The sequence below is a fragment of the Vombatus ursinus genome, unplaced genomic scaffold, assembly GCF_900497805.2.
Source record: "Vombatus ursinus unplaced genomic scaffold, bare-nosed wombat genome assembly UNPS02014810.1, whole genome shotgun sequence".
NCBI lineage: Eukaryota > Metazoa > Chordata > Mammalia > Diprotodontia > Vombatidae > Vombatus > Vombatus ursinus.
The window spans coordinates 14,130,277-14,202,365 of NW_020954588.1; the positions used below are offsets into that span (position 1 = coordinate 14,130,277).

The following is a 72,089-nucleotide window of genomic DNA, read 5'->3' on the forward strand; positions in this document are numbered from 1 at the left end:
CTCCTTCTGCCTCTCCCTTTCCTTCTGTCTCCTTCTCTTTCTTTTCTTTTCTCTTTCTTATTCCTCCCTCAATGTTATTTTGAATCATGCTCTAATTCAGGGCCTGCTAGAGAAAAGGCAACTGCTACCCTTTAATGAAAACTGATGAAAGACGAATATTTGCCTAAATTTCAGAGACTGCTGTGTAATAATGAAAATTGTGTTAATTCAAAGCATCGTTGCTATGTCTGTAAACACTCATAATTTTACAGTCATTGGCTTCTGAGTAGCGTATCAGTGGGAAGCAAAGAATGGACCCTTGGGGCTGGAGGTGCTTAAGGATGTCAAAAGGCCGCTGGTTCTTAGAGCTTCCATCACCTGGTGGGGAGGAAGGAAGTGGAACCAGTCTTTCTGAGCTTCTCTTCTTTCCTGCCCGTGTCCATAGGGCTGCTGTCTCCCTCTAAATTTACTCCTAGGGAATTGGCTCTCAGATCACCCACTGCTTTATTCCCTACCCATGTGGAATTGTATGCATGTCAGAATTCCTTTACCATAATGAATGAATAAATGAATGAAGCATTTACTAACTGCTTATTACGTGAAAAAAAACTGGCGATACAAATAGAAAACGAAGATGATCTCTGTTCACATTCTACTGAGGGAGAATCTCAGTGAAAGGAGTGAGGGTAAGCCTGATAGCTAAGGAACTCAACATCATGGCCTGCAAAGGTCAGTTGAAGGAATTGGGGATGTTTAGCTTGAAGAGAAGAAAATTTAGGAGGGGCATGATTGAAGGAAGGGCTGTCAAGTTTACTTGACTTATTCCACTTTGTCCCAGAAGACACAACCAATGGTGAAAGGCAAACTTAGATGTTAGGTCAAGAGAAAAAGCTCCTAACAATTTGAGCTGTCCCAAAGTAGAAGGAGTTGCCTTGGGAGGTAGTGAGCTCCCCATCACTGGAAGTCTTCTTCAAAGGCAGAGTGGTCACCTGTCAGCTTTGTTGTCAAGGGGATTTTTGAGTGGGTATGGTTTGGACTAAATGGTCTTCAAAGTCCCTTCCAGCACTAAGATTCTATGATTCTTTGATACAATTAAGAAAGAACCTAGTGAGGAAACTAAGGGGATTAGGACAGCAAGTGGTTGTGGGAATTGAATGAACCACACTGACTTCATCTTGTGATTCAATTATGAATCTAGCTCAGTTCTATTCAATTACGGACCTAATTCAATTTCTGTCTTGTGAAAAAAACTTTATTCAATTATGGGAATTGTGAGAAAACCTTATTTCATTGTTTGAACCAAGGCCTGGGTGGCTGGAAAGCTGGACCACCTCTACGTGCTGTTTAGGGACCAAGGTTATGTTAACCAGAAACTCAGTCAAATCCAAAGACTGATGCAAGGAGTTTTCTCATAGTTGTACATCTCAAGCAACCCATATATAATATCTGAAGGCTGGCCCTTTACTTTAATTAATTAATAACTGATTAATCAATTACTGTTTCCATGTTTTTTAAAATTGTTTACAGACACTTGGGGGAGTGGGATACCTCTTTTTCTGAACTTAGGGGAAACTGGACCTGTTCACTGTCCCTTTTCTAACTTGAAAGTCCCTAATCTCTCATTCAATTGGAAATCTGATTAATGTTGTATTGTTTCCTTTTAATCAATTGGCCGTATTTGATTAGTTGTTTTTAATGTATAAAAATCTGTCTCCCCTTGTATTGGGGATCCAGCCCTAAGCTGAGGAAGGGGCCTGGTTCCAATTTGTCATTCCATTGGCAGGCATTGCTTAATAAACCGGTATGTTCAGAAGCTCAAATTTTTGTTTCCTCAGTCACTTCATCTTTCACCCACCGAATTAGGAGGGACTTCAGAGTTCTTGTTCCACACTGTATTTTATGTTTTAACAGAAGTTTTTTTAAAGTTATTGATATTTTCTTTTTTTATATCACCTTCATTTAGAAATACATCGAACATCCCTTTCTCCCTCTATTATCCTACCCTGCCCAGCAAATTAGCTTGTGTAACAAAGAATAAAAAAGTGGAAGGAGCAGGGAGAAAGTTCAGAGTCCTGTACGTCTCCCATCTCTACAAAGGAAGGGGAGGAGGTGTACTCCCTCATCTCTTCCTCAAGGCCAGGCTTGGACATTATAATTCCAGTGTTCTGCATCTGCTTTTTTTTTTCTTTTTAGTTCTTTCCATATATATTGCAGTCATTATGTAGATTGTTTTCCTGATTCTGCTTACTTCATTCTCCATCAGTCTATGGGTCTTTCTATGCTTCTGTGGTTGTCATTTCTTTTGGCATGATAATATTCCTTTACATTCATGTACAGAATTTGTTTAGCCACTCCCCAGGTGATGGTCATCTACTTTGTTTCCAGTTATGGGCTACTACAAAAAAAAGTATAGTAGCTGATTTTTCATCTTTTGCCTCAGATGTCCTAAGTGCAGGACTCCAGTCCATTAGATTTGCTGTGGTTCAGTCATTACAGTTGTGTCTGGCTTTGTGTCCCCATTTGGGGTTTTCTTGTCAAAGATCCTGGAGGGGTTTGCAATTTCCTTCTCCAGCCCATTTTACAGATGAGGAAACTGAGGCAAACAGGGTGAAGTGACTTACCCAGGGTCACACAGATACGACGTGTCTCAGGCCAGATTTGAACTCAGGAAGATGAGTCTTCTTTACTCCAGACTGGGAGCTGTATCTATTGCTCTACCCACCCACCTAGATTAGCCTTCTTTTTTACTACTGCCTGCCCCTCCTACTTGCCTTATCTCTGGTCTCCTGGGCTTGTCTCTTTGCTTCATTCAAGGGTTTATCTTGCTTTTTGGTTTGAACACTCCATATGACAAATTCTCTTCCATTTGTCTAAATTGTTATAATGGGTTTTTGTCCTCTCTCAGTTAGATGGATTTAGCTGTTTAACAGGGATAATATATTGTTTTCTGTATGCACTAATCCAAAAACACATTGTCCAGAGGCCTCTGGTGTTTTCAGGGTATCTAGTGATCCTAATGGTAGACTGGAGGTCTTTGGGAGGATGGGCACAGTTATCCCGGGATGATAGACTCCAAATCCTGATCTCCAGATCTTTATTCCAAATTGAAAGCCAGGGGGCAGTTGGCACAGTGGATAGAGCACCAGCCCTGGAGTCAGGAGGACCTGAGTTCAAATCTGGACTCAGACACATAGCACTTACTAGCTGTGTGACCCTGGGCAAGTCACTTAATCCCATGGCCTAGCCAAAAACAAAACAAAACAAAAAAACAAAAAAAAATTGAAAGCCAGATTCCCATTCAAATTTCTAACAGAATTAAGCATGGGAAGAACCATGCAGTGGTGATGGAGCAGATTGAACCTGGTATGTATTTAGGAAGGCAGGTTTCAGGGAAAGAACTGCCCACATACAGCCTGCTTGCTCTGACTGCTGCCTTCCTGTCCCCATGGCCCAAGCTGCTGCCTGGTCTTCAGAACGAGGAGAAATGTCCCATAGCACCACATGCTTTCCTTTGCAACCTGTCATATTTCCAATCAGGAAAAAGTCTGTCTAAATGAGAATGAGGGATGTTTTTCCTGTTTGTGTTTTTATATTTGAATTTGCAAACTTTAGGAGACTTAAAAAACCTGGCTCCAAATGCCCTCTCTTCTTCCACTTACTACCAGGATAACCTTGAGTAAGTCTTGTTTTTCTTCTCAGGACCTCAGTTTCCTCATGTGTAAAATGGAGGCATTAAATTGGTCACCTCCGAGGTCCTCTCCATATAATTCGATGAAACAACAAACCCTCCAGGGACAGAGTTCACATTCCCTGCTCTTTCTTAGCAAGAGATTAAGAGCCAGACTTCCCTTGAGGAAAGAGCCAAAAAACATAGTGGATTCATATACTCAGGCCGTGTATCTGGTGATCAGCCTTGGCTCATTTATATTTGTTTTGTGATTTAGTACTAACTCTTTCTGGCTGGGTAGAAATTTCAGCAAGCTGAGTGAGGCAGGAGGAATGAATTGCCTACAGCATGTGGAATTCTAGTGGGCTAGTGCCCCAAACAGGAAAAGTCATCCTAATACCTCTATTCTTTATTTTCCTCCCTGGACTGATTCAGAGAAGAAGACATTCCATAAAATGCCTTGAATAAGTGCAATTCAGAGTTGATTGATTCCCAATGAAATGAGGCGCTATTTGTGAGTGATCAGAACTTTTCTTAATATAGCTCAATCTATTCATGTCCATTCTTTCCTACTTTCCCTTTCAGGTGGGGACCAGGGTTTGCTGAACACCTTCTTTAGCAGTTGGGCAACAACAGATATCAGAAAGCACCTGCCATTTATTTATAACCTAAGCAGCATTTCTATATACTCCTACCTCCCAGCATTTAAAGCGTAAGTAGAAACGGAGTTCCAGCTTTTGGTCAACGTGGGGATGGTGGGGCCTCCAGGAGAGGTTTAGGATTAGGTTTGTACAAACTTAGTGAATGTAAGGGGATGAGGGTGGATCTTCTCAGAGAGGTTTCAGACACCAGAGCACATTTGGTTTCATGTTAAGCTGCACCTTTGGTGCTAGTACTTGGTCTCCTACTTTGGGAATATCCTAGGTGAGCTTTCTCACAAAGAGATTCTTCACCAAAAAAGTGAGAAAAAGCAAGAATGAAGTGGAGCTTAGTATTATAAGATCTCAAGCAATGTCAGATAATAGTAATCCTTACAACTATTTATAACTAGTTAAAAAAATAGAAAAATAGATCAATGGAACAGGCAGACTAGTTAAATAAGCAAATATAACAATCCATTGATCTCTAAGCCCCAAAACACAAATGAATGAGGGAAGGGCCCACTTTCCTGTAAGAACTTCTAGGAAAACTAGAAGGCATCTTATATGTCAAAGGAGGTTCCTACAGATAAAGAGGTGACCAAACCTTCAGTATTCCTAGCTTTGGTTCCAGAGTTGATTCCTCTCCTAGCCTCAATTTCCACATCTATAAAATGGGAATTATAAGAGCACCTACCTCATAGAGTTATTGTGAAACTCAAATGAGATAACATATGTAACACACTCTGTAAACTTTAAAGCACTATATAAATTCTAGATGATGAAGACTATTATTATTATTATTATCATTACATCCCTAGGAGCATAGACCCTATCACTGGTACCTCAGATTTTGTTCCACTTGTTTTGAACCAATGGGGTGAATTTTGTCTTGCATGTAAGCCCACCATAATCTTTGTCCACACTTATATAACACCCCAATATATATGTGCTTCTAACAGAATTGCTCCTCAAATACCGCAGACAGTGGCATGTAATAGCTTTCTTCTTTTTTGTTTTTAATCAAATCTGGTCTCTCAGGTCGATGCTTTCACTGAGAAGGGCTTGCTTTGGCAGCACATCTGCTTCTGTTGAGTAGAGGGATGACTTTCTCTTCCATACCTTCTCCTAGGCTACAGACATAAGTGTTACATCGAAATGGTCTGCACGCTGACTTTCTCGGGGCACAAAATGTGTGAAATGTTTCATCCCTCACCCTCATTGTTACGGCTTTTGTCCCTCTGCCTGATCTTAAACATCCTTACGTCTCTAGTTATAAGGTTTCATCTTGAAGGCTTTGTCAACGTGCCTCAGATAAAGATTATGGACTTTGGATCACTCTTTCCCTGTGGTCTTATGGGTCGGAAGATATCTGGGCTTCAAAGCTGACTTAGCCCTAGTCTTCATTAGCATTTTAACCCTGGACAAGCAGCTTCTTCACCCAGAGAATGAGGGAGTGTACTAAATGACTTTTGAGTTGTTTCTATTTCTGTTTTTTGCTTTTTGGTGAGGCATTCGGGGTTAAGTGACTTGCCCAGGGTCACACAGCTATTCAGGTTCTTTCTAGCTCAAAATCATGATTGTCCTTTCTGCACATAAGCAATTTGGTCAGCTAAATAGGAACAGCCAATGTAGGTATATAAGGGGCATGATTTGCTAGGAGAAACCTGTATCCCAAATCCCTCCAGCACCTGGCTTTTAAAATGCAGACCGTCTTTGCTTGGACTTAGTCCTTTTAATTATGGGCTGACTTTACTTCTGCATTGTCCTGTCCTTATAGTACTTCCACAAGCCCAGGCAACCGGGTCTCCTATCCCTTTTATCTGTGTTTTTCTCTGAAGTTCCCTTCATACTGACATACAGTCAGTCACTTGATCTTATACATATCAGCGGATCATATATTTAGAGCCAGAAGGATTCTCAGAGATCACTTAGTCTCCCTGCTCAAAAAAGCCCATACACTCTGTTCAGATCCCATCTCGGATGCTTACTACCTGTGAGACATCTTGGGCAGATCAGTTCCATTAACTGCAAGATAAGGGGACTGGAGTGGATGAATGGTCCCCTTCCAGCTTCAGATCTATGACCAGGAATATAGTCCCAGAGAAAGGAAGTAATTTGCCCAACGTCACAGAAATAGTAAGTGACGAAGCTAGGATCTGAACCCTGGGCTTCTGACTCTTCGTCCTGTGCTCATTCCATTGTACCACATCACTTCTGGGCAAAGCTATACATAGAATAGCAAGAAACGTTTTTTCAATGAATAGGAATAATTCATTGGTAGATGAGAATATATCAGTAGACTTTTTCTGACGTCTGTGAAAACAAGGAAAATTCTGTAGATACATTGTAAAAATCCCCAGGGCTTCTCGACTCTTGTAACAGGCTTTTATGTGGTTCAGGGGGAAAAAAAAACCCATGGTCTGCTGAGTTATTCTCTTCGTTCCATCAAAGTATCGTTTATTTGTAACCCGGAGAATCCCCTTACCTGAATTCATGTCCTCCCTGTCTAATTCTCCCAAAGGAAGCGAAACAAATTTATTCTGACTCTTCCACATTCCACATGGTGAGGTCAGTGCCAAGTTATGAGAGAAAATGGCCTTATAAGTACAACCTGAACTCTGTTGTACACAGAGCCAGGGGAATCAGGCATAGGCAAGCTAGACACAGCTTAAGGTGCAAATATGCATAAGGGCATGCTGGAAATCACCCTTAAATATACTTTTATCACCAGGAAATTCTATTTTCCATGGCTCTTTGATATTTATTTTTTGGTCATTTAGGTTGCATAAGTTTCAGGAAGACCTTAAAGTTTCTATTGGGTAGTAACACAGGGGGGAATGAGGGAGTTCTCATTTTCAAACCTTGGCTAGGGTGGATAAATGCCAGTATCCTACTACCTTCTCACCTTTCTGAGTTCAAGATAAAATGCAAATCATGCAACCATTTCTCTAGATTTGAAGTTCATAACCCAGGGGTTCACAAACTCCACCGAACTGTTCTTGAATAGATTTCAGGGAGTCAGTGAATTTGGATGAGGGAAAAAATGACATTTTTATTTTCACTAACTTCTAACTGAAATAGAACATTTCCTTCATTGAATGTTGGCACAAACCACAGTTAGTATTAGGCTTTGCCAGACCGCCATTAGGGTCTATAACAACAAAATAAGGTTAAAAACTCCTGTTGTAGTCTACTATTTTATAGAGTTTAATGTCAAGTAATATTTTGGGACATCCTTACTGTCTCTGCTCAAAACAGCCTATATTATAATAGTGCAGTTCCCACGTGCAGACCTCAGACAGTGCAGAAAAAGAACTTTAGGTTCACATTTGCAAGTGATTCACTCAGACTCACTCTAGTATTTGAAACACCATTTTATCTGGAATTAAAACATGATCCCAAATTCGATTACTCATTAAAAAAAATCAAATTATCACTGGTTTGCTATAACATTAAAATCACTATTAATTAAAATGATTACATACTACTATATATGATAGTATTAAAATAAAACTAGCATTTTTTAAAAAAAATCAAATTTAGTAAATAAGTAGTGAATGTAGATGATTTATAACAGGAGAGTTCACCCAATACAATGACCATCACTATTAAATAATATCAAGTCTCCTTGTATCCTTGTAACCCAAGAACTCCCAATGTCTATTTAATCATTTCACCTTATCTTGAGTCCCAGATATTCCATGTAGTTGTCTGGTCCCTGCATCTCTTCTCTTGGACTTTCAGGACATCTACAAAGGGGGCCTCTGCTTCTCTGGTTCCAAATCAGTAGATAATTCTGCTAAAATCTGCCAGGTACAAGACTTAACACAATTTAGTACAATCTCTTAAATTTGGTTTTCCAAACAGGGAGCTACCAGTGAGAGAACATACTTTAACTCATCCAGATCTGAAATCCTGGTTTCCTATATGGGATGGAGATGGGCTTCACTCAAAGCCTTCCCTCCACTTGTACAGATCACTATTCCTCTGTGTCTTTTCATCCTGTGGGATTTTCATCTCACATTTCTTCTTTAAACCCTCTTTGGAGAAGATCTGCCCAATGCCTTTGTTGTTTTCTTTAGATCTTTTGTGGGCCACAAATTGGCCACTCAGCCTGTCCATCTTTTGTTCTTTCCATCCTCATTCTGCCTCCAGCCTACTTTGTCTGGTCACATACATCCCCAGTGGTGACCTCTACACTATTTCTTTAATGCAAGTCATGGCTGGCAGCCTGCCCATAGCCTACTTAGACCCACCAGGCATCTTTCTGTTACCCTTTAGGTTAATTTTAATTCTTCCAAATGTTTAATGGTTTATGTGGCATCACCAAGACAACGGCATGAGCCTCACTCTTCAAAAGTTTATACTCTGGAAATTCCAAATCATTGTTTGCTTTTGACCATGTTGGCTGATCTGAGCCTTGGTCCAGTGATAATAATCCGGCCATGTGTTTATATCATTAGTGCTTCTAACTTTGCAGAGTTTTTTCACATCTGTTATCCCCTCTTGTATAGAATTTGGCACATATGTTAAAATGCTTATTTGACCTGTTTAAAAAAATATATTGCATTCAAGTGGTAGTATAATAGGATTAAAGGATTGTGGATCCTATCATACTAAACCTAAACCCCCTTATTTTAGAGACGAGGAAACAGAGACTGAACACGATTAGACTTGTTCATGGTCACTTAGCTAATAAGTGTCAGAGATAGGACTTCAACTCATGTCAGTGTGTATCATGCCCATGGTGTCCTTATATTCTAATATATCACTCTTCCTGCCACCTAGCTTTGTTTCTAGGCACCTAGGTAGTGGAGTGGCTAGTGTTGGGCTGGAATCAGAAGACCTGAGACCATGTCTGGCCTTAGACACTTTGCTAGTTGTGTGACCCTGGGCAAGTCACTTAACATCTGTCTGCCTCAGTTTCTTTAACTGTAAAATGAGGATAATAATAGTATTTGCCTCCCAGGATTATTGTAATGATCAAATGAGATAATATTTAGAAAGCATGGTGCCTGGCACATAGTAGGTACTTAATAAATTCTTGCTTCCTGGTTAGTCCTTGTTCTTTATTCTCCCTTGTGACATTGTCATTCAGTTCAACACACATTTATGGAGCACCTACGATGGACCAGGTACCATGTTAAAGGTGGGGGATGCAAACACAATAGTAAAACAATTCCTGCCTCAAAGAGCTTATGTTCTCCTAGGGGAGAAAAGTAGATACAAGATATATAAAGACCAAGTAATTTGTGGTGTAGGGAAAGCACCTAAATCTCTGTCATCAAAGACACTGGTTTTCCCCTTGTTAGCTCCCTGTGGAGCTACGCGCCTACAGCTCTGAGGCCATGGAGATCCTAACGACCCCAATAGGGTTTCCTTTGCATGGCCATGTAAACATCCATTAAGGACTGTGTGTTTGAGGAAGAACCAGGTAATGACTGAAGGTCTGTCACTTAGACAGTTACTCTGATACCCAGGATGTCTGAAGTCCTGATGTCTACTCCTTAGCTTTGGCTATCAGGGACAGATATTAGGTCAGCCTGACCCTAGGTGCAAGCATATTCCCTCTACTCTGTATACTGGTGGACACGGAAGGCAAAGCTCAGAGGGAATGAGGTGTCTCCAGGACCATCGTTAGCTGGATTCCCATGGAAATCCTTTCTCGTCTCCAGTGTTCCTTATTAATTTTCAGTTCCAACCAGTCCTAGGTTTAAAATCCAGCTCTGATCTACTCAGTTCTTTAACTAGGAGAGTCATCCATTAAATTCTATCTGATCTTTGGGTGACTCCAGGTTGCTCAAGGATTACTCGGGACAGCTAAGCTAAGCAGGATTGTAACTGGCTCCCACTCAAGCTCTGTCTTGTGATCTGGATGTCTCTTTTGAGATTCCATTTGGTTTAAAATTAGAACATTTATTTTAAGAAATACATGCAAGCTGAGAACAAATCCTTAACACTGAGTCAGAAGGGATGGCCACTGGTAATTGAAACGCTATTGTGATGTCTGCCCAACTGCTCCCTGCCCCCAACCCACCCCCCAGATATTGAGTCTCCTAAGTCCTTTGATGAGTCAGTAACCTTCCTTGCCAACCTTGTTTCTAAACTGAGGTCACTTAAATTTTCTTATCTCTTGACGTCAACGTTTCTCCCTTTTTTCTGGCCTTAGCTAACTACGAAATAAAGGATTTTGCTTTTACCCGAGCCATGCAAATTCTTCCAGTGTCTGATTGTGGAGTTAGAATGTAAGTTTCTTGAGGGCAGAGAAAATATGACTCTCCCTCTGTTTCAAAGGCAGCTGAGTGGCTCAGTGGATAGTGCTCTGCGCACGGAGTCGGGAAGAACCGAGTTCAAATTTGGCTTCAGACACTTAACTACCTGGGTAACCCTGGGCAACTCATTTAACCTCTTCCTGTTTCCTCAACTGTAAAATGAGGCTAATACTAGCGCCTATCTCTCAGGGTAGTCTCAATGATCAAACGAGATATTTGTAAAGCCCGGTCCCTGGCACCTAGTAGGTGCTTAACAAATGCTTCCTTCCATGCTTACCTAGCACACAGTTGGTACTCATAAATGATGGATTATCATGTTTTGTAGGTTAATGGGTATGTTGTAAATAAAAAAAAAATCTTGTTGAGTTTATTTATTAGATTTATAGCTTTGAGTGTGTTTGGTTTTTAAGCAAGGAATATACATTTTGTTGAAATTTTAGCTCTTATATTATCTTATTCCCTGATCATTTTAAGATTATGGCAGATGAATAGGAGATCAAGATGATGTGAACTGTAGCTATTGGCCAGGACCCTGGCTCTCTACTACCACCATCACCATCACCATCACCACCACCACCACTACTACCACCACTGCACACACATTTTTCTTTCTCCTACAAGCACCAGAATTTGCCTCATCAACCCTCTTAGCTATAATGACTTCATTATATGAGCCTCTGTTTTCCCATTTGTAAAGTGGGGATTTATAAATGTTCAACAAGCATTTAGTAAGCACCTATTCTGTGCTAGACACTGGGTATACAAAGACAAAAACCAAACAGTCCCTGTCCTCAAGGAGCCTCTTGGGAACAAACAATATAAACATAGGTAAATAAATACAAAACATATGCAAAGAAAGTATATATTTTAGGGGTGGAGGAACCCAGAGGATACTAGAAACATGGTGGGATCCAGATAAGCTTCTTACAGGGAAAGGCACTTAAACTTACTTTTGAAGGATGCTAGAGATTCTAAGAGACAGAGAAGAAAAGGGGAGCATCCAGGCTTTGTCAGGGTTGGGGTTGGATACAACAGGGTTGTTATGAGGTTATCAGCTTCAGAATGCTTGTTAGGATTGTTTATTATTATTATAATTATCAAGGACACCCTCCCATTTCCCTCCCCAGTGTGGGCACTGGCCTCCCCTTGAGGAACATTTTTGCCAAGAAGAGAATCAAGGGTTTTGATTTTTTTTTTCCTTGCCCTGCTTAGCTTCTTTTTAGACGCTTTAAGGGGTTTTACTATTTGTAAACTATGAGGAAATAAACAGGCCTTTAAAACACCCCCTCTTAGAGAGAAGTAGAATCAAGGCCTTCCCTCTCCCTTGTACCCTCCCAGTTACATGGGTTCCAATTGCAATGAATAAGACCCACATGGGCAGTCACAGTGGGACAGTAGGTGCTAATAGGTTCATTTGGCCAAGTAGGACTAATTTTCCACTCTGAAGAAATAGGAGTTGCTCTGTGCCTCTTCTAAGAATCCTCCTACGTCAACCAGGAAGATCTCACCAAAAAGCAAGATGCAAAGCACTTTCAAATAAGCCACATGGGTTTCAGAGTTGAGAAATGCAAAATAATTTCATATCTGGATTACAGAAATACTGGTTTTCTGCAGAAATATCTTACAGAGCAAGGTGATGCAACATTTCTCATCCATCCCCTTTATTACTACCACCACCACCACCACCACTACTACTGCAGCTATTACTACTACCACCACCACTAGCACAATTAATACTATTACTACTACTACCACTACTACCACTACCACCACCACTAGCACTATTAATACTACTACCACCACTACTACTCCTACTACCACCACTACCACTACCACCACCATAGCTAGCTAGCTATTATTTATATAGTGCCTTAAGGTTTGCAAACAACTTTACAAATGTTATCTCGTGAAAATTTTTTTTTAATCTCATTTTTTAATCCTTATAACAACTCCAACAGGTAGGTGCTATTATTATCCCCATTTTACAGTTGAGGAAAGTGAAGCAGATGACGGTGAATTAACTTGCCCTGGGTCACACAGCTAAGGAAGTGTCTGAGGCTGGATTTGAAGTCAGGTCTTCCTGACTTCATGCTCAGAGCTAGGACCTGTTTCAAATGAGCTGTATGATGAGCTAGGTTCAGGGTTTTGGCCACCACTTCTAGACCAGAAGCCATTTGTTTCTTTCTCTGGTTTTATGCTTCTTTCTGTCTCAGGCAGGTGTTTCCCATCAGGGAGAGGCAGCCCTCTCTAGGCAATGGTAAGAGTTGATGATAGCAGGGGCAGGGGGAAAGGGTAGACAATTGAACAGACTGTTGAGACTTACTGTCTCCCACATGTATCAGGTACAAGTCTACCTGTACACCTTTGCTTTTCTTCCAAAGCTCCCCTTCAGAATTCCACTTGCTTTGGGATCTGATTACCCCAACCCAATGGTGATCTCACTTCTGGAAAAGTAGGACCAGTAGATGACCAACCTATTTTCCCAGTGGTAGAAAAAAGATACTTTCATTGCATCCTGTCCCAAAGTCACTGTCTTTGTTGGCCACCACAGCAGAACTTCTATTGCAGCCGAAAAGACAGTAAATACGGCAGTTTTCCAGTCAGCCCTGGGAATGATGACTTCTAGTGTGTCTGTTTACCTGTCAGGTTTGGGGCAAATGCAAAAGTCGTGCATTTCCTGGGACGCATCAAACCATGGAACTATACCTACGACCCCAAAACGAAAAGCGTCAGGAGTGACACTCATGACCCCACTGTGATCGACCCCCAATTCCTCACCATGTGGTGGGACATCTTCACCACCAACATTCTGCCTTTACTCCAGCAGTTTGGGGTTATTAAAGACACCTTCACAGCCTTTAACGCGGTAGGGTTTGTTTTCTCTTTTTGAGTGACACGATGCAGCTTCTGACCTGGTTTGAAGGTGGGAGGACAGAGGGGGTGAAAAAGAAAAGCAGCTAATCTAATTAAAGCCATCAACTTAGTATCTAAGAATTGAAGCCAAAAATGAATAACATTTACAGTAAGAAGAGTCATAGTTGGCCCATTTGCTTATTAAGCCTACAGAGTATTGCATTTGTACTCAGGAACCTGTTGGGTAATGCAGAGGAAATTAAGGCAGTATGACTGGCCTCTGCTTTCAAAGATGTAAAGCAACACCTGGGAAATGTACTAATATAGACCTTGCTCTGTATGGCAGGACATAGAGAATGTTTTATCCAAGAGAAGTGAGTACATCTCAAATCCAGCTGGGCACAGCATAAGGGCACTGCCAGGAAGATTCCGAAGCAACTGGGGCCAGCTGGGGTTCATCTGGAAAGCCTTAATAGGGGTGGAGCATCTCTAGCAGAAAGAAGCAGGAGAGGGACATGTTTTGATGGAAGGAAAATTGAAGCCATCCTCGGTAGGGGCTCATTGAATCTTTGAATAGAAGTGGGTTGGGGAAGCAGGTACAGCTAGAGCAGAAAACACAAACCATGGTGGAAGAAATCACAATAATAACCAATAATAATTATATAATGACCAATGCTTTATTAAGAGATCTCAAGTGATGTTGCTGATGTCAAGTGATAAATAACATAGGCTATATGTCAAAATGTTAAGTGCTCTAACCTTTTGCATGTTTTAGAAATCATAAATACCCAAGCATTCTTTGGTCAATAATTTTTCCATCTGTATAAGAGGCTAAGATGTTTGCAGTGAAGTTGCCGCATGAAAATAATATGGCAAAAGTCCCCTCGGTATTTTGGTGGCCACAATGTTGTCCAACCATGAGGCAAGAGCTATCAAAAGGAATCTGCTTAGAGAGAAGAGTACTAACCTATACTCAGCTCCTTTTAAAGCTTCCCTTTAAGATTCCTCCCTTAGGAAATTCAGAATGAAGATGGAGTTAAGTGTGAGATGATAGTGAGGAAGTATAAGGAAGAGCAGGGGTGATGGAGGGTCAGCTGATCAGGCACAGACGACCAGGTCATCCATCATCCTTATCTTCTGATTCTTGCCTTCCTTCTGTCCATTTCTCCTGTTTCCCCACCTACCCTTAGAAAAGTTACAGTTACAGAGCCTTGCTTTTGGCTGCCTTTGTGAAGGTTTGAAGAAAAGAGTTTGCAGCTACCCTCTCCAGGCCTTGGTTTTTAATCTGTTAAAAGGAAAGATTAGGATAGACAACCTCTGGATTTTCTTCCAGCCTTGACATTCATTCAGTGATGATGCACTTCTAGAAGCGGACTCTTACTGCCAAAGAATTCAAAATGGGTCCAACTTATTATTGTTGCTGTTAATAAATGTCAGCCTTAAAGAAGAAACAATGACAGCTCTGTGGCCTTGCAAGCAGAAGGTCTGGCCACCCTTACAACTAGAAAAAGTTGTTAGGAGGGGCTTTGAAGGCAAAACAAGGATAAGAGCCACGGAAGACAGAGCTTCAACCAGGGATTACAAGAGGCCTAGGGTCTCACTAACTCACCCTTATAAGAGAAAGGGATAAGAGAGCATGTGTGAGAGAGTGAATTCAGGGGTGGCAGCTGGTCCCCCCAACTCTATATCCATGAGCCTATGAGTCTCAGCTGTAATAAAATGGTGCTAGAACATACGTCCCCAAGGATCAAAGGACAGTTGAGTTGTATAGGCCAAAATGAAATTTGGGGGGTTGCTGATTATTACTGTAGTGAAATGGGTTTCTCATGCTAAAGGAAAGAACAGCAACTGCATGTCACTCAGCTGGCTTTCCTTTTTTCCATCTTAGGGTTGCTAGTACGTTTTTTCACAATGAAAGTATTATAAAATGAATTAAAATGTCTGCAAACAAGTATGATATAGTTAAAAAAAGGGGGGGGCCAGGATTAAGAGCTGGGGGACTTGGGTCCAAACCCCAGCTCCCTCACCTTGTGACTTCTCCAGATCCCATCTCTCTAATGGAAGGATTGGACCAGATGATCTCTGTATTTGTAATCCTGTAAATTGGAAGCAAGAGCCTTGCTGATACCTGCTGGAGAGATTGGGTTTCATAAAATAATAATAAATAGGTTTGCCCTATAATTTACACAGAGCCTTCTAGGAACTCTGGACTCCACAGTAAGCTCAAGATGGGGAACTAGGGCACTTAGAGATTAAGCAGACTGAACTGATAAAAATTGAGGGACTTCTCTCTCTTCCGTGAGTTCAGTAAATTTTGGCTCCCAAACTCATATGGCTTTCCTGTGTGGGTCAGCTCTGTTGTGTCTTGGGGTCCTATAAGCTCTCCATCTTTCCAAGCCCATGCGGATAAAGAGCTTAGAATGAGACATGCTTTCCCTTATCCATCTTACCCTCTCTGATGAACTGTTTGCAGCTTTCGGGTTTGGCCTATACTCTGGCTTTCTCTTGTGGCTTCTGTAGAAAGGTATGCAGACCTTAAACCTAACCCTAATACCTGTGCCTTTCTGATGTTTTCACCGAGAACAGTGTTCATTTTGCTAGGAAAATCATATAACCTTTTAAATGTTGTTTCCTGATTTATTTTTACATTTTATTTCTGGCTTTTTTTTTGGTTCTGTTTTGTTTTGTTTCTTTGCATGACAATTCATCCCAGCTTCTCTTCCCTTCCATTTACTGCATTCTTTAGAGACTTTTTTTTTTTTAAATAGTAATTTCCAGCTCTCATGGAGGCCTTGATTATGTTTCTTCTTCTAGGAGGAAGTCACAGATGCAATCTCACATATGTCCATTGGGGACCTCAGCCCTCCACCTCAACCATTTATATCCTCAGAAGAACGTAAGGAGCGGTGGGAGCAAGGCCAGGCTGATTACATGGGAGCAGATTCCTTTGACAACATCCAGAGGAAATTGGACACTTACCTTCAGTAGAAAACATCTCCATTTTCTCTGTGCAAACATCGGCTACACGGGACTGTTTCCAGATAATTTAGCATCTAGAAAAGTGTTGAGTATGGTTGTTACAGTTGCTAGCAGCTTTGACGAAAGTTCCACATTTGAAGGTTTATAGTACTAAAGGTGAAAACTGGACAAAAGTCAAGAAGTAAAAAGCTCTTTTTCTGGTCAATTAATTGCTGAGTGACTCCTCGCCCGATCATTCAGAGAAAATTTAAGAAATTTTCTATTAAATGCCAATTACCAATAAATCTGATGAGAGGGAATGAAGCCATTAAGCTATTGGCCTCAGCTCCTGAAACTTGAAGAGCTGGGCTCCAATCAGCTCCCCTTTATATTCATGAAGATAAGTGGGAATGATGCTATATGCCTCACTGTCTTTGTCGTGGTAGATAGATATTTCAGGATTGATCAGAGACTGCCCTAGTGGTCCCAATTCTTCTTTTATGGAAAAGCAATGTAACACTGTCAAAATGAGTCACAAATTTAATAACTGCTACCACAAATGACAACACCCTTTTTATCTCTCTTTAAGAAACTCAAGTTTTGTTTTGTTTTGTTTTGTTTTTTACCAGTTTTCTTTGTACAGTAAGGTAGCGTACTGGAAAGCAGTTCTATATGTTTGGGGGATGAGAGTGAGTTTTCTGAATGCTTACCTCCAGTGGCACTATGTACAAAAAATAAACACTTAACAGTGAATTTTTGCTTGTCTATCTTGGTTCAAAACTAGTTTTCTTGAGGAAAATTTGCCTGACTTGTACTGGGAATTCTCATAATCTTTTTTTTTCTTTCACATATTGAGTAGCTTAAAATGGGATCAGCTGTTTTATGGCCACAGCAAGTCCCAAAGCCCATCAACCCCATAAGGTGTTGAGACACTGCAGTCTTATCAGTGGAAAGGAGAAAGTATCCACACCACTGAAATCCTGCATAGCTCCTTAGCATATTGTGATGTGATTATATGTATACGTATATATTTATACGTATACATATAGGGGTGTGTGTGTGTGTGTGTATAATACCTATGTACATACAGACAGAGAATCATTTTGAAGAGCAAAGTAAGGTTGGGAAAGTTCCAGAAGACATAACTCCTTTGCAAACACCTGGGGAAAAGACAAAACCAAATAATTCTGATGCCTAGAGTGTCCTCCTTTGACAGTGTGATAAGACCTGGTAATGTGATAATAAGACCTGACATCAGCTTTTGATTAAACTCTGTGTGACACACTCTTTGAAAATTTAAAAGATACCAGCTCAACCATTGAGCATCCTGACAGTTAGAAGCTCAAATATTCAAACTGTAATCATTCATTTAGCACCATTATATGGAATATAACAGTATTCCACAAAAAAACAAACCTAGGCTGACATTCTGAATTAGCGACCTAGACAATGGAATGAAAGGTTTGCTCATTAAATTCCCAGGTATTTCAAAGTTGGAAATGATGACGAGCCCCTGGCAGGAGAGGATCATGACTAGTGATCCTTAGAAGTTTGAAATGCCCCTAAAGAATGTATTTCCCAGTGGGAAAAGAGCCACATAGAACACTGAAGGAGCACAATGACCTTAAAAGGTCTAGAGGTTCCCTTGGTCCACAAGCTAAGCATGCCATGACAACAATACTATCAGCTAGTATTTATATATTGCACTAAGTTTCATAAAATTTTCTTCATACATCATCTCATTTGACCCTCACAAACAACCTCTGAATTATGTGCTATTGTTAACCCCATTTTACAGAACAGAGAGAAAACTGAGGTTGAGAAGTGACTGGCCCAGGAGTATACACAGCTGGCAAATGTCTGAGGCAGGATTTATAATTAGGGTTTTCTTAACACCAAAGTCCAGTGCTCCATCCACTGTGCTGCCTGCATCTGTTTAAAAAAAATTGAATGTGCTACTAAGATCCCCTACCTAAGTCCTCCTACAATGTCTCCTCATAGTGTGGAGATGACCTTGGGTTCCCAAAGGTAATGCCAATGAAGCACAAGCTCTGGGAAAACCTATCAAGATGGAAAGGCTCCATCTTGAATTGATTGGATATGTGTCTGCCTCACAAAAGCCAGACTAAGCTAAATTCATAAAGGTTCTTGGCCAGAGATTGATGACATTTGGCAGGGGGTAGGGTGGTGGGTTGCCAAGACTACTCATAAAACTGTCTATTGCAGTATCAATATTGGGGTCCGCATTAGTGGGGGCAGAGTACCCATAATGATGAAATTAGGGACCTTTTTAAAGTATGGAAATAAACAGGACCTAAAGGAACAAAGCAGGCAGCTAGGTGGCACAGTGGATATAACGCTGGGCCTAGAATCAGGAAGAATTATCTTCCTGAGTTCAAATCTGGCCTCAGATACTTATTAGCTATGTGACCTTAGGCAAGTCACTTAACTCTGTTTGCCTCAGTTTCCCGTAAAAACGAGCTGGTGAAGAAAATGGCAAACCACTCCAGTGTCTTTGCCAAGAAAACCCTAAATGTCAACAAAATCTAACCATATTCTTATCTTAAATGTAGCTTGTACTGTTGGCATAGTATTTAAGCACACAATTGCAAATCACCACACAACTGGTTTCAGACCACCGTGCTCGTCCTTGAGGAACATAATACATTTAAGGCAGACAACCTTGATATAAATAGAAACCTTAAGGACTGATGTAAAACTTTTTTTTTAAGATTGCAAACATAAGCACATTTAATAGAGGGGTGGTAGTAACTAGGGAGCTAGGGCAAGTCACTGCCAATCTGCCAATTAGTTAAAGGCAACCTTCTGGAAGAGAAAATTCCAGAAGTTGTATGTTGGAATGATGGGAGAGGGTACTATGTTCTTCTCTACACTGATTCAAACCACTAAATCTTTCTAGCTTGGCCAAAAATATTCTTGAATATCCCTGAATTTTTCAGGGTAAGATATGGATATCTTTTCAGATTTGGCTTTTCTTAAAGCTAGATTTGTCAGGATTCATTTCTCTCCTATCTCTGAATTAATAAGCTTTTATTAAGCATTTACTACACGCCAAGCACATTACTAGATGCTAGGATGCTAATACAACAAAATAATCCCTACTCATAAGTAGTTTATATAATAGAGAAAACAACTGTATATGTACATATACAAATGGGATAAAAATAAATACAAAGTAGTTTACTGCAAGATAGGTTGGAAGGGAGGGCACTAGCATTTGGGGTGAATCAGAAAAGAATACATGTAGAAAGTGATGCTCAAGCTTCATCTTGAAGTGAAAAACCACATCCCAAACATAAGAGATAGCCAGTGCAAAGGCAGAGATGGAAGGCAGGTTTCATATGTGAGGAACGGAATTAGGCTGGATCTGAGCTAAATTCAAATTTGTTTTCCCTAAGTCCCTGCACTAAAGGCCTAATGTGATGCTTCTTTGTAAGGGGGAAGTGACTCTGGGCTCTCTAAAGCCACACCCAAAGAATGCCAATGCTGGCAGAATCCAATAAACTGAAAAGGCTTAAAGTACTTAGCTTAGTAACAGATTGTACGTCCCCTGCCCAAAGACCAGCCTAGTTAAGCATGGAGAGGCTCATTAGCAGTAGGCTGGTCATCAAGTGTTTTTGTTTTGTTTTAATCATGCCAATTAGATCACCTATTAATGCTAGGGTCTGGGAGAGTAGTCCTAACAATGCCAACAGACTTTGGGCAGAATTAACTTACTATTAGAAACTAGCTTCCTTAGAATCCTAAAGTTAACTTGTCTGCAGTTTTTATTCTCCTACAAGAATACTAAACAGTTGTACTAGGTTGTAATTAATAACAATGGCCTACAGAGGGCTATGGAGGGCCTACAACTGAGTGACCACCTTCTGTGCTTTGCTAGTTTGGTCTGGTTCTTAATTTTCCCTTATCTAGCTGTTATTTATTTCTCACTAATGAGTGCACTTATATCTCAGCTGTTTCCACCCTTCTTCTATTTGTAGCTTCTACTCTGCTGTGGGCTAGAAAAAGTGATGATAGGACTCAGAGCCATATGGGACCTCAAGGAACAAGGATCATCCTTGTTCAATCCCCTCATTCTACAGACTAGGAAACCTGAGGTCCCTGCCCAAGGCTGAACAGGTAAATACCAGAGATGGATCAATCAAGAGGTTCAGAGATTTAGAAATGCCAAGGATAACGACTTTGAGCAACAGTCATGTTCTGGGATGAAAGGGACAACAGAAGCTTTGCTTTAATGAAATTACAGTAAGATATGTTGTAAAGACATTTCCTTTACATATATTACGGAAAGGGGTAAAGCACTAAATGGAAGACATTATGAAATGCATGAATTATAACACTTAGCTTTGTTATCCTCAGTGTGGTTGTGAAATGGAGGGCTCAGAATGGGGTTCTAAAGTCATTCAACATTATTTATCAAGCTCCTACTATGTGCCTGGCACTGTACTAGACACAAGTCACACAAAGGCAATAAATGAACAGGTTATCTGCCCTTGAGAAGTACGTTATTGCATTATCTGGTCTAGCGATGTCCAGGAGCTATGATCTAGAACATCTTTTGCACACACCAATAAAGTACTCTAAGTTGGTAGGTCTATTTGTGAGATGCACATAACCACTCCTATTCAAATAACACCACTTTCATATGGAAGATTTACCTCTTTTGCTTTCAAAGTATAATCAAGCACTAGTTGTTACTTTTCCTTTAAAGAGAAAAATCTGATATTGAGGAATCACCAAATTAGCTTTGGGGATTAATTTGGAGGATATAAAACATCAGCTGTTGGGCTCAAGATATGTTTTGACATAGAGATATTCATTAAGCTTCAATTACTAGTCCCCGACGTGATAAGCACAGAAAAAATGTCTGTCACTAAGTACCTATTAAGTACCTGTGTGCCTAGCACTAAGCTAAAAAGAAAGGCAAAGACAGTGTGCCTGCCCTCAAGGAACTTGCAGTCTAATGGAAACATTTTTTGATTGATATCACACTCACATTCAACACACACCTTAGTTTCCAAGTCTATAAAAACTTCATCTTTAAGAACTGAAAAAGACAAAATTGACTAGGAAAAATTCATGGACATATGAAATAACTGGTCCCCACCCCATTACTCAAGAGCTGTGAGGTCTCAGGTTCCCCACACCTGGCCTAGAAGAATGTTTTAATTATCTACTTATTTCAAAGGGGTAAATTAGCTGTATTCTGTAATGAGAATTTCTTTCACATAAATATCACTTGTTCTCTACTTAGCTTCATTAACAAACTTATCTTTTGTAATAATGAGGTTTCTGGTCTTTAAAGTCAGAAGACTTGAATGCAAACTCCATTTTGGTTTCACCCATCAGCTCTACACAAAACCAAGAAATAGATCACAACTCATTTCCTCTAAACATATTAGGAAGAAATAGATAACTACCTCTTTTTACCTTTTGCTTTGACTTTTCTATTCATGAACTAAATGATTAACCTTTAGCTTTGAATGAATTAGCTCCCAATCTCCCATGAACTAAATCCTAGACAATCAGGAAAAATGAAATGGCTCACAAACCCCACCAGTGTCAGTACAGTGACACCCCCTCATCAGCAGGGAAAATAAGGATACACAGGAATTCAGGCATTTTCCACCAAAACCCCTTGACCCTGTTCACTTCTCAGTTAGGTGTCAGCCCCAAGGGTGATGGTGCTTGCTAACACATGGTGGCCTGTGCCCACAGCTGGAGGGAGGAGCAAGCCCAGTAAACTTTTGTGCCTTGCCATCTCATTTCATCCTCCTATGGTTCTATATGAAGGGCACATAGGTTATCCTTATCTCAAAGTAGAAGAAACTCAAGTACGAAGCAGTGAAGTGGGTGTCTTGGACATGCAGTTGGGGACCCTGGGTAGCCTTCAGTTCGGGTGGCCATGAGCCACCTTCAGCGAAGTGTTCTATGGATCCCAGCCCAACCACATACACGGTCCAATGAGGTAGCCTCACTCTCAGCTCATCACTCCATTTTTTTTTTACTCCATGTTGGTAGAATTGGAAGAAGCCCGTGATTTATAAAACAGGACTTACCTCCCTTAAATGTGAGATTTAATGATAAGGTTGTTGGCATTTTTGGGAAAAAAAATTACCACGACAAGTTACAGGAGTGAAGAGGCCAGTGGAATTAATTCTAACATTTTTATTGATTTTAAATGTAACACAGAAATCCAATCCAGACTACAAATGCATAGGGCATAGCATCTACCTTTTACAACAAAACTGTTCACAGTGAGCTTCTTCTGTATCACAGAAACTCAAACTGGCTCATAACACAGCACTAACTTAAGTTAAAATTCCAGTATCCATCCCCAAATTTCAAAGTAGTTTGCATATTTTCTTTAACAATACATTAAGGAAATATTTGTACTTTTGAAAGAACTCACCAAAATAAATACTGGAAACGAGGGAAAAGAAACTCAGCAAATGTTTGGGAAAGGAGACAAGGGATTTCTTAACTTTACAGAAACTCGGAGGGAGAAGGAGTTGTACAAGTCAATCCAATTTTGTTTGTAGGAAAATTCAGGTTCTGAGCTATATTTCTAACTGCCCAAAGCTTCTATGGCCAAAGATCAGTAAAGCTTCTCTGCAGTCTGCTCCTTAAGCAGCTCCTGAAGGTTAAGGATACAGCCCCCAACTCCCATTCCCCGACCCAGGGAGACGTGCCACAAAGCTCCTAGTTTCATCTGGTATGAATCAATTGCTTTTAACAATGGTAGAAGAAACTACATAGGAAAACGCAAGCTTAGCTGCCAGCATACCTGACATGAGTCAATTCTAAATTTAGGCTTTAGGGAAGATTTACTCCTAACCTTAAAACACATATGCCACAATTTTAAACTGCCCGTAATGTTCCCTGCTTTTCAGTCAGGTGACACCAAATACTATAAGTAAAATCTAAGGTGCTTTTACATCTGTACCAAAAATGAATCTTTTCTCATCACAGTTATTAATGCATCTTTTCTCATAAAAAAAAATACATTCTCTAAACTATTTCCATATGGAAGTAACACTGACTATCTAAACCTGATCACTGAATTTATATATATATTTTAAAATAGCACTCAGAGGACCATCTGGAATTCTGTGACAACCATTAATAGTTTTCTTATTAACATAAAGTAATAAAGATGACTGGGTTTCTATGGGCATATGAGAATGAATTCTTTTTAAGTTCCAAATGTTCTGATGTTTTGAACATGCACAAGAGATTTATGAGGAATCAGGACCAAGATGTTAATAGAATCACAGAACCTTAGAGGTGAATGGACCTTATTAGGTCAGGCCATCTAGTTCAACCACACACCCAAGCAGACTTCAGAATTAGAAAAGTTTACAAAGTCATTTTTCAAAAAAGCTTCATGAGTGAAAACTATCTACTTACAGAAATGTCTCTTTTTAGCATTTCCATAATTTAAACTGTCAAATCAAATAAGGTGGAATGATTTTTTTTCCCTGTATGTATGACCTAAGTACCAAGATACATTTTAAACACTTCATATAGTGCTACTTGACTATAATGGGGAATGTACTGCTATAACACAGCTTCTAAATTTTTTTTAACTACATAAAATTAATTTGTTGACCCAACACTTTGGCCTCTCATACAATTTGGTTCTGAATAAAGTACCAATGAATCAATTCACTACACATTCTGTGTATATTTCAATCTTGGGAATTAAATTTAGAGAGATAATTTGAATCTATTTCATCAAAAAAAAAAAGCACATCGAGGAGACTGGAGCGAATAACAATAAGAGGTCAACATAGAAAACAACTTATTTGCTCAAAAGGCCTGACATTCTGTCAAAAGTGAAAAGGCTGTGTACCTGGTGGGAATTAGTTTAAGAATACTTAGGATGGGTATTATGAAAGTAGAATACTAAAGTAATTCTCTCCCATAAAATTATTTTAGGTCACTGTACACAGTAGTACTTATTGCTATTTGAACTATCATTAAGAACAAGTTCAGATTCAGAAGAGATAACATGTCAATTATCTTGTCACTAATAAAGATGTTCTGTACCTTTTTAAGAAAGACACAAATTGCAGGCTCCAAATTACCTCTTCCAAAGATTTTGTAAATCTGTATTTGACCAGTTAAACTCACCTGGCCTAAAACCATACAAATTACAAATCAATTAAAGTTTTGATTTCATTAATTTTGGCTTGTTTCATCTCACTAGCATTAGGCTTTTTGGTTCCAAAGGCTCCTGCAGCAAGTTCCCTCTTTTTGTTCTGTATTTTCAGCATATTTTCTTCCACAGAGTCCTTCACAATGAACTTAAAAAATAAAAACAAACAAGGATTTTAAAAACCACACTTACTAAATTCACTAACATGAAACCAAAACATTGCAGATCCTCTATCAAATGTTTAACTGTTGCATCATGTGGATGCTTCTAAGGCAAATACACAATCAAAATCTGAAGCTCCCACAGTCAATCTGAGAAACAATGAAATCATTTTTCAAAAGTTGGGGAAACATTTTCTAGTGCAGAAAATTCGTTGTGATTTTTCACAAATATTTCACAACTTTAAGCTATGCATCATAAAGGCAAAGAAAGCAGCATGGTACAAGGAAAGAACTCTGACTCTGAAGTCAGAAGACGAGTAAATCGTGTCTCTGACCAGCTGTGTGGCTTTAAGCAAATCATCTCTACTCATGGACCTCATTCCTCAGGTGTAAAATGGGGGAGGAAGGCCAAGAGGGAACTAAATGGGATGGGGCAGACTGACTAGCGGGCGTGTGAAGTTTCCTTCCAGCTCAAGATCTGTGATCCTATAATCACATGGAACGTACACAGCCAACTGCAGAAACTGGGAATTACGATATTCCTCCCCTTTTCTATTTATGGCACCATAATTAGAAAGTTGAGAATTAATTCTTCATGCTACTACTCAATACGATTCTCTTACTATCAACTAAGTACTTGGCCTTAAGGCAGAAAGCAAACTGTAACTATGATGTCTGATAAAAACAACTTCATATTCAAAGGAGCAAACTCTCCAAGAGCCCCAATTCAGTGCACTACACTAAATAATGGGCGTTATGATCCTCTGAACACAGTATGTATGTTTTTAAAGACTAAGGAAACAATAAGCTGGACAAAAACAGACCTTTGTGATGACCACTTCCTGCTTCTGGCCAAGTCTGTGGCATCTGTCAAAGCACTGATCTTCAGCAGCAGGATTCCAGGCCTGGGAAGACGTTTTTAAGAATAGTTCGTTCTGATCGCTGTCAATCTACTTTTCTTTTCTTACCCACATCTTTCAAGGTCAAATTCAAACTCCAGCCCTTCTGCAAAACCTACCTCATGCTTCTAGCACACATTAATCTCTGCAGTGTACAATTCCTTTCATACCTATTATCGTACACGCTAACTAACCTAGTGCATCAAGATAAAATTAATGTGCTGTTGTGTACAATGAATTGTTGTAACTGACACTGGACGGTGCTTTAAATTTAAAGGTCTGCAAAGCACTCTGCACCTGTTATCTCATTTGTTCCTCAACACCTTGATGAATTAAGTGACTACACTTAAGAAAGTTAAGGGAAAAAAACCGTCAATAGGAGTCAAGAAATAGGGGAAAGTTAAAGGTAAAGGCGTGGGGTTTTAAAAGTTCCAGTTTTTATAGATGGAATAGTTTAATGAAGAAGCATGGTGTAGGTCAGAGGTGTCAAACACACAGCCTACAAGACCCCTGAGTACATGCTGAACTAGGGTAAAATGTAACTGAGAAATATTTTTAAAAATAAAAATACATTGAAAACAAAAACTAAGTTAATATTGTGGTCTGTCAGAATCTTTCTGTATGAATTAGTGACTCCTGTTTCTCCTCCTCAGTCTAGATGACAGATCAACCCTTTTTAACAGACTAGGAAACTGCATCTTGGAAAGGTCAGGGGACATGCCAGTGGTGGATCACATAATCCACGTGGGGGGGGGGAACGGGACATGCAGCTAAATGATTCCTGACCCCACTGCTCTTCCCACAACAGTTGGCCACCTCTCCAAAGAGTGTATGATCATGTTTGGTAACATCAATATGCTCAAGGCTTTAGAGATATGATGAACAGATATTAGGTGCTTTCAGGGGCTTCTCCCTGAAGACCTCTTGAAGCTGACAGCACACCCTTCCACAAAACATCACAAGGTGCCCATACCAGAAAATGGACTGGATAGAAAGCAGGGCTGGGCCAACATGGCATTTCTTAGGTTATTATCTTATGTCTGTGTAACTGTTCTATTCACTGTAGAATTCTCTTACAATTGACCTCTTACATCTGTTAATCTGCAGAGGTTCTCATACATGGCATATGAAAGTATGTATGCACATTTACGTAAACATATACATTTATAACATTTCTAGGGGTATGACTGTTGTTCTTCATTCTCAAAGTGGACCAAATGACATCACTATGTTAGAGTCAAGTTCCAACACATCTGACTGTGGCTGATCAGAGGTGGTCATTAGGAAAACCAGTATTACATTCTTTAAAAAAGCTATGCCTCATTAAGTACTAACAAACGTTTGGGGGTGAGTGTTCAGTACTGTTTCCTGGTCTGCATTTAGTTTCTGGACACCCCCTTTTTTGTTTAGTTTTTGCTTTTACTGCTACAATTTAGTTGGAGAGTTCCCTTTAGAACAGAAACAGAAAAATTCAAAGACATGCCTGTTTGGGCAGCTTTCTGAAGGGAGAAGATTGTTTGCCTTTTTCTATGACTATTTTCTCTTACTCCTTTTTGGAGGAATTTTAAAGTCAATATAGAGGTGAGTTTTTGGTTTTTTTTTTTTTTGTCTAGGAATATAAAAATCCTATGGCCACATGTTAGATTTGTTACTATACATCTGAGTCAGATGAATCTATACAGGATAAAACTGTTTCTCTTTGAGCCAGTTTTCCAGGTCAATGGTGTCAAACTCAAATAGAAAGGGATCCTTAAAGGCTACACACTGGCTCAGAAAACTAAAAATTAACATTATCTATGCTGCACTGTGTTTTTATTTATTTTGTTAAACATTTGCCAATTACATTTTAATTTGGTTCTATTTTGGTGGCTGCAAATTCTTGCTATCTTTGTCTAGATATTTCACAAAATTGATGTCTCATTTTTATCTGATGGGCTTCTAACACATTTAACTTCCTATGTTGAGCATTTCTCAGTAAACCATCTGTTTCTAACCCCATGTTCATTAAGAATTGAAAAGAACTTTAAAAGGTGAGTAGCGTATTTTAGGAGACTAGACAATTAAAAGAAATCAAAACAATTTTGTGACTTTTTACCAAAAGTTAACTGCCAAACATGGTTTTCCTTACATAATTTTGCCATTCTGACAACTGTTCTCTATTTTCCACTAAAATATGTGCCTAACTAAATTATTTTAAACCTACATTAACACATAGTACATACAGAGTAGCAACCAGAGCAGAAAGTCATTGTTAACTGTCCTCTGGCACTGCTCAATACTCAAGAGCAAAGTAAAGGGTTGGTGACTCAGGGTTGAGAAGCCATAAGCCAAGGTAGGTGTGTTACTTGAGCACCCTTTAACAGGTGGCCATATTGTTGTTATTGTTTTTAACATCCCTATCATGACCTCTAAACCTATAAGATTTCTTATTGTTGCCATTTAAAACACGAGGGAAAACACGAGGGAAACCACGAGGGAAACCACGGGACCCGGAGAAAGGAGTAAGGTTAGAAAACTAGAAATGAGGATGAAGATGAGATTAAGAGGAAGAAGGATGTACTGCGGTCAGGGGAATTTTAAGAGTTCTGGTTCTCAGAGATAAAATGGATCTCAGGGAGGCAGCAGGTGTAGGGGGGATCAAGCTCTATGCGTAATCTTTGCCTCGGACACTGGCTGCCAGCTTGTGCAACCTGTGCAAATCACTTCACCTCTCTCAACCAGAGTTTCCTCATTTGCAAGAGATGGACAATAAGTAATACTTCATGGGTTTATCCTAAGTAGCTCTACTGAGATAATCTGTATAACATACTTTGCAAAGTGTTCAAGTGCTATATAAAGGTCAGATGCTTTTACTATTACTGTGGAAGGGGCACTAGTTTTGGAGTCATGAGCTCAAAAATACCATTCTGCCACATATTACCCCAGTGCAAACCCAAGCAAGGTACAACCTCTCTAGGTATCAGGTTCCTTCCTATAACGGGTGGGGTGGGGTGAATTAAATGACCTCTAGAGTCAGTTCTAGCTTGAAATCTATGGTACTATTAGAACAAAATAAGGTTGGGGATGTTTAAAGAGTTAGCTTAGTTTTTAAAAATTCCATCTAAGAAATTCTATTTCACTCAACTATTCTTTCTATAAATGATGAAACTCCTGTAAAACCCCTCCTTACCTTTGAATTTCCTCAATCAGTTTTTATGGTAGTGTTACTTTGTTTCCACTGGTTACTTTTAATTAAACAGTCCCTTAGAAGGCTCTTGAAAAGTTATTTGACTTAACTGGCCCGGCCAATTCATAACGTTTAGTGAGTCATCTAACTGCCTGTTTCCTAATCCATCAAACAGTCAACATGCATTTATTACATTCAATGTTTATTAAGCACCTGTTATGGTTAAGGTACCATTTAAGTGCTGAGAATGCAGCCAGTCTCTTAATACCTGAGGCCCCTGTGGTATTTTGCAATTAGACAAACTAAGTAAATGAAGAGTCATTCTACAATTGAAAGGTTTGATCACTACCTTCTCAATAAAAATATTTGGTGCTTCCTCTATAATTTTGTTTAAAAAATGTCCCTGTCATGTAGATCTCTAAGATTACTTACTGGATCCATTAAAAATACTCGAGAGGCTGCACAGAGATTCAAACCAACTCCACCAGCTTTTAGAGAAAGAAGCATTATTGTGGGAGATCCTGCTTCAGTATTCTGGAAACACTGAATTGATTCAACTCTCTTCTTCTGGGCCATGGAGCCATCCAAACGAGTAAACACAAACCCAGATGCTCTTTAACAAAATAAGAAAAACATTTACTGGACTGTTATTAACAACAGTCAAGTAATTATTTGCACATATGGCTTTTCTGATAAGTTCAGGATTTAAAACAGTACTTTATGTTGTTACAAAAAGTTTCTAATTATAACTTGTACAAAAGTTATATGGAAAGAAAATATATAAAATGGGTACATAATACTGTCTTTCTGATACAAATTTCATACAGCAAAACACTTAAAATCTTTTTACTAGAAGTGATAAACACTGTTCAACTTACTTAAGTGGTGTTTCTAATAAAGACAGGAAAGTTGTGAATTGTGAAACAACTAAACTTTTGATTTGGGGGTTCTTCTTTCTTAAGTCAATCAAAGCATGCATTAGAGCATTGATCTGAAAAAACAAAATTGTATGTAACCCATCAAATTCCACTTTGAACTGGTAAAAATTATGCTGTTAAAATTACTCTGAAAGTTCAGTGCTTTAGTTACAAATGGAAAGCAAAGATCTTTGGTATTTATTCTAATTTCAAAAACTCTCCAAATGTCTAATATTTCATTAATATCACACTTTCTCTTTCAATAAAAAATCATCAGTAAGTATGAAAACTGAAACAGAATAATTACCCTTTCTTCACTGTTTTATTTCTTAGAAACTAATACTTGAAATCTAAGTATAATAAATTATGTCTTTGTCCACCAAAAACCAACAAAAACTCACCCACCCCCACCCCCCTTACTACTTATTAGAAGCATTTGAATGACAGGATAAAACTGTACTAATCTCCTAGTTCAAGTGCAAATGAATCAAATACAAATGTTTTTGTATGTGTAATACATTTATCAAAGTTTTTGAAAATTACCTTTGAACTGGACATCCATTCCAGATCAGTCTTTTTCTCAGCACTACAGTTCAATTCTTCGGGAGGACACTCTACCAAATTTTCTGCTCGTAAGTCATTTCTGCATAAAGGGCATTTTGCATTTGGCTGTAAAACAAAACATTAGAGCTCTGAACATTCCTAAAAGATGAAGGTATTTTAATACCATCCCTCCTCCCCTCTTTTTGTTAGGCCCTCGAGGCTATTTATCTGAGAAGTGAATATTTAGTATTAATATGAAGATAAAGGTATTGTATTAGTTTGGGGGTAGGGCAAAAGATTTTGAAGTAGTAAACACAGGGCAGATAAGTAAATTTCACAGGCTAGTCCGGAATTCAAACACTCAATTTCAAAAAACAATTATATAGTTTTGAAAGGTACATGTTTATTAGAGCTACTCAGTCAAAACAATTTTGTCAAGTAAAAAAACTGACTGAGGTCTGTTAAATCTTACAAACTTTTTCATTCAAGTGGAAGTGCTGTTTGCTTAATTACTAAGACCTACCTAAGAATGAGCAAAATTTTATTTTAAGCTACAAGATTAAAGCTGGTTGTATCCATAGGTCCAGTTAAAAGAACCACTTATTTAAAGTATCTTACATAGAAAATTTTTAGCAAAATAAAAGAATCTGGATGTAAGGACATTACTAACCATCATTTTTCTAATAAGACACTTTTACTTTTAGAACAGAATACTGAATAGAGATCAATGCCACTGAAAAGTAAGAACTTTGGTTAAGTGATAAGACCAGAATTTTTTGAAAATATTTCCATTTCCATTATCCTTCTTTGCTCTGCAGCCTGATTTCCCTCCCCTTCTCAGTAGTCCTCAGCCATACTGCTGCATTTGACACAACTCTTCTTTCTGGATCCCTTCTGCTGCCCTCACAGATGCCACATTCTCATGGTTCTCCTAGCTTTGCTCCACCTCTTCACAACGATTTCACTTCCCTGGCTTCCACTGTCACCTTTCACATCTGTGTACAGAGGCAGTTCAGTGCAATGGGAAGAATGACAGACTTGGGAGTCCCAAGAAAACAGTGCTCAAATTCCACTTCCTGCATTACTAACTGGATGATCCTGTGCGCAAGGCTAAGCCTCAGTTTCTTCAGCTAAAATACAGGTAATTAAGTTGAAAGAAAAATATTAAAATAACTAAAAGAATAAATAAATTAAATAAAATACAGGTAATAGTTATAGTACCCACTCCAGTACTGCTTTTGAAGATAAACAATACTTTGCAAACAAAAAAACTCTACATAAATGTCAGCTGTTGTGAATACCAGACCTGTACTTGTGACTGTAAGATATCCCTACTTGGATTAAACAAATGTATTAGGTGTCAACTAGGTACAAGGTGCTGGGAACACAAAGGAACTCATCCTTGTCCACAAGGAGCCTATTTCTATTTAAAAAAACCACACTGGGCAGTTAGTTGGCGCAGTGAATAGAGCTCTGGCCTTGGAGTCAGGCGGACCCGAGTTCAAATCCGGCCTCAGACATTTACTAGCTGTGTGACCCTGGGCAAGTCACTTAACCCTGCCTTACCAAAAAGCAAAAAAACAAAAAACAAGAAAACAAAAAAAAAAACCCAACACACATGCAAATAATACAACACATATACAAGAACCAAAGGATGATATGGGGCATCAGGAAAGGATTCATATCTAAGGTAGCTCTTGAGCTACGCTTTGAATGGAACTAGGAATTCTAACAGGTAAATGAGGAAGGAGGCACACTGCAGTATGGGGGACGAGCTATGTATGCAAAGGTTCAGCCTGGAAATGAAGGCTGCAGAAGGCAGGTTTGGCTAGATCATGAAAACCTGGGGAGGGGGAAGAAAATGGGGCGTGGTAATATACAATAAAACTGGAAAGGAAGTAGTTTAAATCAGACTCTGAAGAGCTTTAAAACAAACAGAAAAGTTCACTTTGGACCTTACAGGAAAGGTCATTCCTGTTCTTTAGGAACATCATTTTGGCACCATGATAGGTAGCTGTATCTGAACTGGACAACGGACAGACTTGAAGCCAGGAAACCACCTAAGAGGTTGTTATAAAACAATTAGCAACAAATTAGATACTCCTTGACTGGAAAGTGGCTAGGGCAAATTGAATATAATGCAACATGACTGTGCTGTAAGTAATGATGACTGTGATGAATATAAAAAATTATGAAATACCGACATGATCTGGTACAGAGTGAAGTAATAAAATCAAGAATATACATGAACAAAACAACGTAAACAGACAGAATCTCCAAATACAAAAAAAGTCAAAACTGAATGTTGTAAAATTCTAAAAAACAGCATTGGTACAAAATTTGAGATGTGAGAAGACACTCCCAACACTACTCCTTTAATGGCAGAGGTGGACCACAAATGGTGCTCAATGTACGTATTTCAGCCTTTGATGTATTCACCAGTTATGCTGATTTTTCCCCTCTTTCTGCTTGGTCATAAAAAATATAATTTGTTACTCTTGGGGAGGGAGAGGAAAAGGGTTAAACTATAGTGATGTAAAAATACCCTCTATTCCTCATGTAAATCTGCCCTTTCCTGTCTCCACACCTTTGCTTCAGGCTCCTTCATCTGCTCAATTCCTGTGCAGTCTTTTGAAGCCCACCTCAAGTGTCAGCTCTGCATAAAGGATTCCCTAACCATCTTTAGCCCATCATCCTCTTGGAACTCACGTCCTACCATTTTTCACCTCTTTAAAACATTTATTTTCTTTTCCCTACCAAATATAAGCTCCATGAGAACAGAGATTATCAAAACATTTTATGCCCCAATTCTAGTACAATACTCTGCACAAAGTGTTTAATAAATATTTGCTTAATTGAATTAAACTGAATTTTGCTAGAATGATAAAGTATGAACGGTTCATATTTAAATTATATTGTTTCATTCTCTAGGAAAACGATTTACATGAAATTTTGACAAATTATCACCTGGTTAATTCAGTAGGAAAGAAGCAAAAACTAACCTGCTCATTCTGAATTACTTGACAAATGCATGGTTTACAAAATACATGTGCACAGTGTGTTATCACAGGAATATTTAGAGAATCCAAGCAAATTGCACACTCTTCATCTGAGCCAGAGCTCAGAATTAACTTCATCTTGCTAATCAACTTCTTTCGTAGTTCTTCAGGTGTATCATCTCCTATCACAGTTGGGTATAGAAAACAAATTAATTACACATAGCTACTCCTGATGACTGAAAAAGTTAATTTCCACTAATAGAGTACACTTTATCTTACTTCACAGATTGGGTCTATTATTTAAATCAGATAATGTAACAACACTAAACAGCACTCCCAAAACTAGGTAATGTACAAATAAAATATACTGCACACAGGAACCTCTCTCTGTGCACAACCTACTCTACAGAAAAATTCAGAGAAAGGCAAATCCTATGTACTAGAGCAAGAAGGGAATCACAGAAGCCATCTACTGCAACCCCCTTATTTTGTAGGTGGGGAAAAAACTGAGACCCAATAAGGTCAAATGACTTGCTCATGGTCACTAGGGGCTACAGGTAAGAGATAAAGACTTGAAACCAAAGCCTGAGTCCAAAGCCAGTAAGTATTTCTTCAACTTAAACAACACTGCCAAATACTGAACCCTGAGGAGGATCTTCTAAGCAAAAACAGAAAAACTTCATTAGTAATACCATTTCATCTACAATATGCCTCTGCAAAAAATTTTCAAATACATTACTTAGCTCCAATGTGTTACCATATTTAAATTATATACTCTGGTCTATTGTGCATTCAAGAAAAATGAAACAAAATATGATCATAACCAGTATTTCATAAGGAAAATGAAATGGTCACCTAAAGAATTCTGATTCTGAAGAACTACAATGGTGTAAAGCCAATCAAATTTACTAACCTGAGGGACTGCTGGAAGATGCTGTATTTGTAAAGAGATGAGGATGACAACATAATTGTCTCAATCTGAGCAAAAGGCCCAAGACATCAGCATAGTGTGCAAGCACAGTGCCTTCATTAAAATACCTAAAGATTATTAGAAAGCCAAAACACAACACGTTATGAAGCCACTGCAGGTTGAATGACACACAAACTCTGCATACAGGGCCTAAATGTGGGCGCGCGCGCGCGCGCGCACACACACACACACACACACACACACACACACACACACTTCCTCAACCATACAAGATCCCTCCAATTCCACTATGCCTCAGTCATTTATTGTCACTTTGGCCTCGTTATCTCATAGGCTCATAAGCATAAAGGTAGAGCTCAAAGAGACCTCAATCTCACTTTTACAAATGAGAACTAAGTGCACTTTAAGACAGGTAGTGACCTGCCCAAAGCCCCACAGTTAATCAGTGGCAGAGTTAGAACTGACGTCCAGGTCCTAAAGCCCACATTCTTTCCACTAGGTTTACTTCACAGAAGATCTACAACTTTCAGAACCCATTTTACTCAGATGCCTTCTGTTTCCTCTTCCTTCCTCTTATCATCATCATCATCATCATCATCATCATCATCATCATCATCATCTCACTTTTACATGTCACAGCATCACAGAGTCCATTCTGGAGGAAATCTCAAGAGATTTCCAAAGCACCAGCCTCATCATTTTACTTGGCACTTGCCTCCTTCAAATCCTAGCCCGTTATTCCTGCCTGCCCACTAGACTATCCTGGTGATCTCGCCATCTTTCTCAAGCACCAAAGGCATTCCCATTTTCAAGGGTTGCTTTAGTGCCCATGAGCTGAGCACTGCTGAGGAGGCCAGGCCTCTTGGCCAGGTAGGCTGTGACCTCTCAGGAGTCAGCTTTTACAGCTCATGATGCTTTCTTTGTCAGATGGAAAATGCAAAGAAGCCAATCTAGGCTTGAGGTCAGAAAAACCTTCAAGCAATTAGATGATCTCTAAGTGAGAGGAGAAGCTACTTGGACAGTGTATAGAATATGCTCTCTGAAACAGGAAGATTTGAGTTCAAGTCCCACCAATGACACATATTGGCTATTGGATGGGTGTTCAGTGCAAAGAAGCAAAGGTACAGAGTATCTCCAAAGGAGCTTTCTACACTCCTGAAATCACAGATCTAGTCACTATCCCAACTCCAATGTTGAGCAGAAATGCTCAAATTAGATCAAGGCAGGAAAAAAATAAATACCTACTATGTGCCAAACCCGATGCTGAGCAATGTTGTTTGGCTATTATCTTCATTTTCAGGTGAGGAAAGTGAGAGTCAGAGATTAAGTGATTTGCCCAGTGCTACACAGTAAGTATCTGAGCTGGATGTGAGCTCAGGTCTTCCTGACTCCAGGACAGTACTCTAACCACTGGATCACCTAACTACTAGATGTTGTGGTTCATAGTATATTTCAATTATAAAAATGAAAATCACTGTCATCATTTTAGTCCTTTAATATTACCATGCCCAGATTTTATAAAACCTTGAAGAAAAAAAAAATTAGTGTTCTTTGAGTATGGTTTTCCATACCTGCCAATTGCAGCTCTGCCTTCATTCTTTACAGACTGGTAAATCTGTCTCTCTTCGTCAGTAAGTGTGATGTGCTGAATAAATACCTTACGCTCTGGTAACTCCAAGACAGGTTTGCCTTTAATTTTGCTTGTTTTTGTCCTTCTGAGGGTAATATTTTTAATTAGGGATTGTAAACGCCTAGGAAAGATAAAAAGAATTGCACGTACAACTCACTGCTTTCAGATACACAACTTCATAATAAAGACAAAAATATACACTGCAGTTTAGTGGAAATTTATATACTTAGTTTATTTCTATTTGAAATTTTAACCAACTTAAAAGTCACTGAAGGTCTTATGAACCTAGACATCTGGTAAATTCTTAAAAAACCAACTTATCTTATTCTCTAGGCTTGATCATTTAGGTGTTTTTTGTTTTCAACTCCTTTCCTATTTTTCTATTACTACTCTTTTTTCTTAAATTCTATTTTATTCTGGCTTTTTTTCTCTCCTGTCCTCATTGCCTCCCTATGACATGAGCACCATCCTAAATACATATCTTACTTTTGTACGTAGCTTGATTATAAGAGAATGCCCATCATTTTCAACACATTCTATTTGATTTGTGCCTCTAAAATAATGTAACAGTTATTTTTATACCACTCCTTTGACAAATGCTATTTGTATTGTTATGTGCATATAGATATATATTTTACCCCCAAAACTAGACCATGAATTCTTGTGAACAGAGATGATACTTAATGCTAGCATACTGTGCCTATTCAATAAAATGTCTGCAAAAAAACAAAACAAAAAAACAATAAAATGTCTAATGACAACAACTGGCAATCTATTCTCTTTTCTTATTTCACTTACACTTTTTTCTTTTTTACCACTTTTTTTCTTCTTATCCTTTCTCCCTGTTGTGACCCTTTCTTTTCCTCTCTTCAAGTAGTCACTTAGTGTCTGCTTAAAGACCTTCAGTAACTGGACCTTCTCTACCTATCAAAGGTAGCTAAAGAGGGAATTATAAGTACATAAACATATACAATATATAAATATAATTATAATCTGTCCTTAAATTACCCCTAAATCTGCCTCTTCAACTTCCACCCAGTTCTGCTAAGTCCACATAGAACTAGTCTTAGGCAAGTCATTTAACTTGTCCAGGCCAGTGTCCTTCTCTGTAAAATGAAGGAGCTGAACAGACAGTTCCTCTACTCCCCTTCAGCCCTCTTTGATCCAATGATCCAACTCCTCTTCCATGTGTATAAATGACTGCACATGAGTGAATGGGATGATGTGCCAGAAGGCCCTGCCCTAGAAGCAGGCAATCAATCAAATGTCTTCAGACGGCATTTGGGGTGGTGTGACAACAGTCCAAACCCCTTGGCTGTGTTAATACATGAAGCCATTGTGGAGACCTTGCAAAACCCTATTACAGGTCTGTCAACAAACTAAATGCCCCTAGAAAAGGTTGGAAATGAGCAGAGGTGAACGCAAAGATGGTTAGTGATCAGTAGGGGTGGGAGAAAAGGCACAGTCAAACACCCCCAAAAGAACGACTGTTAGTCCCTGGCTCAATAATCACACAGACACAGCATACCGAAGTCCCCCCTCGTCTCCCATCGTGACAGGACGCTGGATTGTTCGATGCCACCATTCTCTATCAGTAAATGGCTTCAGTTTTAAAAAGGAAAGCAGTGACCACAAATCCTTTAATGAATTCTGGATTGGAGTACCTAAAAAAATTAGAATTTCTTCAATAAACTGGAACTTAAATATATTTTAAAGCTACTGCAGCAACTTCATGAGCATCTATAGAACCTAAAAGAGAACCACTATACTTCTTACACTTTGGGTATCTCTCAATTTTTAACTTATCACTATAGAACAGAGCAGGCACAAATAATAAAATCCTTACTTGAAGTTCAACATGGTTCCACATCAAAAGTACTGTAATTAGACTAGCAAACAGAACATTTTAATTGTATTGTCTTTTATTCTCTCTTCAATCTTTTAATCAGCAGTAAAATGGACCAAAATAAACAACAAAAGACTAAGTACCGAGCCCTACACTTTTAAGAAAAATTCTGTTTTTGATTCTGTAATTTTGAATTGTGATATGCATGCACATTACTTGACATGAGACTTCTAGGAACATATGCCAAAGCTTTTCAGGAAACAACTGCCACAGGAAGCATTTCCTACATAGGGCTGAAACTTCCTACAATTTCCCACTAACTTATTTGCAAATACATTTTTAAAAGTGACTAAACTGAACTTCGATAGGTAACGCAGATTACCTGTCAGCACCCATCGTCTTTCAGCCTCCAGATCTAATGCAGCCTTTGTTTGTTGAGCATTTGGATTCCGTATGGTATGGCCTTCATCCAGAATGACTCTCAGCCACCTTATTTTGTGTAATGGACTGTCCCCTCTGCTCTGAAATAAATAGAAACAGCTCACATCAACTATTGATATAAACTCACTGAAAATGTGGGAAGGAAAAACCTACAGCAAAATACTAAGATATTATACTGAAGATGTCAATGAAATTACTGCGCATAGCAAAATCACCCTATTTTAAGCCAAGCAGTATAATTCTTGACAGAATTTCAATTTTGCTATTATAATGTTTTAAAATATAAAATTGTAAATCTGTCCTTGTGATAGGTAGACAGTTTTCTAGAAGCATTAGGAAATTGCATTATCAAAGTATTAAGTTCATTTAAAAAAAAAAAACTGTGCCAGATAACCTCTTTATTATACTGCTATCATAAACATTTCCTAATATGACAAATAAGTGGAATAAATGACTATTAAAATCTCTAATCCTAAATAGAACAATTTCAAGCATACTTACTCCATAATCATAAGTTAAAATATTATATGTAGTCAAAACAATATCCTGTTTTGAAAGCAAGGCAGGGTCTTTGCTGCGATCAGGGCCATAGTAAACATACAAATTCAAGTGCACATCTGATTTTATATGCTGTCCAAACTGGTCCTAAAAGAAAAAATGGTTTTAATCAATAAGCATAATACTAATCTTACTAATTTAATACGCATTATATGTGAAAAAATTAACAGTGAAGAAATGATGTATCTTTTAAAAAAATTTTTAACATCTTTTAACATTGCAACAGTCATTTTAAACCTTTCCCTGAAGGCAGAAATCTCTCTTGCGGTAAAGATAAAAAATTAAGTGCTCTGTCATTGTCATGGGGAAGGAAGAATTATGTTTATCTGCTCTCCAGTACCTTCACTGGCCTTTAAATTACTCAGATAATCTTTTCAGTTACATGGTTGTAATCTGTGTATATTATTCTTTTAGTTCTACTTATTTCACTCAAAATCAGTTTATACAAATTTCCTGTTTCTTCTCTCAATTCCTCATTTCTTAATGCATAATATTCCATTATATTTATGTACTACAATTTTGGGGGTAGGGCAAAAGATCTTGAAGTAGTAAATACAGGGCAGATAAGTAAATTTCACAGGCTAGTCCGGAATTCAAAGACACAATTTAAAAAACAATTATATAGTTTTGAAAGGTACATGCTTCTAGGTCTCTATCATAAAGAGTATGTTACATTTATTTTGGTATATTCTTGCATTGTTTTGAGCTGTGACTTCCTGGGCACCAGTGGAGGAATTCAAGAGAAAATGTTTTCCTGGAAAATTCAAAACTGAAATTCTGAAAAGTTGACTGAAGCCCCTTTACAGCTCCACCAAAACTGTATATAGAGTATGCTCACATTCTAACATGTATCATTGCCAATATTTGTCATCTTTGTCAGTTTATGAGGTGAGGTAAAAACCGAATGGGTACTTGAAATTCCCATTTCTCACTATTGTAACATGAAGTATATTTTCATGTGGTCATTTAGAGTTACAATTCCCCTTAAAATTGTTCTTATCCTTTGATCTTTTATTGGAGACGTATTTTTTGAAACTGAAATAGAAATAAAATTGCCACAAACTTTTTAGGAACAACTCATCAACCCAACTACAAAAGTAAAAACAGAATAGCCTGCTCTTTTCTTGCCAGTATCACTTTTTTTAAAAGGTTCATTCTTGTATTAGGCTACAACAGAAGACAGCAGTACCACAAATGGACTTCTACACATGCACATTTGCAAAAAGAGGGAAAAAAGGGAGTCCAGCCACACCACTAACTCTCAGCCTCTGCCCAGCCTCCACTATCCCCCTCTAAAGCACTACGCATGAGAACATCTGTCTCCCTCAAGCACTTATGAAAAGAGTTAAGCTCGGCAAAGGTCAAGAGAGAAAGGGGATAAAGAAAAAAACCATTTTGGCTTTTATCTACTGATTACTAATTATAACAGGTAGGAATAAAATAAAATGACAGTAGTAAAAATTTTCATACAATTTCCTATTTTAAAAGAGGGATAAAGAATACACTGAAGGGGCAGCTAGGTGGCATAGTGGAAAGAGCCCTGGAGTCAGGAGGACTTGAGTGCAAATCTGGCCTCAGACATTTGACATGACCAGCTGTGTGACCCGGGGCAAGTCACTTAATCCCAAATGCTTCGCCAAAAAAAAACCAAAACAAACAAACAAAAAAAAACCCCTGAAATACAAAAGACAGTAAGTAGTTTTTAAAACAACAAAATTCAGTAACAAATTAGTATCAAAGTTTAAGAAGCTATAAACAGAGAAAACACAAGGGAAATGAAGAGTGAACTACTGCCTATACCAGGATAGCCTCAGTTGTTTAAAAAGCTCTGCCTCAAAACACCTGTGCCAAGCATCATTCTTAATTGACCATTCCTCAACTACAAATAAAAAGAGGGAAAAAATTAGTGAGGTCTAAAAATATCAGTGCCTATATTTAATTACCTCTATCTTGGGTTCTTTCTGTCCTACTCTCTACTAATGTTTTCTTGACCACATTCCAGAAAATCCGAAGGCCTTTTCTCAATCCTTATTCTCCTTAGTTTCGCTATGATGATAATAAGAATTAGCTTTTATATAGCACTTAATATGCGCTAGGCACTATGCCAAGCTTTATAATTATCATCTTACTTGATCCTCATGACAACCCAGGGAGGTAGGTGCTATTATCCCCATTTTTCAAATGAGGAAAATGAGGCAAAAATTAAGGGATGCCCAGGGTCACAGAACTGGTAAATGTCTATAACATCCCAGAGATAATGCTTCCTTTACTGTTTTACTTTGGCTTCTGTGAAATACTTCTTTCCCAGGCTTCGAAGTGAATAGTTTAGTAGGTTTCTTTCCTTTTTTATTTTCTGGCTCAGAATAAAGGTTGTGTTCATTTTAGCAAAACTGCTAATTACAGGTAAAACAAAACAAAATTGGCACTATCCTTCCAAATCATAATCAGCATATTTCCAACCATAAGACTAAGATGACTTACAAGTTAATTACATATTACAGAATTTTAAGATGTAGTAATAAAACTTACAATCCAATTGCTTAAAACAGAAAGAGGACAGATGATCAACGTTGCTCTTGGTTTCTCTTCAGTGTCAATTTTCTTAGAGCACTGTACTATGGTAGCTCCTGAAAGAATAACTTACCATCAATAGGAACACAGCCCTTCATGTACTTTAGTTATGTTAAAATCACTCGAAATTCATAAAGTAGTTTACCCTTGCTGAATCATTTAATGCAAAATACCCCCTCACATTCCTTGTGTTACTTTTTATCCTTATGACCAATACCAACACACTGAGAATTCCAAGCCACATGATTTAAGTCCCAGCTGATGCCTGATTCATATCATGAATTATCTAATATACTTACAAATGTTATGTGCAAGTCACTAAGGTTGGCACTAGGGGAACCAGGCATTCCAGCTGGCAATAGTATGTAAAAGAGGATAGCATAAAATACTAAAATGAAATTCTACTGCACCCATTGCTTTGCAGGATATTCAACCAAGCTAAGTTTGCCAAAAAATCAGTTCCTATTTTACATCTGTTACATATTACAAAATTCAATAGGTGACCTACTGGCAAAAAAAAAAAAAAAAGGATCCAGACTTTTAAAATAATAATTTCATAACAAAACATCAACACAAAATATCCATGCCATATTATGCTCATATTCCAGAACAACAATAGTAACAAGGAAAACCAGATTCTCTAAAATTCTTAGCAATGATTGACTCATTTTGCATCCTCCTACAATTTCTAGCATCTACTAAAGCAGCCTCAAACTATCTAAATAATTTGAAGGGTGCAAGTAACTCGGTTTTTTAAATCTTTTTGGCATTTTTATTTTTTCCAGACCACTTCACCAAGTTATGTAGTCAGTCTGTTGCAGCGTAGTTGTAAATAAAGTTTAATGAAATGTTTAAGCCCTTGCTTAGCAAAGACACTGATCCAAGCATCTGGTTGTCATAACGAGCAAATTCATACACGTTTACCTTATTCTCAACCTAGTGGTTTTTAAAATTCATCTGACACTTAATGTCCTTACAACTTACTGTTAGCTTAACCTGGCTAATAGGACATAGATGCCAGAAGACGTAGCAATATAAGTACAGGAACCTAGGAGGACAAATTGAAAGGTTGGAAGTGAGGGGGCATCTAGACCAACCTCCTGATTTCATAAATCAGCAAACAGAAGTATAAATTATTTTCCCAAGGTAATACATATAATAGACTTTAAGTCAAAGTAAGGGAACCAATTAAATCAAAACTGTACTCACTTATGATTTTGTAATTTCACCAAAGGATGATTTCAAACTAAAAATTATACTAAAAATTTCATTCATTCTTTCACTAAAATCAACAAAATTATATTCAAAATGTCTTCATGGTCTTTGACAACTATTTATAGTTCTTCAATCTGGCTTAACATTGAAAAAGGCAAATCTATTTCTCTCAACTCAATTACAGAGCTATAGAATACTGTAATTTCTGCTACAAAGATATATACATATTTAATTTGTAATTATCTATAATACATAAAAAAAATTCTTCATGTTATTATCATTTCTTGACTGAACTAAAATAGAAATTGAAATATCAGGAACACTGCTGACCTTTTTTCATGGCTTTCTTTTTTACCAGAGGGGCAGATGACTCAAGTGCACATGCAAAGTCTGCATCTTCTTTGGCCTTAGAAAATCCTGAAGAAAAAAGGAGATGGTACCATTAAGTAATACTAACTTTTGCAGTAGGGAACACACATAACATGAAGTCATTACTACATTCTTTCCTAGACTCTGTTAACCAAGGCTGGCCTACTACTCCATAGTAAGTCATCTACAATATGGTCATCCATGTCACAGAACCAGAAATAGAGAATTCTGCTGCCATGCAGATATGTAGATCGTCCTTAGAGAAGCCTACTCAATTTTTGGATCAGTCGTTAACAGTCTGGTAACAGCAATTTCATTTCTTCACACAGTAAAACTTCACTAACTTGGAATGGTGATGGCAATATTTAAACTAAAAAAAAGCAAAATTTTGATATTTAAATTTTAAGTGTTTGCTTTTATAGTATACAATAATATGAATTAACTAAGTTTTCAAAGGCACAGGTAGGTGGTCCAGGCCTGGAGTCAGAAAGACATCTTCCTGAGTTCAAATGTGGCATCAGATGCTCTGGGCAAATCACTTAACACTGTTTACCTCAGTTCCTCATCTGTAAAATGAGCTAGAGAAGGAAATGGCAAACGACTCTGGCCTCTTTGCTAGGAAAACCCCCAAAAAGGGTCACAAAGAGGCAGACACGACTGAAATGATTGAACAGGCTGGTTGGTAAAAAGACAAACAGGCTGGCTGAGTAAGAAGACTTGAATTCTAGTTCTAGATCTACTGAATGGCTCTGGGCAAGTGACTTTCCCAGCTATAATTTCCTTCTACATAGAACGAGGAAGTTGGCTAGATTTCCCTAAGATTGTACCTGTAACTTCATTGTACAGTACAGGGAATGACCAAAGAGGAAATTGTCTCAAACAATTCAGATTTGCTCCTACTCTGCAAGTTATTGTCTTAAGTCTTTTTTGTTGTGAACTCCTTTGGTGATCTGATGAAGCCTACGAATCCTCAGAATGTTCTAAACGCACAAAATATACAGGATTGCAACAGAAACCAAGTATATTGACAAAAAGATGCCATTTCCCCCACCCAAGTTTACAGATCCCCTAGGATCTGTGGAATCCATCCTAAGAACCCATCTGAGAGTTGCCTAAGAAAGAATCTTAAGGGCAGCTACTAGGTGGCTCAGTGGGTAGAGCTCCAGCCTCGGAGTCAAGAGGACTTGAGTTCAAATCTGGCCTCAGACACTTGACACTCACTAGCTGTGTGATCCTGGGCAAGTCACCTAACCCCGACTGCCTCACCAAAAAGCTCTCCCCTCCCTCCCAAAAAGACTTAAATGACTTGTCCAGGGTCACTCTCTATACACTCAATGATGAAGTCTTCTTTTCTTTCTAAAAATGTCTCAAAAGCTGCCATGCTGCCTTCTTAATTAACTTAAGAAAAATCTAAGAATTATTATAACTATTATAATTTGTGAGTCATTAATTCAATAAATCTCAACAAGAGCAAACTTGAGCTAAGTCCATGTGCAATTATCATAGATTGCAAGTCAGTGATAAAAAAAATAAGTAAAATTTACTGTACTATTCTTTCAGCTACCAGGTAAACAAAAAAATACACAGAGGATACATACTTTTAATTCTGCCTTTAGTCACAGGCTGTTCCTGTCTTGGTCTGGCTGTAAAAGTATACAAAAAATTGTCAGAATCAATTAGCATATGTGACAAAATAGCAAATCAAATGGTATTTCAGGTTACCTTTTATTTTATGTGGTAATTCATTTAACTCCACCTCTTCTGAGTCACTGCTTTCAGTATACTTAACGGTGGCTTTTCTTCTAAAAAATAAATAGTTTTGCGAAAAACATCAGACACATGAAAAGGTTACTAGACACTTGAATAGCAAGTGACTCATGAATTTTGTTCCTGAAAGTTACATTTGCCATGAGGGAAGTAGGTTTATCTTACCCTCATACTTTTTAATTGATAACTAATGGGAAATAATTTTACAAAGCAAAGTTCAAAACATGCCTTTCAATGTTGGTATCTAGCTATGCTCTATAATATTTAATAAGCCATTTTTCCCACCACTTAGCAAGTGAAAAAGCAGAGAGTTTGGCCAGGGGCACCTTTATTCCTAGTCTAGAAAACCACAATCATCTAAGTCACTATGCTAGGTGAGATTGATGATCTCATTTATGTAGGCATTCTAGGGGGGGCAGAATTGTCCCCTCCCAGTTCTCTCCATCAACACAGCAAGGTGAGTTTAGAAAATCTGGAGATGCCATGTCAGCAAATTTAAGAAAAGATATTAAGTCATTTCCAAGAGAAAAGATTATGTTCTTTAAGTCATATGCAAACCCCAGTACATATTTTTACCTTTTGGGACGGGTACTTGCAAATTCTGACTTGAAATCTTTACTTTCCTCCTTGACATTTGAAACACTGGGCTCTTCACCAGTAGTAAATTCTTCTATTTGAAAGTAAAAGATACATATCATATGAAGCAGTGATTAAAAACAAGAAAATATTTACTATTAATAGAAACAAACATCAGACCATCCTTAAGAAACGCAGATCTTAACCCTCATTTTAAAGAATTATGTATCAATGGACACTTGAATTAAGCCATTAGATTGGTAATATTTAAACTATGCACTTTTGGATTAAAATTTTACCTTTACACAGTTCCTTCACTTGTTCATTGTCATCATTTTCTCCTTGTTTTGCAGATTTATCAATAATATGTTCCTAAATAAAAAGACTTTCTTTAATGATCAAACTTTCCAGAGCCTGAAGGGACTTCAGAGGACGTTTAGTTCAAGCCATACATGAAAAACAATCCCTTCTACAACATATGCAATCCTGCCTTTCTTTGAAGGCCCCTGGGGAAGAGAACCCTACTCTACCTCCCAAGGCAGCCCGTTCCACATCTGGAACATTCTTTGCTGTGAGGAAGTTTTCCCTCACATCAAAACTAAATCTGCCCCTTTGAAACTTCCACCAATGGCCCTTAGGCTGAAGCTTCAAACAGGGGACTACTACTGTAAACTATAATACTATTGGTTCCTAAATTAAAGTAATCAGAATTAACAGGGTTTTTTTGTTTTTGTTTTTTTTTAACTTCCAAACAAACTTATAGTAATGGGCTGTTTTTTATGACTACAAGTCATGTTCTCAACACACAGTAGCTGGTGACAGAGAACTAGGGCTCTGTCATGAACTGAGAGGGACAAGAATTCCTCCGAAAAACAGACAAAGGGATTTTTTTTCTCCTACAAAGCTGGACTTTTAGTGTAAAGAGTTGGAAGTGTAACTGCTTCCCAACAGTCAAGCTAAAGAGTTGTACAGACTGCTTTCCATCAACATCTCATAGAACAAAAGATTTTCAAATACTCCACCTCTTTCAACTGATTAGTTTTTTCAACAGGAAGAGGCTTGCCATCATAGAAGTTGGTTAGGATCACTGCAATGGCTGCAAGAGTTTTGCCCTAAAGGGAAAAAAAAGTCTTTATAAAGTCACCTATCTAGCCAGATTCTGAGTCATTGCTAGATAGCTCATAAATATTTTTTTGGGATGATCCATGAACCATATAGCCAACGAACAAGAATACTGGACCAATGGTGTCTATGAAATACAACGTATGCATTATTTGTGACCCAACAATCTGATGTTCTGCAAAACGTGACTGGCATTAAAAAAATGACTCACCTATAAAAAAATGTAGGAAGAAATGGCTCTATTATATAATATCAAGCATCTCAGAAACATACTATTTAACTCTTATGTACCAAAAGGGTATTGAAATATAACTAGTTTAAATATCAAAAAAATTTATTTTTAATATTCAGCTCTCACATCTCAGTTACCTTTGAAACAAGTTCTAATTAAAATAAAAGTTATTTATTGTTATAAGTTCTTATTTGCTTAGTGTTGTTGAGAAGATAGTTTCCCCAATGTGAGTCATTAAAGATTAAGACATAAATGACATAATTTGTGATAAAAATATGCAGGATACAATTTGTTGAACTTTAAAAAGTAAATCAGAGCAGAATAAGTCCAGTGACTTTTTTTTTTATATTTCCCCCGACTGTTTTGTGGCTATAGAAACATAAACAAGGATAAGAAAGTCAGCATGAGGAAATACAGATGTAAGTATACAACATGCAAATTACCTACCACAATGCTGGAGGTAGGGTATGCACATGGGACTGTTTGTAAATTGAAAATGACTTTTCTTTCAAATGTTTTACACATTCTCTCTACTTTTAAGGGAACCTGAAGCATCAAGGAAAATACAGATTTTACATGGTAGTGAAACCATGGAAAGTTTTTTTTTCTATGAAGTAAAAACTGTTCCTCAAATCTGGATCAATATACCTACTTCTATTTAATGAGCCTATTTTTTTTAAAAACCTATATTAACAACACTACACTTTTATTATCTCACCCAAACCCTTCTCACTTGCCCCCCAAATGCCCACATTCTAGGGAGGAAAAAAAAAAACCAAACAATTACCAAACCCATATCGTCAGCTAATATTCCTCCAAGAACATTCTCCGGTGGCTCCTTTTCAGAAAAATTGGTGATTGTGTTATAGTAGGCGTTATTTCTTTGTTCCCAAAATGGAGGTAGTTCTTTGCTGTTTTCACGCGAAACCATCCAAGCCAATGCTTGTTTCTGGTGTGGAAGTAATGGTGTTTCAATAGCCTACAAGTAAAAGAAGTCCTGTAAGACATAGCATATACCTTTTCTTTATTTTTCCACACAAAGTGGTTGAAAGGTGAATAACGTCCAAAATGACATAGAACTTTACGGCACTCTTAAAACAGACCAAGTAGTTTTCAATGTTAAGTACTACAAACTCAATACCTCAGCTGGTTCCATTTCACGAGTTTTATCATCTTCTTTTAAATCTTCAAACAATTTATCAAATTCTGTTTTGAGCTGCAATACATAATCACAGAAATGCAAATCATTAAAGTGAAATTCAAAGTAAAATAAAAATTAAAAGAGTCGGTGCCTTTAGAGTAGTTAGCTCTATGAGAAAAATGTCTGCATTAAGGACCCATGATTCATTGCTACTCAGTTTGGGAGCTTCCCTCCACTAGGAAAATTTCACCCTGGGTGGAGGAGTAAACTGGGGCTAAGAGAGATAAGTGACTTTTCCATGTTCATAGGGATAAAAAAGCATCAGTCAGGATTTAAACTATCTTCCAAACTCCAAGTCAGGTATTTTATTCCACTCTATTACCGTTTCTCTATAAAAGACGTAAATAAATAATTTGCTATTCAAAACAACACATCAATGCGATTCTCGAGTTATACATTCTCAAAACAAAGGCAATGTGGTACAGAAGCGCAAGTCAGGAGACATGAATTAAAAACCTGATTCTTAGTATGTACAAACTTGGGCTAATCATTTATTGTCTCTGGGTCTCAGTTTCCTTCTTGGTTAAAATGAGATTAGAGAATCTCTAAGAGTCCTTCCAATTCCAAATTTGAAGCTCCCACTGAGTAGCTACCTTGATAGAGTTTATTCTCTTGCCAGAATTTTGTTCTATCTTTCATATACTTTAAGTGTATTAGTAGTTGTATTCCTGCCTAGGGGTTGAGCCATCCTAATTACCATTGAAGGCAAAGGTACATAGGCCACTGTATCTTAGCTCTCTTCCCCCAATATACTGTCCCCTCCACTTTCCCCAACCTTTTGCTCTGGGAATCCAAATTAGATCAATATTACCACTGCTTCTGGAAAAGACATTATCCATCAGCTCCCACATGGCTCCACTCAATAACCATATGATTACTCAGATCAAAACATTCTTGAATGGATACCACTCTCATATATGTCTCCTCACTACTAAAATTTTAGCTGCTTGAGGGTAGACATTTCACTTCTGCACTTAGAACAGTGCTTGGTATATAATAAACATTTAATTAAAGTTTTTGATTCATTCACTAGATGGGAAGGGGCAGAAAAGAGGAAAGGGCATGCCAATGCAAAGGACACTGGACACCAAAATATTATCATAGCAGGTTATTTAAACAGATAACAATATAAGACTCTTACTCACATGATCTACATGCTTATGCTCTAAGTTGAGGTGATGCATTTGTAGAAATTAATATTAAGAAAATATTTATATTCTAGTCCAGTAACACAAATAGCAGAAAGTAATGGTGTGAATGGTTAAGAGGTGGACATTGGTAAATATGGCAAGGCCAACCAAAGCTAATGACAGGAGAATAGACTCTAATTCAAGGCAAAAGAACCCAAAAGAAAAAGAAGCAAACCTGTTCAGTTGTCATTTGCACAGCTGCATGAATAGGTACACTATAACTTGGCCCAGCTCTTTCAGAATTCCAAGCACTACCAAAATTAAATCCTGAACCTGTGTCCCACAAAACAAACCAAGTTAGTAAATACAAAGATAATAACTTTAAATATACAAATAAAAACATTTTAAAACTTACATGTTTGTCTAAAAAATCTTCTGACAAAAAAATGTTTAATCCTAACCACCAAAGACTATTTTACATTACTCAAAGCAAACCTCTGAGCAAATAAAAAGCCCTCCTCCAATAACTCCTTGAAGCCGATACTTCATATTCATAAAAGCACATGTTTAAATCCCAGTCATCTTTATAAAGAGACAGAAGAAAAAGTTCAAATTTTGAAGCTTCAGCAGAAAGATACTAAACCCTTATTGAACTCAAAAAGCAAGAAAACAGGGAGACAAAACAAAATTATTGCCCCCAAAATAGGCTTACAATCCTTAACAACTTGACAAATTTAATATATCAATGTAATGAAGTCTTGAACTTACTTTTTGGTGGAGGCCCCAACTTAAATCCATGTTTCTTCAACTGATCTAAAACTGCTTTTCTATTTTCTTCTTTCCCCCAAAAACTCATCTGAACAGGCATAGTAAAAGCATTGCTTGCTCCATAATGGACCACCCTACAAAGATTTGGGGAAAAAAAATGAGGGATATGGGAAATCCTTTATTTTTTGTTAGCTTTTTTTCCCCACAAAAGTATTAAACTACTAAATATCTTTATTAAATTAAGCCTTTAATTATAGAGGTAAAGAGAATGAAGAGCTACTATAATGAAAATCCCTTATCTGCCTCAACTTTCATTCCTACAAAGACTGCACCTAAGAACTAAGCAGGGAAAATACAAAATAGGAGTTGAAAAGAAGAGGGGAAAAAAAAAATCAATAGAAAATAAGACAACAGGTTAGTTAAGAACCAGAATGTTAGAAGAGATAAGACAGTGCAATAAGATAATTTCTGTAATAAAACAATTTGGAATATAATGTAACTTTAGATTGAACAGTGATTACAAAATTATAATAAAATTGGACAGTAGAGCAACTTAAAGAGGCAAGAAACCCACCCTGCTAGAAGAATTCCAACATGAGAGATTAGGAAGGATCTGAACAAATAAGAAGGTATATAACTGACTGGAGCTGATCCTGCATGATTTCCAGAACTAAGCATTGATAGGATAAGGATTCTTCCCACTAGTAACACAAACTCCTTCCCATTTCTTCCTATACTTCAGGTACATAGAGAACATGACAAGCAAGACGAGGAACTAAGGATAAGACTCATAATTAAACTGGCTCCATTTCTTTGTCAGAAATACCCAAGAATCCAAGATATTACTACACACTACCGTATTTCTGAGGAACTTAAACAGGGCAAGTTTCTAAAAAATATTAAGTCTTCATAATATTTATTACTTCCATCTCATGAGGGAGAAACTTATTACAAAGAAAGGGTCAGCAGCTCATTTACAGGATGAAATGAAAGAATTTATATAGTGCTTTGCAAACCTTAAGATATGATATAAATCTCAGTTACTACTGACAGCATTATTACTATTATGGTACCAAAGCAAGGTACAACATCAAGCTTTTAAAACTGCCAAGCATGTTACTTAAAAGAACTGAGAAATAAAATTTCTTTTTGTAACTTACACATCTAAAGGTGGATTATATAGTGCCATTTCATCCTCCAGTTGTTTTACATATACATTGAGAGTGAAATAAGGGACAGAGACCGTACTTTTTGGATCTACTTCAGAGCAATCAGCAGAGCACTACACTCATTAGTGCCTGCTCAGCTGCTGCTTCTGCATCTGCTGCCTTCAACAGCAACTTTTAAAAGGCACTGAAAACTTTTAAGCTGTTTCTAAGTCAGAAAAAAGTAGTCCAAAGAAACACTGCTTTGTTGTACTGGTTGCAAGATTTCTATGGAACAAATAATTAGAATTATCAATGAACATTTACTAAGCCCCTACTACATACATACACATGTTCACTATGCTAAGCAATGACAAAATCGAGTTAAGTGGTGATCTCTGCTTTTAAGAAGCTTACAAGCAAAAGGTGGGACAAAATAAATAAAAATACAATGTAGTATATGGTCAGTGTCAAATGAATGATACAGTTAACAAATGCTTCCTTATGAACACTATCCAAAGTAACTGGATTCTTTACATCCAAAGCCATACTTAAAGCATGTAGATGCTATCTCCAAAGGAGTGAAGAAACTTCCATATAAATGTGAATATTAATATGGTTATTAAATGGAGAGAGTAAAGTTAAAGCATTAACTGAACTGTTCCTATTTCTTTTGCCTGCCATCAGTTAACAACTACTCTTAAGCTGTACCATCTCTTCCCACATACTACCCCAAACACTTAAAATAAGGTCATCTAATTTCCCATTACCTACCAAAACACACAGAATTACAAGAAAATAAAAAGGCATGGAGATGATGTGTCAAGAACAGAGACAAATTCTAGCTGTCTGATTGTTCTTGAACATTCCACTTGCTGAAACTTCTTGACACACTTTCATAGTTGATCTTCAATCACAACACTAGCTATGATAAAAAGGTGGTTAGCGTTTTATAGACTTAAGAAAAGATGATTGATTACCAATAGGAAAAATACCAACAACTCAAGAACTAGCCTAAAGGTATCTGTAAAATTCTCCAAACCAAATTCTTACCCTTCAACTTGGGCCAGTTTGTTGTCCATGATGTAGGCCAAAGGAGCTGCAAGTTCTTTCTTTATGTGACCCACCTGATTTCCATTGACATTATTTACTTTCACTGCATTCTTGTCATATGGATTATTAGGTTCTCTTTGAAGTGCCACCATTTCATTATTATTAACCTAACAAAATATTAAACATAAGTGACATGCTTAGTTTATGATACATTCCTTTAAATTGTACTGCTCAAAGCCTACAGTATAGTACCCAGGATATTTTTCTGGGGTTTCAGACTAAAGTTGTTGAAGGATATCGTCTCTCTCTCTCCTCTCTTTCTCATACAATGTGGTAAACTCATATTTTCTGGTACTGTCCTTCCTTTTTATATCTGAAAAAGCTAGTGCTAACCTGATAATTCTCAATTTGTACATTAACCAACACTGTATCTTAATTTTGTAGTTAACACTTTGTTTTGAAATTTCCAAAATACATTCCTATTTTGCTAAGATTAAATTAACCATTGCACACAGCTTAAAATTCTGTCACAATAGCTATAGTTCTTGGAATTTTTTCAAATGCCAATTTCATCTTTATTAGTTCATCAGTGCTGCTTTTTCTGCTTTCATTTTTGCAAAGTGGCCATTATAAATGCATACTTGAGTTTAAAAACAAAAAGAGTCCACATTGTTGGCAGCTTATGAATGCCAGAATGAGTCTATATGATTAAGTAGAAGCAAAAGCTTAAAGAAACACATTACATATGGTGTGCTAGTAAGAAAAGACAGAAACTTGTATATGGAACAGAGAAAATAGGTACCTCTATTAGAGGCAGATAAAGTCCAAAAGCAAAGAGTCAGAGAAAATGCATAGACAAAGAGGCACAGTAAGACTGAAAAGAACACAAAAGCAGAGTTAGAAAGACATTTAAAAGGGACAGGAAAAGGAGGAAGTAGAGATACTAAAAAACTATAAGATACAATACAAAAATATCTATGATAAACCTTTGCAGATACTATTGACACTCTGTTAGCATATAATAGTCATTTTTTGAAAACCTTATTTTCTCATTACCAAACCATTACCCTATAATTAATTGAAGGTAAGCCCTACAATGGAAAACTGCATTTGCTAAACATATTCCTTTTGAGAACACCTCTTCAATTGTAAGATTAATACCCAGACTACTAAACCAAGTGAACCATCATATTCTACTTACCACTCCTGTGTAATATCGTAATCCAACCACATGACCTCGCAAAGTTCCAAATAAAACCGAATCTAGATCCTCATCACCAGCTACAAAGTCTTCTGGAGGGATAATGTCTTCAGGGTCAAAAGGAGAAAATAAATTGGGATAGGTGCAGTGTGAAAAACTTGCATGGACTCCATACTGGAAAGACTGCAGATATTTCCAAAGAGGATCCCTATTTAAAACAAGGGGGAAAAAAAAGTCAAGTCTTACTTTGGATGAAGTGGTCTTTTTTATTAAAATATAAGCAAATTATTATCCATTATCATAAAGATGATATATAAGGAAGGTTGTATGGCACTGGTCTGGAAGTCATAATACGTGTCTTTGGTTCTACCACTAACTAAATGACCTTGAGTAAGTCCCATCACCTACATCCTCAATCTATAAAATGAAGAGTTGGGGGGGGGGGGGGTGGAGCGGCACTAGCGTGGTAAAATTGCGGGAAAAAAAAAGAACCAAATTTGGCCTCAAAGGACCTGAGACCAACAAGGTCCCTCCTGGCTCCAAGATTTCTCCCCCTTTCCTCTTTTAAGTGACGAGACCATGGTCCATCTAGGAGCTCTCATTGTCCCTAGTCCGAACTACAATTTTAAGAACCATTGGATGAGAAAATACAGTAGCTCTACTACCTGGAACCAATTCAAGTATTTACAGATTTTATATATCCTACAATTTTAATGTAAAGTGTTCTGAATACCTAAAGTAAGTTCCAAATATTTTCTTTTTAACACACAGGAAAAATCCAATTTTAGGGAATTCAACTTTAATGTTGTACTGTTTTATAAAGAGCTAGCTCTATCTACATCCCTGTGAATGGATTTTTGAGAATTTTGCCCATTTGGTTTCAGTGAATCTTTTTATATATATACCACCCTCTTCTGCCTCACATCAAGAATGTATACACCAATTACCCCATCAACAATCTCTTAAAAGTCACCATCTCTAACCTTGGTCCAAAATAACTGAACCACTGGCTCCTCCCAGCAAAGTCCAATACCTCTTGACCTTCATCTTAGGGTCCCATGGTATAGTTCTCCTCTCCTTTCCCCTATTCTTGAAACACGACCTGCCCAAATTCTTTCCCTATGATCACAGATTGCCTTTAATACATCTGTCACCCCAACTATGAAATGTAAAGTCCTGTAGAACAAATGACTTCACATGTTCCTTTCCATATAGCTGACAACCTAATTACAAAAAACATTACTTTAATTCAAAATACATGCTTTAGATTTTAACTTTACTTGTATGTCAAAGTCTTATGAAGGAGAGAAAAAATTGGCAAAAATAAGGCTATTATGAAATAGCTTACCTCTACCATATGAGAGTATGACTATTTCATCTATAGGTAACATCAATTTTAGAAATATCAAAATGATGTTCACATGGCACAAAATTTTATCAAATAGCCATTCTCCTTCCCAAAACTGATTTATAATAATAATAATTCCTTACAGTTTTATTGTATTTGCATAGCATCTTCTTGCTACTATGGTCTTTCCTCTAATCAATTAGTAAATTTAAATACCCAAGTCAGAAAACATAAAGATTAATGACTAAGTCACAAAAGATCTTCTAAATCAGAAGTACTTAACCTGAATCTGTTAACTTAAAAAAACTTTGTTAACTGTATTTCAATGTGATTATTTTCCTTTGTAATCCCATGTATTTAAAAAGATTATTTTGAAAAGGTGTCAAAAGGCTTCACCAAACTAACAACTGGGTACAAAGAAAAGTTTAAGAATACCCACTCTGGATTTGTACCAGGATTCTAGCAAATTCTTGCCATAAAAAAATTGCCATTTATACGCACGCACACGCGTGCACACACACACACACCCCCACCAACTCCTTATACAGTGCTGGTGTTGGATATGAATTTTGAGGATACAGTTTTTGGTCAATGATTCTAGACTAACCAGTTCTATTAAATGACTCAGTAGAAGTTAAACAAACCTTCTATAGACTGAATTCTAATAACAATAATAGTTAATGTTTATAAAGCACCTACATTGTGCCAGGCTAAACCCTTTACAGTCATTTCATTTGATCTTTACAAACACCCTGGGAAGTAGGTACTAATATCATCCCCATTTTACAGATGAGGAAACTGAAGCAGACAGGTTAAATGACTTGCCCAGAGTCACACAGCTTGATAAGTGTCTGAGACTGAATTTGAACTCAGATCTTCCTGATCAGGCCCGGAGGTCTATGAACTCTGTCACTTATGCTTCTTCATAATGCTATAGTATTATAATAAAGTATGATTTCATTTAAAAACATTGAATTCATAACAATTCATAACTAGGGCTTTTCGTTTTCTTTAGCTCTCTTTTTTCTATCCATCTTTCAGTGCTTCAACTCTTACTCTACGTCAATGGCTTCCAACCTCTCCCTAGGTCCTGTTCCCCATTTCCCACACCTGCCAGACACCTGCGCTTGGATGGATGCAATGCCAGCAATTCTAGCTCGCTCTGTCCAAATTTTAACCTCCCTCTCAAATAGTAACCTCCCTTTCCCCTAACAGCTCAGAATTCCTTGTTTTCTTCCCAGGCTAATAACATCACTATTTTGTCAGACTACTCAAGTCACTTTTGGCCTATTTCGCCTTTGCTCCAACTCAGGCATATCCAGTCAACAAGTTTTTAGAGTAAATCAATAAAACACATCCCCCTCCTTTCCATTTCCACTGTGACCATTCTACTTCAAGTCCTCAATACCTTTCACCATTAGTCTCTTCCCCCTACAACCCACCCAGACCCAAATCAAGATTTATCTTCCTAAAGTACAAGTCTGTTTTTATCAATTTCCTACTCAGAAAATAGAAAGCTAGCCTTTATATAGTGTTCTAATGTTTGCAAAGTGGTTTGTGTATATTATCTCAAAAACTTTCAATAGCTTCTTCCTTTTACTGAATAAAGTTCAAATTCCTTAGTCTAGCATTCATATTCCTCCCCTATACTAAATAAAGTTCAAATTCTCTAGCCCTACTTTCCTATTCCTGCCCAATGGGGATCCACCTACTCTTTCAAACTTCTCTCTCACTATTCCCCCATGTCTCAGAACATCTCTCCCAGCTTTCAAAGCCCTACTCAAGCACCACTTGTATCTTTTTTGTATCTGCAAAGCACAGCATCTGGCACATGACAGGCACTAATGTTTCTTGACTGACCCCCCTTCCTCCATTAAGATACCTAGATCCAACCCCCAGGAAAACATCTCTTCCGGTGGTTAGTCTCAGAGCACCTTGCTAGAACCTCCATAACGCCTCTCTGTTCCTAGCCTTAAGGCCCATAGTGTTTGTACAGTGAATCTGCATTTTAAATGTGTTTATCTCCACTGCTAAAGCGTTAAGTCCAAGGGGGCAACAATCCTGTTATCCATTTATATGTACCCATAGTATAATGGGTATGAGCGAACAGATGATAAGATCTATAGTTTCCTAACTAGAACCCTAAATTGTCTCCCAAAGGTAAAACTGCGCCCCCCCCAAATTGTGACATTCAATATTTTATGCTTTAATGCTTACAAAGTGCTCTAACACTTTGGATCACAGTGCGATTTAAAGTACGGGTATGCAAAACATAAAGTCCCCGCCCTCGGGAGTCTATTTACAAATCCCCACAAAATCAAAAAACCCCATAAAGTTCGCCCGACTCAAATCCCATTGGGTGCCCCGTGCCGTGCATCGTCGGGCAATGTTTCATTTAAAAGTAGAGGAAAAGACAAGCCCAGGAGCTAGGAATAAACACTCGGGTCCCTACTCTGCCCGCTTCCGACTCCCGACCTCTACACCCGGGAGCGCCGAGACCGCCCGTGGGCTTCGTGGGCACAAGTTTAACATGCGTAAGGGTAACTCACACTTTAAAGAACACCTGGGGTGCGTCCGTCCTAAAGGGAGGAAAAGATAAAGTCCTCTGGTCAAGCTCGCGGCACGGAAGGCTGCTTCCCAGTTGGGTTTTTGTTTGTGTTGTGCGTGTTTTGTTTTGGTTTTTTGGGACCCTTTAAACGGGATTCCCCCAGCGAGGGCAGCCCGGGACAGGTGAGGGGCGGCGATGCCCACAGCCCTTCTCCTCCTCCTCCATTGCCCTTCCCCTCCCCCCGCGCCCCGGGCCAAGGTCTCGGACACGGGGACCCCCCGCTGAGGGCCGGGGGGGGGCGCGCGCAGGACGGGCCCCTCCCACCCGGCACGCGCATGGCGGGGGATTCCCGGAGGGGGATGATTTGGGGATCGGGGGCCAACCGTTGCCCGCCCCCCCAGCCCCTTCACCTCCTGAACATCCAGGACATGGCGCTGGGCACGAAGGCGGGGTCCGGGACCCCGCCGCTCTCAGGCCCCCCGGGCCCTCCTCGCCTCGCCTCGCCGCCGCCGCCGCCGCCGCCGCTCGGGTCCGGGCCGCACCGCTGGGGAAAAGCGAGGAGGAGGCAGCGAGCGTGCCGCGAGAGGGATGCGGAACCGGAGTTCGGGCCGCCTCTCCGCCCCGCTCCGCACCTCCCCTCACTCCGCCTCTGCCTCAGCTTGTGCCTCGGCGGCGGCGGCGGCGGCGGCAGCGGCGACGTCGCGTCCCTTCCTCCACCCGTCGTCGTCGAGCGACGCCGCCGTCTCCCTTCCCGCAACAAACCCAGCCCCGCGATCTGAGGAGACTGACAGCGACACGCCCCAATCGAAGGCAGGCTCGCCCGGATCTCGGCCAATCAGCGCGCGGAAGAGGAAGGCGACGACCGCCCCCGCGCCGCAATTCGAAGAGGTGAGTGGGCTGGGCCGCGCGCGGCTGGTTTCATCCGGGCTTTTCCCCGCCCCCTGGGTTGGCGCGCGGCGCTGTCCCTCCCGCCCCTGGGATTCGGGAGGCCGGGCGGGGAGGGGTGAGTACAGCCTTTCTGGACTTGCGATTTGCGATCCTGTGCTAAAAGTGCACGGGCTCCTACCTGCACCTGGGCTCAGCTGGCTTTCCAAGCAGGGAACCTCCCCCACCCCGTTTGCTTCCCGCAGTCTAAACGCCCGCGAAGCCCTGGGGTTGCCTTGGCACTAATGCACCCCGCGCGCTCCAGAGTTACCCAGCCCCGGAGCCCGGGAACCCAATGTTTCCGCTGCTGTGCCTCAGGGAGTAGCCCTAGAAACTAAGTCTCATTTTGCTTATCTTTGAGATTCTTAATCAGAACTTGGAGTTACTAGTGCTTTGACCTTGTGATTTGTTTCTAAATAATAATTCTTTAGAAAATAAAAAACTTTAAAAAAACAAAGTTGCAAAGAACGTACATTTGACGGGGGCATGACAATACCCACCCTTTAGGGAGGGTGAATTTGGTGTGCCCCCGGAGATCAGCATTGTTCTCTTATCCTTCCCGTGCTGGGGCTCCTTCCTTTTCCCACGCCCGGGTTGCACTTAGTAGGTGTAGAATTAATGCCTGCCTTAGTGGAATTGATGGGATTGCATAAGCCTTGCAGATTTTTAAAGGAGGGAACCTGGGGGACTTTTGGTAACAATCGTCTTGGAATGTTTGCTCTCTTGGAACGTCGTTAGTTCCAACTGTACTCAAGAGATCACAAAGATTTTAAGAATCTATTTTAAAATCTCTCGTTAATTCAGTTGGAGGGGTTGGGTGAGAGAGGGTCTTGACTGATTTCTTTTGAGCTGAGGTTCCCAGAGGTGAAGAGAGCGGTTGAAACAAAAGGTGGTATTCTTAAATATTCATAGGTTTTGGAGTAGATTGCCTTTGAAGTCCCTTTGGATGCGAGATTCTGCGATGTATAGAAATCACCTCAATTACGATCCAATGAACATTTGGGGTTGTTTGAGATTTGGAGTCAGTGGAGCTGGGTTCAAAACTCAAGGTTTACAATGAGCACTACGGGCAAACCATGCCTTGACTTTCCTATGATCTAAGGCTCTCCGATTTTCTTTTTTTTTTTTTTTTTTTGCCTGCTTTTTGACAATAGAATAGATGTAATTCACTCTTCATTTAAGGAAGAAATTCAAATGATGGAAGTCAGGTTTAACAAGCTCCCGATAAATTTGATGGGCACAGAGGTGGGTAAAAACTATGGTTTCAAATGCAAACTTTGAATAATGTCAAATTGAATTTATAGACTGCCACATTGGGATTCAAAATTTATCATTTCAGTTTATCTAGCCAGAATTAATCAGGTTTATTCAGTAGGTAAACTCAAGCCAAGTTCCCCTGTGTAGCATCTAGTGGGAAAAATCACAATTTCTTGCCCCTCAAACCAGCCATAAATATTTCCCACTACTGATTTCCCTCAAAATTCACCTATATTAAAGTACTCATCCCTATATATGAGTGGATCAGGAAATGAGGAGAATCTCCATTTTTTATCAACATTATTTACCTATAAGTAATGGACATATACATACCTGTCATCCATGTGACTGGTAAGATATAGTCCTCAAGTTCTCAACATACATACACACCTATACACATACATATATGTGCATGTATGTATATGTACACACATGTGTATATGTGTGTATGTGCATGTATATATACATGTTCATATACATACATAACATTTTTCATATTCTCTAATTATATTGTATATCTGCATGTATAGTATATAGGTGTGTATATACATATGTATGCATGTATATGTGGATCAATTATATGATTTAATTTTGTCATGATTTTATTAGATTGATTATATAATTAATATAAATTTGATGATTTGATAAATTTGATTGATGTTTTTATTAATATTTTAACATATACACATAAGTTATATTATAAGTGTGTAAATTGTACAATAAATATATATACATATAAATACACCTAAATTAACTTTCATGGTAGAGGCACTCTTGTATCACTAATAGAATGTTGGAGTATTATCATCATAATCAGTAACTATGTCTGAAGTCTAAGGCAGGAGTTTGGAATTCCTGTTTTTGTTCTAATCCTGGTTACCATTTTCCAGAATCCCCTTTCCCACTCCCAGATTTCCTTCCACTTCTGTGGATTCCCACAGAATCTCCTTATTAATGGAAACATTTACCCATTTTGTATTTCTTTTTTTGTTTGTTTGTTTTCCATTTTTTTTTCCTTCTTCGTTTTCCATTTTGTATTTCAAGACCTGTTCCACAAACCCTGCTCCCAAAATACACCTGGAGGCCCTAGGATGAGACCCAGTAACTTTTCACAACTCTACAGTAGGACCAAGGCCATGCTTCTTTCTTAGAAATTGTTAGTTTTTGTTTGATTCCATTACCCAACACCCACCTTCATTCTAAAGCCCAGGCAGGAGTTCCCTTGAAACAAATCTTTCAGTTCCTGTGCTCTGAAATTTCTCTGAAACACCCACTCAGAATTTTCTCCAGTTCCTGATTTTCCTTAAATTTGAGTAAAAATTTTCCTTTCAAAAGTAAGAGTAAAAATCATTACATATAGAATCCTGGAATAATACGTAATAATAAAATGATAAATGTTTATCAATTGATTTGAGTTGGAAGGATCATCTCAGATACCATCTAGTCCAGTGTTTCTTAAACTGTGGATCGAGACCCCATATGGAGTCTGGAAAAATTTGGCAACAGTAAAAGGTTTCTGAAAGTGCAACGACCAAAAATTAATTCAAAATTAAACATGCAATGAATCCGAGGTGTTTCTGGTAGCACTTGTAAGTGTTTCATCGGCAACTTCACTGCAGCCTTGGTTCTGAACACACAGCATGTGCACTTTGCACTGCACATGCCCTCCATCCGTGCAATAACAAGGAAGGCTGGCATCAAAACACAAAAGGGGGTCTGGAGTGGAAAGAGTTTAAGAAACCCTGACTAGTCTAACTTGTCCATGAATGAGACTACTCTCTACAATATAATAATAACTAGCCTTTGTGTAAACAGTGTAGACTTTTAGGTTTCCAAAGCACTTACAAATATTACCTCATTTGATCCTCACGACAGCCCTGTGAGGTAAGTGCTGCTATTATCCCCATTTTCCAGATGAGGAAACTAAGGCAGACAGAGGTTAAATGACTTACCCAGAGTCACACAGTTAGTAAGTGTCTGAGGCTGGATTTTAACTCAAGTCTCCCACACCTCAGGTCCAGGCCTCTATCCACTGCACCAACTCAACTGCCCTAACATAACCAAGAAGTGGCCTTTGCTTGAAGACTTCTAGGTTGGGTGTGTTGTGGGGAGACACCCACAATCCATGACACTTTTAGACAGTTCTCATTATTTGGGAGGGTTTTAAGGCTGTTTTTTGCCTTGAAGCTTCAACCAGCTACTTATAATTCTACCCACTGGGATCAGGAAGAAAAAGGTCTTAATTCCTCGAACACATGAAAGTCCTCAAAGAGTTTTTTAAAATGATCATTTATGCTCCAACTCCTGTCTTCAATCAGGCTAAACACCCCTAAATCCTTCTGTGTGTGGTTATAATGGTGATGATGATAGCTAACATTTACGTAGTACTTGCTATGTGCCAAGCACTATTATCTCATTTGATCCAAACAACAGCCTTATGAGGTAGATGGCATTATTATCCCCATTTTACAGATGAGGAAACTGAGGCAAACAGAGGTCAAGCGACTTGCCCAGGGTCATACAGCTAGGAAGCATCCAAGGTCAGGTTTGAACTTAGGTCTTCCTGATTCTGGGTTTATAACTGGTGTCTTTTGTAATCCTATTAATTTATCTTGTCCATTAAAAAAAAAAACAAAATATGATTCTAAGAAGGGGTCCATATGGGCCATATATTTTACTTGACCGACAAAAGGATCCAAGACACATAAAAAGCATTAAGAACCTCTGCTTTAAGTAGTTTCCATCTTCTCAAAGTTCTTTCTAAAATGTGGTACCCAGAAATGAACACATTATTCCAGCTGAGCTCTGACCAGGATAGAACTCACCAAGGCATTCCTTCCCTAGTCCTGGACCCTAGGCTTGTCAATGAAACCCAAGGTCTATTTACCACACAGCCCTATTTCTGGGTAGGTACTATCTGGGTAGGTAGGAATAGAGCATGCCAGGCCTGGAGCCAGAAAGACCTGAGTTCAAATCTTACCTCAGACACTAGCTGCGTGACCTGGGCAGGTCACTTCACCCTGTTTGCCTCAATTTCCTCATCTGTAAAATGAGCTGGAGAAGGAAACGGAGAACCACTCCAGTATCTTTGCCAAGAAAACCCCAAATGGCATCACAGAGAGTCAGACATGACTGAAAAAAGACTGAACCATAAAAAAAAAATTGTTACTAATTCACATTGAATTTAACTTTCGATTTTTCAAATAAATTGTTGTTTATTCTGCCCCACTCCCTCCCCCAACATCACCTTGTACTTGGGAAAACAGGTTTTTGGGGGGTTTTTTGGATGTAAGTATAAGGATTTACATTTGGATTACTTTGCAGGAGACTCTGATAGACTCCTCATTTTCTATTTAGAGCCACATCTTGGGATGTTTGTTTCAGAACTTTGTAACTCACACTTCTAAAACATTCTTTTCCTCCCATTTTTAATGTTGCCATTATTTCTCTTTTTATTGTTGTTGTTGATAATATTTCTTGCCTCCACCCAGTAAAATAAACGGGGGCAGAAACACACAGAGACACAAAAACTGCATTTCGGCGTCTTCGTGAAACAATTCAGTTTCATATTTTGTGAATGTGCCAGGAATTTGTTCTCAAACTTGTCCTCATCTTGAATTTTGAAATCACCCTTCATTCTAGTCACAGGGCATAGAGATTTACCAGAGGTCAATGGAGTTCTGTCAGTCAATCCATTAATCAAAAATGTTTAGTTAACATTTAATAAACATAAGTGTTTACTATGTGCCAGAAACTTCACCGGACCTTGGGGATACACACAGAAAAGCAAGATAGTCCCTGATTTTAAGGAACTTACCATTAAATTATAAGCATCGTTGGAAAATGCTATCATTTGATATGATTTGTGTTAATGTATGACCATAGTCTTTATTAATATGTTAATGTATGCATTTTTCAAATTAAAAGATAAATCATGACATGGTGGCTAGAGGGTCAGTTCTGGGGACAGGAGGAGCTGCTTTCAAGTGCCACCTCTAATCAGACTAGCTGTATGACAAAGAGCACTGGGTTCGGAATCAGGAAGACTCATCTTCCTTCATGAATTCAAATCTGCTCTCAGATACCAGCTGTGTGACCCAGGGTAAGTCACTTCACCCTATTTACCTCAGTTTCCTCATCTGTAAAATGAGCTGGAGAAGGAAATGGCAAACCACTCCAGTATCTTTGCCAAGAAAACCCCAAATGGGGTCAGGAAGAATCAGACACAACTGAAAACGACAAAGAGTGTGACAATTAACCTCTTTTTGCCTCTAGCAACACACTAAAGTCCTGGGCCCAATCAGAAAGAGAAATAGTTTTATCAACGGCAATGACATCATCTGCTTTGCCCCTTCACCCTAGGGATCCCTAGGCTTTCCCACCTGACTTGCATCAGAAAGCTCCTGAGGGCCCTGATTTTCTTTCTTTTCTACTTATATACTCAAGGCTTTCATTCATCTAGTCATTAAAACTGTGCATAATAGATGTGTCAGAAGTTCCCCACATCAATAGAAAGAAGGGTCTTGACACTGATGATATCATAGGTCTGGACTGCCCCCCCTTCCACCAAACAATTTTCTTTCAATTAAAATTAAAATATTCCCTCTATAGTCAGCCCCCTCAATTTTGCCTCATCCTCACAAAGAGTAGCTAAGAATAGTCAGAATGACTTCGTTGCTCAAAGTTGTTCTTAAAACAATACAATTCCATTTAACCAGCACTGATTAAGTTCCTACTATGTGCAAAGTACCTTGCTAGGTACTATTAACAAACTTTTTTTTTTAAAGGATATAGCCCCTGCCCTCAAGGACATAACAATTACACAAATATATGTAAAACACAGTGTTGTGTACCAGGGGCAAAAAAAGAAAAAGAAAAAAGAAAACCACCATTTTGTTGTTGTTGAGTATATGATGAAGAAAAAAATTGACTCACGGGTAGAGTTGGAGGTGTATTTTGCTTGGCAACGCTGGCATCCAACCTAAGGGGAAACTGAGGAACAGAAAACCAGTATGATTGGTGAGTGTCTGTAGACTCAGGAATAGACCCCGGAGCCTAACTCCTGAACCCCAGTTTCTGGTCTAGGTTGAGATTTCAGGAGCCTGGCAGACTCTTATTTTAAGTTTTCAGGTGGAGATCTAATGATTTCTTGGCAGAGGTGTTGTAAGTAGGAAAGGGTTACCCAGCTTGGGATATGCCACTCCTTGGTGGGGTATGAGAAGCTTGTCAAAAGAATATGGAGACTATTTGGTAACTAGCTATATTATCCTACTGAAAGGTTCCAAAAGCAGGGGTGTTCCATGAAAAATTTGAAAATTTATGGATTGGAGAGAAACTAATGGTAGTGGGGTAGGTAACAAAGGGAGTGAGCTTGATAGTATATATGAAACATTTGAAAGGAATAATTGAAGCAATTATCCCTAGCTACCAAAACAGAACTAATGATATGTAGAATAATTAGCTCAAAGACCCAGTGAAAGAAAAGTGATCTCTGTGATAACTAGAAACTCTAAATTTATTTCCAATCAATAAAGTGACCAAGTTTGGGGCCAACTAAGAGAAGCGTAACTCATTCTAATTGGATTTAATTTCATTCATAAGAATTCTGTGAATTCTCAGTCCTGATTTCACTTAGAACCAAAGCAAGAAACAAACTAGAGGGTGAACACGGTATACAAGTATTGCTAACAAAAACTAATGAACATAGCTCTTTGCTATCTATGGTTTGCAAAAAGCATTACATAGATGTTGTTGTGAGGATAAGATGGGATAATCTGCTATTATTAAACTATATCTATTGAAATATAGACATATGCAGGCTGAGAGAGAGAAAAGAGAGAGAGAGAGAGGTAAGTAGATAGATAGATAGATATAAAACTAGCTATAGGATCCTAGTGCTGGAGAGGTCCTTGGGGGCCAGTTAGCTGTACCCTCTCATTTTACAAAGGAGAAAACTGGGGCTGGGAGAGATTGTGACTTGCCCAAAGCCACACAGCTAGCAAGTATCTGAGATAGGATTTGAACTCAGGTCTTCCTGACTCCACTTGCACATTTGAATGTATTCTGATAAACAGTTAACAACTTTATAGCACTAAAAAAAAATGTTATTCCGTACAGAACAAAATTTTCTTTATAAAAATTAACCTATTTGTTTTCTATATGCACAAACATGGTAGATTCTAGCATTGATTTCCTTTTGCACCGAATTGGGCATGTAAAAAGTTTTACTGAAAGCCAGGGGCAGAACAAGTTTGGGAGCTCTGAATGTGAGGTCCCTTCGGATTTTCTGATTTGTTGCTCATTTTTTTCCTCTGGGAAGAGCACAAGAAAACTGTTTGATGGGCTCATCACACCACCAGGTGTCTCCATAGACTAACATTATCAAACTAGATAATAAAATCCTTGATTTGAGTAGCAAAAACAATGAAGTCTGGAGGGAGACAATGTCCCAAGCTTGGGAAAAGAGGGAGACAGAGAATCACAGATTTGAGTGTTGCAAGGGACCCCTGCCCTAACTCTCCTGGCAAAATGGTCATTCAGTTTCTGCCTGAAGATCCCCAAGGAAGAGGAGCCATCCGTCACCCCTTAAAATAGATCATTCCTCTTTGGGTTGATTCTAATTGTTAGCAGCTTATTCCTAACACCAAGTATACATTTTCCTCTCTGCGATTTCTACTCATTGCCCTGAGTTTCCCCCCCTTTTCCATCTGCCCCTTAGATTCAGGCATAGAGTTAGCTTGTGGTCATTTTGGGGAGAGAATGATTATAGAATAATATGTGTATAATAATAATAATAGCATATATATAGTGCTTTAGCCTTTGCAAAGTTTTGAGACTCCCAACAACCGTATATTGTGGGTGGTTTATTATCTCAATTTTATAGATGGAGAGACTGAGGCTGGGAGAGGTTAAGAGCCTTTGCTGAGATTAGTTACACCACTCGGAAAGATCCAAGGTGACATTTGAACTCAGAACTTCCCGACTCCAAGACCAACTCTCTATCTGTTACACCACCTAGTTGCCTAATATAATATCCTGTCATCTTTCTGTCTATTGAATTAGGAAGGTGGGGTGCCTGGTAACCCAAACACAATCAGGATGGAAGAGCCTTCCTTGTGCCAAGAGTCAGAAGAGCACAGGGCTAGTCCTGGCTTTGCCACTTATTAGCAGGGTGTTTTTGGGCCAGCCCCTTCCCCTTTTGGCATCTCAGCTTCCTCATCTGTAAAACCGAATTGGACCAGAATATAGCTCTGCCTCCTAAAGCCCCTTCCCACTCTCAAGGCTACGAGTCTCAGAGCTTGAGGAAGGGGGCCCTGGAATATTCCAGGACTGTCAGAAAGGGGCCAGAATCAGCATCCAGCCCTACTCCTTCTAACCCCTCGGGTGAGGCCCTTTCTCTCTTCACGCAATCAACAAACACTCATTAAAGGCCAACTTTGCGCCAGGGACCCAAACAGAAAAAAGCCGGCTCCTGCCTTCAAGGGGTTTACATTCTTTCTACTTCGTCCTGGTAATATATTTGCAGATATAAAAATACAGTATAGATTGAAACAACTAAGAGATTGGGGGGCAGGCAGTAATGGGGCAGGGGGCCTCAGGAAAGCCCTCTTGAGTTACGTGGCATTTGAGCTGAGCTTTGAAGGAAGCAAGAGGTGCTAGGGAGTAGAGTAAGGAGGGAAATCACTTTCAGCAGCATTGTATACAAGGAATAGAGCCGGTCAGTGTGGCTGGGGCATAGAGCTTCTGAAGGGGAATAATATGTAATCAGCTTGGATAGACAGGCTGGAGCAAGATTGTGAAGGACTTAAAATGCCAGGTAGAAGGAATTTGTAGTTTATCCTAGGTGCAATGAGGAATATCCCTGGAGCTTCTTAATAATTGCTTGTATTTATATAGTGCCTGGGCACAGCTAGGTGGCACAGTGGATAAAGCCTGCAGTCAGGAAGATCTGAGTTCAAATCTTACCTCAGATACTTACTAGCTGTGTGACCCTGGGCAAGTCACTTCATCCTGTTTGCCTCAGTTTCCTCATCTGTAAAATGAGCTGGAAAAGGAGATGGCAAACCACTCCAGTATCCTTGTCAAAAAAAAAACCCCAAATGACATCACAACTGAAAAACAGTAATTTATATAGCACCTACTGTATACCAGGCACTTACAAAAATTGTTTCATTTGCTACTTCAAACAGTCCTGAGAGGTAAGTGCAATTATTACATTTTTACATTTATTACAATAATTACATTACAATGCATTTTACCGCTGAGGAAACTGAAACAAACACAGGTTAAGCAGCTTGTCGAAGGTCACAGAGCTAGGATGTGTGTGTGATGAACTAGATTTGAACTCAGGTCTTCCTGACTCTAGGCACAGAACCAAAATGCCGTGGCTTTTTGAGCATGGGAATGACCTGGTCAGACTGGTGCTTTATGAATACCTATTTGGCATCTGTGTGGAGGATGGACTGGGGAGACGGGATTTAGAGAGACCAGTTAGGAGCCTGCTGCGATAATCCAGGGGAGAGAGGGGAGAAGAGGCTGAATGAGGGGTGGCAGTGGTTTGAGCCAAGAGAAGGGGACAGATTGTGAGAGACACTGAGGAGGGAGGATCATCCAAGTTTAGCAGCTGGCTGGATGTGGGGGAGATTCGAGAGAGACAAGGATAACTCCTAAGCTGAGAATTGGGGCAGCATCCTTTACCTGGAAGGGATGGGTTTAGGGATTCCCTGTAGATACTGAGTTTGAGATACATGGGGCATCCAGGTGAGGTCAGGCAGTTGGAATGTGACAAGGATCGGGAGAAATGACCCTTGCAGAGAAATGAGAGCAGGGAAGCAGGGTAACACTGGGGAAAGAGTCCTGGATTTGGAGCCAGAGAACCTGGGTTCAAATCCCCGTTCTGCTACTTATTCCCTCTGCTGTCTTTGATAAATCACTTCCCTTTTCGGGGCTTCCGCTTTCTCATCTATAAAATGAGGGGGTTGGGTTGATAATGTCTAAATTCCTTCCTGCTGTAAATCTTTGATCCCATAAAGCCCGGAGCTGATGAGGTCCTGAAGAGCCAGAGTGGGGAGGGAAAGGAAATTTTCAGTGCTCCAAATCTCTAGTCCCAAATGGAGATGACTTCCCAAACTGCATCTCCATCCTCACCATTCATTCATTAAGTAGATACTTATTCAGCTCTCATTACGTATATAGTATAACTAACTGTTCTGGGTACTCCAGATGATTACAAATAAACAAAACCAACCCTAAGATGATCTTCCAGTATTCTTGCAAGGGGATATACATGAGGGGTGCTTATACCTGCCAAATGGTAATGGAGTCCTCTCCACCCTCTTTCCATGATGCTGAGGCTTCTGCTATGAAGCTTTGGCATGGATAGGGTTTCAGATTCACCCTGCCCACTAGGCTAGGGTGGAACATTTGAAGTTGTCATATGATAACTACATGACAAAGATGCCTTTGAAGGATTTAGTGCAACAACATTCTCATCAGAGATCTCTTCTGTGTCAATATTTCGAAACTAATGATTAAAAAAAACCTTTTATTCTTAGAGCGAAATCTTTTGCATAACAGGAAAGGTTTGTTAAAATACATTGTGAACAAATCTGATTTACGACATTAAAAACAGATTCATTTCTTTATGTGCTTGGGATTTGATTCATACAAATATATAGAAATGTAATTTTTAAAAAAATTTTTTAAAAATCTCATTCACTATTTTTAGGAGAATGAGTTAAAAAACAAGCTCAATTTGTTTATTCTAACGTGTTTCAGAGGCAGCCTGGCCCATGTGGAGTCAGGGAACTGGGGTTCCAATCTTGGTCCTGCCATTTACTACTTTTGTGAGGTTGGATAAATTGCCTCACCTCTGATCCTCAGTTTCCTAATCTGTAAAATGAAGGAGTTGGATTGGAAGACCTTTAAGCTCCTTCTCACCTACAATTCTATGACCTGATAGCTGCACCTTGTTGCACTCACTAACTTATAGCTTACCTAATCACAATTCTGAAAGGCCAAGATGAATCTTTTAACAAAATAAATTTGTATTCAGACCTTTTAAAAACTTAATTAATTTTATTATCAAATCGACAAACATTAATAAACATTATTATCTCCATATACATAGGAGAGAAAAAAATAGGATTACATATGAAATTTTGAATCTCTATCATATGCTTGGTTTTAAAAGGAATGTCATAATTACACATGTATGACGTATATCAAATTGCTTACCTTCTCAGGGAGGGGAAAGGAGAGGGAAGGAGAGAATTTGGAATTCAAAATTTTTAAAAACTAATGGTAAAAATTTTTTTTACCTGTAATTTGGAAAAAATAAAATATTCAAACAAGTATATATTAGATTTAACATGGAAGTGCCAATATTGCCCTGACTTCATCCAAATCCTCTTCAGAATTTCCTTCTGCTCTTTCCCAGAAGTTCTAATACCTTTGCCTCATCCCTAGCCTCTGCCCTCATCCCAACTAATATTACCTTCAGGAAAACTGGCCTTCCCTACTCTAAAGAAATGCCAAGTGTGTGGGGGTAGGGGAGGGAGAAATGCCAGAGCTTCTAAAGAACAATTATTTCCAGCCTTTTTGGAATTGCTACACTTTATTCTTATTTGCTTGACTCATTTGGGTAGTACACCAAAAGTACTTTGATGACCTGTATAAATTTAAAATATGAAAAGTGTATTAAATTTCATTTGTTAGTTTAAAAAGAGTAGAATTCTGCACACTCCTTAAGGTAAACAGAGGTATCCTGAACTGTCTCATGAATGTGAGAATTTGGGAATCCCTCTCCTAGGCTCTGAATGCCTTTTTCTTTTGGAGCTGATAAAGTTGGGATAAAGGGAGAGGTTTTTGAGTAAAGGAGTGAGGTGATCAAAGCAGTTTTTTATGTGTCTTTAGTCCGGTGAGGCAGTGTTTGAGGACAAAGGAGACACCGGAAATCAAATTAGTAGGCTGCTGAAATCCAGAGGCAGGATGATGAGATCCTGGGCCAGGGTGGTGGGGGTGATGGAATCCAGGACCAGGAGAATAGTGGTAATGGGTGCAGAGAGGAAGCGATGAACCAGAAGCTGGAGAGTGACTGAATTTGGAGAAGTTAAAGCCTAGGTGACAGGGAGAATATTGGTGCCATAGACTTCGAGAGCTGAAACAATGAGGTGTCAAAATGTTTGGTACAAACAACCACCAATGCTGATCAGAGGGGACGACGGGTCATTTGGGGGCTGCAATTGTGGAGGAGGCTTCATGGAAAAAGTGGGAATCAGAGGAGACCCTGGAGGATGACGAGGACTGGAGCAGGCAGGAAAGAGAACGCAGGACAGGAGAGCTCACGATGAAAACATTTGGCAAAGGCGTATGAGAACCAACCTTCAATTTCCTCTTCTTCTTCATCTTTCTCTGTCATCACTATGATATTATTATCTAGAATGATTAATTGGTAGTCATATGTGTGTGGAGAGTACTCAAGTAGCACCAAAGCAACGTTTCCCATTGCTTCCATGGACCTGAAAACCTTCCTTGGTCCGTCCTTATAAGATACAAGACTGCATTCTCCAGAGCCACCTGGGGAAAAGGTCCATGGTCGACCACCCTTTAACTCTCCCATCCCCGCAGGAAGCCAGAGCACCCCTGATCAACAAGCTGTAACCCGGGGATATAATGACACCGTGCTCTGGCAGCGTACTCTGGGCAATATCAATTGCTTCATAAATACCTCGGTCTTTTGTGAACCTCTTGTTTATGAATCTCAGCATGGATGCTGCTAGTGGGTCCGTGTTTACGCAGAACTGAATCAGCGACTCAGCATTATAATGGACCATGGAATCTCTCTCCCCACCATCCCATGTGAGGTGCTGGGCATCCAGCCTTTCCTTGAATACCTCTAGCAATGAGAGGCTCACTATGCAACTTGCTCCATTTTGGATCAGGTTGAATTGTGAAAATATTCCTCCTTATATTCAGTTAAAATCTGCCTCTCTAACACTTCCAACTATTGCTCCTCATTAGATCTTCCAGAAATACACGAGACTTGTGTAATATTCCTCTTCCAGGAATTTTTGGTTGGGTTGGATTGGAGGTCCCTTCCAATTCTGGAATTCTGTGATTCTGTGCAATTGGTGGCAAAATAATAAAAAGTAGGTAATATTTATATGGTGATGTAATTTGCAAAATGCTTTCTATATATTATTTTATTTGGTGTTCATAACAACCCTGTTTGGTCAGAGCTATTGTTTTCTCATTTTACAGATAAGGAGACTGAGCAGAGAGTGTTTACATGCCCTGCCTAGTGTCTGAGTTAGGATCTGAATTTAGGTCTTTTCTAACTTCAAGTCTGGTGCTCTGGAATATATTCTATGCTACCTGGACAGAAACACACACACACACACACACACACACACACACACACACACAGAGTACAGAAGCGGCTGAAAGGATCTCTAAACCTTCATAGACTTCACGTAGTCTAATCATAAAAGGTCCCTGAGCTCTGTTGGTGCTTTTGAAAAAGGGGGCAGCTTGCCCAGTAAATGTGTGGTCAAAAGGTGATAGGAACAAAAAATTTTTAAAAGAAGAATCACAAACTCCTAATAACTATATGAAAGATTGCTCCAAGTCACTAACAATAAAGAAATGCAAATCAAAACAATTTTGAGGTTTCACCTCACATCTAGAAAATTGGCAGTGGGGGGCTTAGGGGGGAGAATGACAAAAGATGGGAATAGTGAATGGTGAAGGAATTGTGGGAAGACAAACACATCGGTGGAGCTGTGAATTGGTCATTGAAGAAGCCGAGTACTAGGGAGGTGGCACACAGCATATATGGTCCAACTTAGTGAGCTGGCTAATTTTGCTGTACTGCTTAAATTTTTTTTTTTTTTTTTTTGTCTACAGGAAATGCCTCACTAGTGAGGGGATCAGAACAGTAAGTGGTTAATTGTGGGAATTGAGTAAACCACACTGACTCCATCTTGTGACTCAATTCTGGAGGCTAGCTCAGTTCCCTT

At 38.8% G+C, this 72,089-nt stretch overlaps 2 protein-coding genes across 4 annotated transcripts in view; one reads left to right on the forward strand and one right to left on the reverse strand.

The window, feature by feature from the left end:
* GYG1 (glycogenin 1) overlaps nt 1-17,123 on the forward strand; it is a 41,315-nt gene extending 24,192 nt beyond the window's left edge. The window contains exons 5-7 of one of the 2 annotated variants that reach the window (XM_027875889.1): nt 4,232-4,358; nt 13,206-13,425; nt 16,227-16,484. In XM_027875889.1, the coding sequence (XP_027731690.1) occupies nt 4,232-4,358; nt 13,206-13,425; nt 16,227-16,400 (521 nt within the window). In that variant the 3' untranslated portion in view covers nt 16,401-16,484. Of the gene's footprint in view, nt 1-4,231; nt 4,359-13,205; nt 13,426-16,226 lie in introns of both variants that reach the window. The other variant, XM_027875890.1, reaches the window with a different exon arrangement.
* Nucleotides 17,124-22,544: 5,421 nt separating this feature from the next.
* Nucleotides 22,545-57,379, reverse strand: HLTF (helicase like transcription factor). Of its 2 annotated transcripts, XM_027875952.1 has the most exons (26): nt 57,300-57,374; nt 56,891-56,920; nt 52,994-53,201; nt 51,793-51,959; nt 49,595-49,728; nt 49,062-49,159; nt 47,637-47,711; nt 47,283-47,474; nt 46,164-46,253; nt 45,441-45,513; nt 45,142-45,235; nt 44,521-44,600; nt 44,397-44,441; nt 42,760-42,846; nt 41,173-41,270; nt 38,587-38,730; nt 38,027-38,165; nt 37,327-37,462; nt 35,740-35,919; nt 34,151-34,275; nt 33,241-33,419; nt 30,239-30,364; nt 29,657-29,769; nt 29,211-29,391; nt 25,538-25,618; nt 22,545-24,700 (listed from the first exon to the last, which is right to left on the reverse strand). In XM_027875952.1, the coding sequence occupies exons 1-26, from the start codon at nt 57,317-57,319 to the stop codon at nt 24,548-24,550; spliced, it is 3,048 nt and encodes a 1,015-aa protein (XP_027731753.1). In that variant the 5' UTR covers nt 57,320-57,374; the 3' UTR covers nt 22,545-24,547. The 2 variants fall into 2 exon arrangements, with proteins under 2 accessions (XP_027731753.1, XP_027731754.1); XM_027875953.1 differs by lacking the exon at nt 56,891-56,920 and having other exon boundaries at nt 57,300-57,379.
* Between the last annotated feature and the right edge of the window lie 14,710 nt (nt 57,380-72,089).

Coding starts and splice junctions, on each gene's coding strand:
- HLTF (XM_027875952.1), bottom strand. CDS start 57,319: ATGTCCTGGATGTTCAGGAG. Junction 37,463..38,026: donor AAGACGATGGGTGCTGACAG/GTAATCTGCGTT, acceptor TAATTTTTTTAG/GTACTCCAATCCAGAATTCA. Junction 24,701..25,537: donor AGGAAGTGGTCATCACAAAG/GTCTGTTTTTGT, acceptor TTATTTTTTAAG/TTCATTGTGAAGGACTCTGT.